The 67,600-nt window shown below is 52.0% G+C and overlaps 4 protein-coding genes and 3 long non-coding RNA genes across 16 annotated transcripts in view; 3 read left to right on the top strand and 4 right to left on the bottom strand.

Annotated features, from left to right (window-relative positions):
- Nucleotides 1–2,114: 2,114 nt before the first annotated feature.
- LOC131590124 (uncharacterized) lies at nucleotides 2,115–5,991 on the bottom strand. Its single transcript, XR_009279985.1, has 5 exons — nucleotides 5,019–5,991; nucleotides 4,896–4,939; nucleotides 4,763–4,807; nucleotides 3,428–3,550; nucleotides 2,115–2,342 (listed from the first exon to the last, which is right to left on the bottom strand). It is a non-coding gene; the product is annotated as an uncharacterized LOC131590124 (long non-coding RNA).
- A 6,462-nt stretch (nucleotides 5,992–12,453) lies between these two features.
- On the top strand, nucleotides 12,454–20,721 carry LOC131590123 (uncharacterized). 3 transcript variants are annotated; one of them, XR_009279983.1, is made up of 4 exons: nucleotides 12,454–12,761; nucleotides 13,220–13,348; nucleotides 14,154–14,448; nucleotides 15,266–20,721. It is a non-coding gene; the product is annotated as an uncharacterized LOC131590123 (long non-coding RNA). The 3 variants fall into 3 exon arrangements; XR_009279984.1 differs by having other exon boundaries at nucleotides 14,154–15,437; nucleotides 15,560–20,721; XR_009279982.1 differs by having other exon boundaries at nucleotides 14,154–20,721.
- Nucleotides 20,722–21,371: 650 nt separating this feature from the next.
- Nucleotides 21,372–24,861, bottom strand: LOC131590083 (histone-lysine N-methyltransferase EHMT2-like). Of its 2 annotated transcripts, none has more exons than XR_009279966.1 (3): nucleotides 24,423–24,435; nucleotides 23,967–24,071; nucleotides 21,372–21,557 (listed from the first exon to the last, which is right to left on the bottom strand). XR_009279966.1 is itself a non-coding variant. In XM_058859956.1 (3 exons), exons 1-3 carry the CDS (start codon nucleotides 24,718–24,720, stop codon nucleotides 21,531–21,533), a joined length of 270 nt encoding a protein of 89 aa, XP_058715939.1. In that variant the 5' UTR covers nucleotides 24,721–24,861; the 3' UTR covers nucleotides 21,372–21,530. The 2 variants fall into 2 exon arrangements, 1 of the variants encoding a protein (XP_058715939.1); XM_058859956.1 differs by lacking the exon at nucleotides 24,423–24,435 and adding an exon at nucleotides 24,583–24,861.
- Nucleotides 24,862–29,630: 4,769 nt separating this feature from the next.
- On the bottom strand, nucleotides 29,631–38,274 carry LOC131590089 (uncharacterized). Its single transcript, XR_009279968.1, has 8 exons — nucleotides 36,418–38,274; nucleotides 36,160–36,322; nucleotides 35,997–36,076; nucleotides 34,820–35,919; nucleotides 34,700–34,741; nucleotides 31,001–31,163; nucleotides 30,838–30,917; nucleotides 29,631–30,760 (listed from the first exon to the last, which is right to left on the bottom strand). It is a non-coding gene; the product is annotated as an uncharacterized LOC131590089 (long non-coding RNA).
- Nucleotides 38,275–43,631: 5,357 nt separating this feature from the next.
- SNRPA (small nuclear ribonucleoprotein polypeptide A) lies at nucleotides 43,632–50,796 on the bottom strand. 3 transcript variants are annotated; one of them, XM_058859967.1, is made up of 7 exons: nucleotides 50,687–50,796; nucleotides 50,114–50,201; nucleotides 49,719–49,891; nucleotides 49,185–49,370; nucleotides 48,549–48,719; nucleotides 46,879–46,967; nucleotides 43,632–45,945 (listed from the first exon to the last, which is right to left on the bottom strand). In XM_058859967.1, the coding sequence occupies exons 2-7, from the start codon at nucleotides 50,184–50,186 to the stop codon at nucleotides 45,786–45,788; spliced, it is 852 nt and encodes a 283-aa protein (XP_058715950.1). In that variant the 5' UTR covers nucleotides 50,187–50,201; nucleotides 50,687–50,796; the 3' UTR covers nucleotides 43,632–45,785. The 3 variants fall into 3 exon arrangements, with proteins under 3 accessions (XP_058715950.1, XP_058715951.1, XP_058715952.1); XM_058859968.1 differs by having other exon boundaries at nucleotides 50,114–50,197; nucleotides 50,687–50,762; XM_058859969.1 differs by lacking the exon at nucleotides 48,549–48,719.
- Nucleotides 50,797–50,898: 102 nt separating this feature from the next.
- Nucleotides 50,899–61,898, top strand: LOC131590084 (atypical kinase COQ8B, mitochondrial-like). 5 transcript variants are annotated; one of them, XM_058859957.1, is made up of 17 exons: nucleotides 50,899–51,099; nucleotides 51,605–51,673; nucleotides 52,325–52,452; nucleotides 52,905–53,034; nucleotides 53,275–53,345; nucleotides 55,605–55,672; nucleotides 55,978–56,065; nucleotides 56,440–56,544; nucleotides 56,841–56,926; nucleotides 57,432–57,572; nucleotides 57,947–58,028; nucleotides 58,330–58,423; nucleotides 58,747–58,888; nucleotides 59,649–59,756; nucleotides 60,532–60,597; nucleotides 60,920–61,006; nucleotides 61,128–61,894. In XM_058859957.1, the coding sequence occupies exons 1-17, from the start codon at nucleotides 50,927–50,929 to the stop codon at nucleotides 61,482–61,484; spliced, it is 1,995 nt and encodes a 664-aa protein (XP_058715940.1). In that variant the 5' UTR covers nucleotides 50,899–50,926; the 3' UTR covers nucleotides 61,485–61,894. The 5 variants fall into 5 exon arrangements, with proteins under 5 accessions (XP_058715940.1, XP_058715941.1, XP_058715943.1 ...); XM_058859961.1 differs by having other exon boundaries at nucleotides 51,050–51,099; nucleotides 51,605–51,677; nucleotides 61,128–61,893; XM_058859958.1 differs by lacking the exon at nucleotides 52,905–53,034 and having other exon boundaries at nucleotides 53,290–53,345; nucleotides 55,605–55,671; nucleotides 55,988–56,065; nucleotides 61,128–61,891.
- A 1,874-nt stretch (nucleotides 61,899–63,772) lies between these two features.
- The window catches only part of DPF1 (double PHD fingers 1), a 7,074-nt gene continuing 3,246 nt past the window's right edge, over nucleotides 63,773–67,600 (top strand). The window contains exons 1-5 of the mRNA XM_058859966.1: nucleotides 63,773–63,859; nucleotides 65,992–66,152; nucleotides 66,515–66,607; nucleotides 66,684–66,817; nucleotides 67,300–67,389. Coding sequence (XP_058715949.1) covers nucleotides 63,828–63,859; nucleotides 65,992–66,152; nucleotides 66,515–66,607; nucleotides 66,684–66,817; nucleotides 67,300–67,389 — 510 coding nt within the window. The 5' untranslated portion in view covers nucleotides 63,773–63,827. The remainder of the gene's footprint in view (nucleotides 63,860–65,991; nucleotides 66,153–66,514; nucleotides 66,608–66,683; nucleotides 66,818–67,299; nucleotides 67,390–67,600) is intronic.

Below are 67,600 nucleotides of genomic sequence, written 5' to 3'. Positions count from 1 at the left end.
CAAAGTTAGAAGGAAAACAAAGTTAGAAGGAAAACAAAGAGAGGGAGAGTGGAACAAAATAAAAACTCTATTTCCTCTCCCTCTGACTGAGAGAGAAAAGAAACAGAGTTGAAGTGGAAAGAAAAAGAAGAGAGGGAGGGGGGAAAAGAAACCAACTCTCTTTCTTTTCCATCTTACTCGGAGGTAGAGAGAAACAAAGCAGAGACAATTCCTGTTCACTGTAACTGAGTTACAGTGGAAAGAAATCAACTCCGTTTGCTTTCTGTCTAACTCGGAGCTAGAGGGAAAGAAAACAAAGTTGGAGGGAAAAGAAAACAGCTCTACTTCTTTTCTGTCTAACTCAGAGGTAGAGAGAAAGGAAACGGAGGCAATTCCTGGTCACTCTAACTGAGTTACAGTGGAAAGGAATCGACTCCGTTTGCTGTCTGTCTAACTCGGAGCGAGAGGGAAAAGAAACAGAGGAAGGGTGGAGACAAACCGACTCTAGTTCTTTTCTGTCTAACTCAGAGGTGGAGAGAAAGGAAACAGAGACGATGCCTGGTCCCTGTAACTCAGAGTTACAGGGGAAAGGAATCGACTCCATTTCCTGTCTGTCTAACTCGGAGCGAGAGGGAAAAGAAACAGAGTTGGAGAGAAAAGAGACAGAGGGAGAGTGGAGAGAAACCGACTCTATTTCTTTTCTGTCTAACTCAGAGGTAGAGAGAAAGGAAACAGAGACGATTCCTGTTCACTGGAACTGAGTTACAGTGGAAAGGAATCGACTCCATTTCCTGTCTGTCTAACTCGGAGCGAGAGGGAAAAGAAACAGAGTTGGAGGGAAAATAAAGGGTTGGAGTCAGAGAGCAAAGAAAGAAAAATAGAGGAAGTGACAGACAGAAATAAGGTTAGAAAGAGACAGAAAAGCAAGAAATAGAATGAAAATAATGACTACACCACACCAAAGACACAGGGGTTGGGGGGAGGGGGTGGGGGGGATCATCTTTATTAGGGGTGAGGCAACTTTATTGAATGAATTTATTTACAGTACAGAAAAACACATAGAAACTGGATACAAATGCATTACAATACAATTGCTGTACACGCTGAAAAACTCCTAATTCACATACAGAACAATACAGAGAAACACAGCAGCAAATACAGAACAATACAAGCCAAATACATATTAACGTAATATAACCATTTCTGAAAAGGACAATACATGCTGTTTCATTATTACTGCTCCCCCAAACCACAAGGAGCACGCAGAAAACACAATACTCATTCGCCACAGAAGCCGGCTTCTGCTCACACACACACTCACCTTCGCTGTCCTCTCAACCGCCCCGTTATAACCCTGCTGGCGGTGGTCCTCAGGAACGTGGTTCCCGGGAGCCTCGAAATCGGCCTGCCTGACGAAAACCCTGGTCCGGGGCCGGTCCGTGCCCAAACTTAGGCGATGACTGTCGCCTCACAGACCGGCCGGGACCAAGGAAAAAAAACCCCAGCTGGGAGGGAAAAAAAAAAAACCCCCCCAGCTGGGGATTTTTTATTCTAAATTTAAAAGTGAATTTAAAGTCCTGAAAAGCAATACACACAAGGTTAGAACCGCACAACACACACCCCTCCTACCCCACGGGAACTCGGTTCCCGGGGGCCTCGAAATCGGCCTGCCTGACGAAAACCCCAGTCCGGGGCCGGTCCGTGCCCAAACTTAGGCGATGACTGTCGCCTCGCAGACCGGCCGGGACCGAGGAAAAAAAACCCCAGCTGGGAGGGAAAAAAAAAAAACCCCCCCAGCTGGGGATTTTTTATTCTAAATTTAAAAGTGAATTTAAAGTCCTGAAAAGCAAAAGCAATACACACAAGGTTAGAACCGCACAACACGCACACACACACACACACCCCTCCTACCCCACGGGAACACAGTTCCCAGGGGCCTCAAAAATCAGCCTGCCTGACAAAAACCCCGGTCCGGGGCCGGTCCGTGCCCAAACTTAGGCGATGACTGTCGCCTCGCAGACCGGCCGGGACCGAGGAAAAAAAACCCCAGCTGGGAGGGAAAAAAAAAAAACCCCCCCAGCTGGGGATTTTTTATTCTACATTTAAATGTGAATTCAAAGTCCTGAAAAGCAAAAGCAATACACACAAGGTTAGAACCGCTCGACACGCACACTCACAAGCACACCCAGACCCACCGACTCTCACAGACAGACACGCTCTGACACACAGCAGGAGACTCTAACTCACACAGTGACCGCAACCCTTATTTGAAACACTGTGCTGAACAAAATGCCCCGAGACATCTTCTCGCTGCTGCTTCTCAACATCAAATGGTAGATCCTCAGAAAATAGGCATCAGAGACCTGCAAGACAACACAAGGTGGTCAGTGAGGGATTGTATGATAGCTATGACTCAGCCCCCCTCTAGGCCCACACATTTTATACACAAAAACCTCATAGAAAACAGGACCTATAACCTTTTATACCTGTTCTACCTAACTCTAACTATGTGCCAGGGCAGGGCAGCTCCAAGCCAAGGCACTTTACAGAGGCGAGCACAGCACAAGGCACTTTTTACAGAGGCGAGCACAGCACAAGGCACTTTTTACAGAGGCGAGCACAGCACAAGGCACTTTTTACAGAGGCGAGCACAGCACAAGGCACTTTTTACAGAGGCGAGCACAGCACAAGGCACTTTTTACAGAGGCGAGCACAGCACAAGGCACTTTTTACAGAGGCGAGCACAGCACAAGGCACTTTTTACAGAGGCGAGCACAGCACAAGGCACTTTTTACAGAGGCGAGCACAGCACAAGGCACTTTTTACAGAGGCGAGCACAGCACAAGGCACTTTTTACAGAGGCGAGCACAGCACAAGGCACTTTTTACAGAGGCGAGCACAGCACAAGGCACTTTTTACAGAGGCGAGCACAGCACAAGGCACTTTTTACAGAGGCGAGCACAGCACAAGGCACTTTTTACAGAGGCGAGCACAGCACAAGGCACTTTTTACAGAGGCGAGCACAGCACAAGGCACTTTTTACAGAGGCGAGCACAGCACAAGGCACTTTACAGAGGCGAGCACAGCACAAGGCACTTTACAGAGGCGAGCACAGCACAAGGCACTTTACAGAGGCGAGCACAGGCAATGTCTGCCGGGTGAACGTGGCGATAGCCGCGGGGACGCGAAGGCCGGTTCCTCGGACGAAAAAATCCACGACGACGTCGAGAGGCTGAGACGGCCGACGACGTGAAACGCGAGAGCGTGAGAGGATGGATTGGAACTGCCCTGCCCGGCAAAAGCTCTGGGGAGCTCGAAAAGAAACCCTCTCCCTTGGCTTCAGAGGGGCCCACCCCACTACAGCCCTGTCCTGTACCTTAACTTTAAATTGGCTCCACTGATTATAAATGCTTTTCCCCTGATCCCAACTTCCACCTGTGACGCTTACCTTTTGTAACGTAATAGGACAAGACCCATCCTCGATAGGATGCGTACGTCGAGACGTCCCCCGCGCCGGGGGCCGATCGGTGCGGCCGATCGCAAACTTCGGCTCTGCCTCTCTGCACGGAACCTCGGACAAAACAGAAAATAAGTCTGGCACCATGCTCAAGGTGAAATTCCTGATGCGGTTCCTTTATTCCATCTTGGACTACGAAAGCTTGTCAGCCAACCAGGGACTTAAACAGAAGAAAAACCACTCAGTCCCACCTCTCGTACTCAAAGATCCCCTGTAAAGTTCTGAAGACAGAGCCCTCAAACGAGTGTGGGGTGCTTTGCATCTAGGCATGTGCAGTTTTTAAAAAATTTGAATCGCCTCCCTTGCTTTCTAGACACTGCTCACCGGCGTGGCAGGCTAGGGGCGGCTGAGGCGAAACGTCTTTCCCCCAATAGCGAGTGCACGACAAATCTGCAACCCCTTCTGTCTCTCAGAATCCTGTCCGTGACACCGATTCGTGTCGGGATCCACGAGGTGGGATTTGTGATGTGGTTCTTTCATTCTATCTTAGAGAACTAAACATTATCAGCAAACAAGTACTTTAAACAGAAAAATCAGTCAGTCCAAACTCTTGTACTCAAATATCCCTTGTAAAATTCTGAAGACAGAGCCCTCAAACGAGTGTGGGGTGCTTTGCATCTAGGCGTGTGCAGTTTTTAAAAAATTCGAATCGCCTCCCTTGCTTTCTAGACACTGCTCACCGGCGTGGCAGGCTAGGGGCGGCTGAGGCGAAACGTCTTTGCCCGAGAACGAATGCACGACAAATCTGCAACCCCTTCTGTCTCTCAGAATCCTGTCCGTGACACCGATTCGTGTCAGGATCCACAAGGTGGGATTTGTCATGTGGTTCCTTCATTCTATCTTAGAGAACTAAACATTATCAGCAAACAAGTACTTTAAACAGAAAAATCAGTCAGTCTAAACTCTTGTACTCAAATATCCCTTGTAAAATTCTGAAGACAGAGCCCTCAAATGAGTGTGGGGTGCTTTGCACCGAGGTGTGTGCAGTTTTTGAGAAATTCGAATCGCCTCCCTTGCTTTCTAGACACTGCTCACAGGCGTGGCAGGCTAGGGGCAGCTGAGGCGAGACGTCTTTCCCCCGATACCGAGTGCACGACAAATCTGCAACCCCTTCTGTCTCTCAGAATCCTGTCCGTGACACCGATTCGTGTCAGGATCCACAAGGTGGGATTTGTCATGTGGTTCTTTCATTCTATCTTAGAGAACTAAACATTATCAGCAAACCAGGGACTTAAACACCAAAACACACTTAGAGCTTGCACCCACCTGTCCTCTGGCATCCTGGGCTGGGATATCTTGCAAGTAGACCACCTAACATAAAAAAACAAGGGATTAAAGTTATAGCAGAAACTGAGACTCCAGCAAGAACAACTGCTTCTCTCCACCGACCGAGGCTCACCTTCACAATGCTTCGCCTTCACTGCTGCTATCCAGCTTTACTTCCTGAAAAAAAATACAAAGAGCAGAGCTGTAACACAGTGACCGGTTCCAGCCCCGCTGCAAAAGAAGAACCGTGACCGACCTTCTCAGGGGGATCGCCTCATCTGGGACGGGGCGCTCTGCCGGGAGGTCGATCCATCCGCATCTGAAAGAAAGTTAGGAAAAAAGTCAAAGTGCTGCAGGGTAACTTCACAGCTCCAGACACCTTCTGCCAACATAAGAATACTACCTAGACTCCAACTACAGCCCGTATTACGAGTCTCCAATTACAAGTGCCCGGGACTTGTCCTTGAACACCTGCAACGGGGCCGGGCGGCAGGGCAGAGCAGTTCCGGACCGAATACCCCCAGACACCCGTGACACGTGAGACGAGGGGACACGACGGGGAGAGAAAACTCTCTGGGACGAGAAAGTCCTCACGAGGACCGAGAGAATGCTGAACGAGATGACCGAGGGGGGACCGAAGGCGAGCCCGCCGGGCTCGGATGACCCCGGAGGAAAAAGATGCTAACGGAACGACTTATTCCGAGAACCGCGGAGACGGATGCCTGAGAATCCTGTGGCTGAAAGCCTCTGCCTGCCTTTGAATCGGCACAAGTCCTTATCCACTGTAAAGAAAGATGACTGCACACAGCTGTCAACACAGCTGAGAACAAGACCTAAGAAGACATCCGATCGGATGCTTCTGAAGAGAGATGCGATTCCGACACCTGTCCGAGCTCCCGAATCGAAACTTCGCCGGTGTCGGCCCCGGGCCGAGGAACGCAAAGATGGGAGATGACCGGAAGGACCCCGGGGTTTCTCAAAAGCCCCTGGGAGAGCTAAGGCAAGAGACACGTTACACGAGATGCGCGGAAGACACGGAAGGCACGAGAGACATGTGACGACACACCCTGGGACTGCTCTGCCCTGCCCGCCTCAGCACTGCGAGCCAAAGTGAGGCTTTCCCTCGATGGGGCCTATGGGGTCATTTCTAGAGCCTCCCCATCCCCAAAGCTCACTCAAAAACCCAAACCGATCTGAGTCCCAACCCGCCGCCCTGCTTTGATCCCCTCTGCGGGCTCCGCTTATCTCTCGGGTGGCTGAAGACGTAAGTCACGGCGAGAGGCCGGTCAGGGGCCAAACGAAGCCATCTCGCCGTCTGGGAAGTTCTTCTCTCGCCGGGCTGTTGTCTCAGACAAGCATCATCACCTATGATAAAGAAAAGCAAATATAAGTGCAGAATCTTAGTGGCATATTCACCAAAACCCAACTATGCTCCTACTCACCGTCTCTTAGGAACGCCCGGGTCCTCGGGCCGCACGCTTCGGCCACGCTCCGAGGCGGACGCCGTCGTCGCGGGGCACGCCTAGAATAAACGGAGAGGAGGCGATGCAGCGTCGCTAAAAGTTGAGCGCGCCGTCGCCGCTCCTCCCGACGCCCCCGACTGGCCGCGACTCCTCGGCCGTGGCTAAAGGCTACCCGGACCGCACCTTCACGTGGACGAGGTCGAGGCTTCGTCACGGACTCCGGTAACATTTGCTGAGGCTCACCGGAGAAGCAAACCGGGTCTCTTGGCAGGTCAGTGAGGGGGCCTCAGCACAACATCAGGAGGCAGCCTAAAACACACAAACAAGCAGGAATGCTGGAAGTTGCACCAGAAACTGAGACCCCAGCAAGAACAACTGCTTCTCTTCACCAACCGAGGCTCACCTTCACAATGCTTCGCCTTCGCTGCTGCTATCCGGCTTTACTTCCTAAAAAAAAAGACAAAGAGCAGAGCTGTAACACAGTGACCGGTTCCAGCCCCGCTGCAAAGAAAAACCGTGACCGACCTTCTCAGGGGGATCGCCTCATCTGGGACGGGGCGCTCTGCCGGGAGGTCGATCCATCCGCATCTGAAAGAAAGTTAGGAAAAAGGTCAAACTGCTGCAGGGTAACTTCACAGCTCCAGACACCTTCTGCCAACATAAGAATACTACCTAGACTCCAACTACAGCCCGTATTACGAGTCTCCAATTACAAGTGCCCGGGACTTGTCCTTGAACACCTGCAACGGGGCCGGGCGGCAGGGCAGAGCAGCTCCGGACCGAATACCCCCAGACACCCGTGACACGTGAGACGAGGGGACACGACGGGGAGAGAAAACTCTCTGGGACGAGAAAGTCCTCACGAGGACCGAGAGAATGCTGAACGAGATGACCGAGGGGGGACCGAAGGCGAGCCCGCCGGGCTCGGATGACCCCGGAGGAAAAAGATGCTAACGGAACGACTTATTCCGAGAACCGCGGAGACGGATGCCTGAGAATCCTGTGGCTGAAAGCCTCTGCCTGCCTTTGAATCGGCACAAGTCCTTATCCACTGTAAAGAAAGATGACTGCACACAGCTGTCAACACAGCTGAGAACAAGACCTAAGAAGACATCCGATCGGATGCTGCTGAACAGAGATGCGATTCTGACGCCTGTCTGACCTCCCGAATCGAAACTTTGCCGGCGTCGGCCCCGGGCCGAGGAACGCAAAGATGGGAGATGACCGGAAGGACCTGGGGCTTCTCATAAGCTCCTGGGAGGACTAAGGCAAGAGACACGTTACACGAGATGAACGGAAGACACGGAAAGCACGACAGACAAGTGACAACGCACCTTGGGACTGCTCTGCCCTGCCCGCCTCAGCATTGTTAGCCAAAGTGAGCCTTTCCCTCACGGTGGCCCCAGAGGCCAGTTCTCAAACCTCCCCCTTCCCATAGCTGACTCAAAACCCTAACCGGTGTGAATCCTAACCCACTACCCTGCTTCGATCCCCTCTGTGACCACAGCCCTCGACCTATCTCTCCGAAGCGAATCCATTGGAGAGAGCGATCTGCTGCTAAGGAAAGCTGCCGCAGCGGTTCCCTTTTGTGTCACGATGAATCTGTTGAGAGAATCTGAAGTATCGCAGTTGACGTGACCTAGAACTTCAGGAAACTGCAATCCTCCTAAAAAAAACCCAAACAGAAGAATCATTATAAAAGCATCTTATCACCCCTGAACTCCCAACCCAAAATCATGAACTTAAATACTCCCTGTGTTCAATAATGTTTTCTTCAAGGTGTTTTCAAAACCTCTGCTGCTTCAAATGCCCAAAAGATACCTGCTAAAAGCAGGCTGGAGTAAATTGAAAGAGCCTCTTTGCTGAAATGAGAGACAAGCTCTTTAGCCCAGCTGATTCCCTTGGAGGGAATAATGCCCCTTAGCACAGCCTGGGGTTAATATACCCCTAATTGAGCCCGCCTCTTTTTCCCACGATGCCTGGGAAAGGGGAGGCGGCAAATCCCACCGGGTATAAAAGCCCTCAGAGGGACCGTAGCTGTTTGGCTCCTCTGAGTTAAAATTGAGGTAAGGAGCTCTGCGTAGAAGAAAACTCTTTGGGAAAAGACGGTGTTTTCTTTTTTTACTGCAATTACTCAGAGCAATGGAGCAAAGGAAAAAAAAAAAGGTAAGAAGCAAAACTTTGTGTTTCAGCAGTGTTGCCGGCTAAGCTGGATAATTTATGGACTTGCATAATTATTTGTTAGTGATTACTAAGTAGCACTCCCCCTGTGATTAATTAGGGTGGAGAAGAATAGTATAGATATGAATGGTGTCTCATAGGGACCTCTAATTAGGGCTCTCTACATTATAAATGAAAATAAGAAAAAGAATAGACTCTCAGCTGGCATTACCGTTACATACCTGCTTGGCTCGCTCCTGTTGGAAATATTTGGTGCCACGGCGTGGGTAGAAGTACCCTGAAATGCAGCTTTAAACCCTTGAAATGCTGTGTCCTAGTTTAGGGCAAATTAGGGAGGAAAACTCCAAATGGGGGTTTCCCCAGGGAAATGACCCCTCCGTACCAACTGGTCCAGGAAAGGAAAAAAAAAAATTCCTTGGAAAGAAGTGGAAAAAGCTGTTTATTTAACAGAAATTGAATAATATGAAATAATAAAACCTCTCACTGTTCGATGGGATGGCAAGTTTAGGAAGAAAAGTCCTTTTCATGTGGTGTAGCTCGCCTCGCTCGAGTTCTTATCGGTCTTTCCGGCGATGAAAAGCGCCGAGGCCCGGGCCCCGGTGGGCCAAAGGCGTGAGCTCCCGGGGTTTGGCTGGGTGTTCGGTCCAGAGCAGGTTTGCACAGATCCAAGGAAACAAAAAAAGGAAAAAAAACCAAAGGTCCAGGGAACTCCTCTGCCTCAGCTAGCTAAAACCAACTAAAAGCCAGAGAGAAGCTCTGCCCCGCTGCCTGTCCGTGCTGCAGACACCACAGTCCAGGAGCGGGATGTGTGGGAGTGATGTTTGTTCCTTAACGCAAAGGGCGTGCTTCTTCTTCCCCCCGCTCTCGCTTTCGGAGCCAGTCTTAAAGGTGCAGAACTTAATATATAACATAAACCAGATGATTGGGGATACCGATATCATAAAGTGACCCCAGGACATGCTGGAAAAGGCAATGCTAAAAATGAGCAAATGGGGCAGCTACCTCCACTTAAACAGATACAGTGGTAAATAAATGGCTTCTCCCCTTTAATTTAAACCCGTCAAATATTGGGAAAAAGAGTGGTTTTCCTCACTTTAAATCTCTCTGGTGATTGAAAAGGGGGCATTTTTCGGTTAATTCAGATCCATAAAAAGGCATCATCCATGCTTTACCTTTCCACTTAAAGTGGAAAAAAATAGAAAATGGGCATTCTCTATCAATTAATATCTCTAACAGCACAGAAAAGGCAATTGAGACTCCAATTGAGACTATCAAAATTGCAGGGGAAGTGGATTTCTCTTCAATTCAAACACAGGCGATTGTGGAAAAGGAAGCTTTTTCCCTCAGATTAAACGCCTTTTTTCCTGATAACCCATCCCTTCTTTGGGGCTGTGGAGAGGGAGTGCTGAGGTAGAAGAGGAAAGCTGAAAACTGCCACCCCCCCCCCCATCCCCCGGGAGCGCACGTGCTGCCCCGCCCGCTCGGGTGCCCCTACTCGGCAGGACGGGCTTTTCCCTTGGCTTTGTCCTAAAGTGACGCTCCCCACCCGGGTGGAACCGGCTGCTCCCCCGGTCCCTGCTGGGTGCCAGGACCCTCGTTCCTGGAGGAACTCCCGGGATGCCCCCGCTGGCCCCTCCGGCGGCTCCCTGCGCGGGTCTGCCCGGGTAACCCTCTGAAAACTGCCTCTGCCAGGAGCTGCTGCCTTCTCGTCCTCACCGGTCACACCTGGGGCTGCAGCAACTTGGAGTGGGGGTGACACTGAGAAAGGTCCTGCCGGTCGTTCCCTCCCTTACGTGTCCCGCTGTCCGTCCCCGAAACGCCGGGGTGCTGGGCTTTCATTTCCGCGATAGAGAACCGGCCTCCTCCTCCGGGTGCCGTGGCCGAAATGGGGATTCTGCTGCGTAAATCCCCTGGGTGCAGGGTTTGTGATGACCGAGGAAATTCCTCACGGGGTCCTAGGTGATTACCGGTTACTGACTTCCGCTTCCCTTGAGGGGTCGGGGGTTTGGCCGGCTGGTTTAGGGCTAATCCTGACCGACCCCGAGCGCCCCTGTCGCTGCTCTGCCCTGAATTTCAGTGAAATATCGATATGGTTTATAAATGCTCCCTTTGCTCGCCGCTCGGTCTTTCCCCGCGCGGCCGCGGGGACCGGGCTCGCTCTGCTCTTCGATCCCGGCCCCGGTGGTCCCGCCCGGATGCTGCGTGTCAGAGACGCGAGCTGAGGACCGCTAAAAATGTTGGGTTTTAAAGTAAAATTTCTATTACACCCGCCTAAATGATCAAAATAACTATGTGTATTGATGATCACCGGGGAAACCTTTTCAGGGAAGAAAATAGCCGTTTTGTTAGCGCAGATCCCGTTTTGACGAGAATTGCGTTCATTTGGGTTTGGGATTCCTGCCGGTGTAAGACATCTGAAAATTGGTATTTTGCAATTTGTTATTTTGAAATTGGATGCTTTTCATATTTTGGAACTCGGTAGTTTACTATTTTGAAACTGAATCATTTTGGTATTTTCGAACCCCGTATTCTGGTATTTTGCAATTGGATTCCTTTGGAAATTTTCAACTCGGTGATTTGAAACTGGGCTACGCTGGTATTTTTGGACTTGTTCTGGTGTTTTAGAAGTGGGTTACTTTGATATTTCTGCATTTGCTGTTTTCGTAATTTAAAACTGGGGGTTTTTTTGGTACTTTGGAAATGGGTATTCCGGTATTTTAAAACTGAGATTTTGAAATCTAGTTTTTTGCTGCTTTGAAATTTGGGGTTCTATTTACTCGAAACCAGGTCATTCTGGCATTTTGGAACTCAGGTTATCTAGGCTTTGTTTTGGTGTTTTGTGACATGACTTTTTTTAGTGTTGTCCCTTGCAGTTTTGGTAGTCTCAGTTGGAAGCAAGTCTGCCTTTTCTGTGCAGTTTGGGGTATTCATGTCCTGTAGGGAGACAAAATACTGAGCAATCGGTTAATCCTACCGTGTTGCCGGCGGATAAATCCAGTCGGACGCTGCCTGGGGTGGCTGGGCGTACGCGAGAGATGATTCGGTGTGGGGGTGCGGGGCCGGTCGGAAGCCAGCAGCTGCTCCCGGTTGTTGCGTGTGCCGTGGGATTTGTGTTTACCTGATATGTAAGATTTAAGTAAAAAGAACATTGCTTTTGCATATTAGAATTAAGTTTGGATTGGTGTAGAAAGTATTGCTCTACAAGTGTGTTTTTAGCTGTCTGGATGATTATGAATTTAATCTCCTGTAATGGGGATGGGAAAAAAAAACGTCCAAAGAAGAAGAGCAGCGGCACCGTCGTCTTCACGGACCGCTTTTACGGCCCGGGATGACGGAATGCCACGCCGAGAAGCTGTAGCTCAGAATTGGAGACTTTATGCCAAAAGCTTTTAGCAAAGACTTTAATTCTATGAACTCTTTGGCTTTGAGACTGATGCTTTTATACAATAAGTACCTTTCTAGCAACCATCAGCTGCTCGTGTCTGTTTGAGACCTGGAAAATTCCCTAGAATCCCCATTGAAGCGTCGACATGTATCCGGGTGAAATGAACACCGCAAACAGATCGGCGAACGACAGATGCACGGGACGCTGTCGGCTTGGATCTGTGACGAACACCTCTCGTGCCACTGTCTTGACATGGCAAAGGAAAAACATGAAAGTCTCGTGATAGAGTGCAAAATATATTGAATGCTGTTTGGAGAAACACCCGCGTCACTACTTAAAGGTATGCATCGATTAAGGGGCAATACCAACAAAGCCCCCACACGAGAAGCCCGGAGGGTCGGGGTTGGGGTTTTTTTGCCTCTCTTCCTTTCAGTGACTTTTGCAAGCAAACGCTGAAGCTGACAAGCCACGAGTGTCCCCCGGCACCCCTCGCCGGGACGCGCTCCCAGACTGGTGGGGGGGGCCGGGAAAGCCACGCGAGCCACGGCAGCGGCGGCGCTCGGCTCTCCCGGCCCCGGATGTTGCGTGGCTCCCGGCGGGAAAGCGGCTCCTCCGGCAGGCGGGGGCGGCCCCGGCTCCGGGAGAGCCCCGCGGCGCCGGCACCGACCCGAGGGAGCCCCGGCGTCACCCGAGCCCCGCGGACAGAGCGGCGGGGACCGACTCGGCTCTTCCCGTCCGGGTGCAAAGACCCGCTCCGCCTCGGCGATGCCCCGGGGAACCGGTGCCGGGAATGCTCCGCCGCGAGAGATTTCCTGCTGGGCGACGAGGGGAAGCGCCCTCGAAATCGGCGGCACCGCCCGATTTTAACCCTTCGAATGCTGCAGAAGGTGGCGATTCCTGCAATTTAACCCCAGAACCTGAGACAACGTGGGCTGTTTACCTCCATTTAAACTGATACAATAGCAAAAAAGTAAGTTTTCCCTGTCAATTGAATCCCCTAAAAAAGCAAAAAAAAAGACAGGTTTTCCTCAAATCCCTCAAACGATGGGAAAAGGGAGATTTTTACCTAAATTAAAATCCGTTAAAAGCAGGGACAATGGGGCTTTCCCCTCAGTTTGAACTTTAGGATGATGAAAATGGGGGAGTTACCTTCATTTCAAATCCACAAAATGCCGTCGATATTTTTTTCCCTTCCATTTAAAATGGAACTCGGGGATTCCCTATTGACCGAAACTCCTAAGACCGTGGAAAAGGCAGGTTTTCATTCGATCGACACGCTTAAAATCACAGGTGAAGGGGGATTCCCCCCAGTTCAGACACAGACTGAGGAGTTGCTTCCTTTAGTTTCAACTTCTTTTAAACTAAATGGAAAAGGAGTAATTGAAGAGGAGTTGCTTCCCTCAGTTTCATCCTCCCCATTTTTTCTAGGGACGCTTTGGAGGGACTAGGAAGATGAAATCAAAAGGAAAAAAGGAGAAAGATCCCCCCTGCAAATCCAGTTCCCCCCTGCAAATCCATGCACCGGTTCATCTGCTCGGCTGCTGCTGCTTGACAGAGGTTTGTCCGATACCCGGTGCTGTTGCCCCTGGATGAGAGGGTAGGGGCGGAAAGGGCTCGCCGCTAGTTCCCTGAATGCCTCGTTGTCTGCGCCTGATGCGCTGGGCCAGGCCTTGACTTTACCTGGATAGAGAATTGACAAAGCCAGAAGTTTTCTGGATCAAAACAATACTCGGGTCAATTTGACTTGGCAATTAGTGAATTAATATAGCAGCTGGATTTTTACCGTGGGCTTGGAAAATTGTTATCCGGACATGATTTTCCAATCTTCCGTTGATTTATCGGCAGTGGCAGACTCTGGGATGAGAGTATATATTTAGTACATTCAGTAATTCATATTACATATTATATAGATAAGTTTAATATCGCATAATATTAATTATGCACCGTCTTAATCAGTTTTTGATTGCTGTAAAAGTATTATTTCCTATATGTATACATATGCATGTGTTTTACTTTGATGGTTTTTCACTGTCAGAACAAGACAGTGGATATTTGACCTTTGTTTACAAGAGAGGGGGAGGAAACAGGCTGCAGTTCAGAAGCGTGGAAACGCTATGTATGTATTTTAGATTTTGGAAAAAACGCCAAGATTGTATATCTATTGCGAATAATTCTTGAACGGTCCTTTTTAAACGAGTCTTTCACAAAGCCAGTTCCATCAATTATCAGGTATTCTTCTAACAGTACTCAAGCAAAGTTGAGAGAGAATTCTTTGGTTCCTGTCAAAGGTTCAGAAGCGAGAAGATTAAAAATTAATTTCAATTAGTAATTTGGAGTAAAGTGTATCTTTGTGTATTGACAGGTTCAAAGCAGAAGTAACTGCCTAGCGAAGAACCATGGAAACTCATCAGCTGCAGAGACGAGCAGACGGCCCAAAGAGCAGAAGAGCGAGCACGCCGATGTGAACCGTATCGAGACCGCAGTTGACGGCTGAACGCCTTTGATCCCGCGTGCGAGAGCGATGAACATTGGGTTTCGTGTGAAAGAGTAGGAAAATCGATATTGAAAAGCCTCATTTGTTAAAGCGTGGTGTGAACTGTGTCAAGATTCAGAATCCTGCATGAGAGATAAAGTCCTTGAAGATGAAGGTGAATCAGGTATCACCCTTGAGCTGTATCATTTTGTTGATCGCTTTGTGATGCGATTTCACCTGCATCGCTTCTTTTAGTTAACTCAAAAGAAAGTGTATCTTATCTCAGTGAAAATAGATTTTTGTATAATATTCAATTTTTCTTTTTATTTAGCATGTTCTATATAAAGAGGCAACATCTTATTGTAACCTTATATCAATCTTAGTCACACTTGATTGTGAAGAGTTTGACTCATGAAATTTCAGATAGATATTTATAACAACTCAGCTTTCAATTCAAGTAGTTTCAGCAGAAACTTTAAAGCAATTAGACAAATTAAGCTACCGGTTAAGTTAGCAACCTAGATCTATTTCTCTAGCTTTGAGTGGTTAGTTAACGGATGTTCAAAACTGGAGGCAGAGCGCTCTGTAGAACAGAGCAGCAGTTCTGTTGTTGGGGCATAGGGCTTGAGAGAAGGAAAAATAACCCTGAGTGAAAATTAATCAAAGAAAAGGTTTGGGTTGATTTTTTTTTTTCTTTTTTTAAGGAGTGGGGCAAATGTTGGAGTCTGGAATACAGAGTGCGTACCCTTGTTTCTGATACTTAGTTATAAGATCCAGAAAAACATTGAATTTCATATAATGTGAAATTCATGACCATGTTTTCATGGTGATACATGAAAACAAATGTTAAAGTTAGATAGAAAAAGCTAAAAGTGTAAGGGTATAGATTAGAAAGTTTTTTTAAATCACTGGGTGAAAAAGTTTAGAGAACAGGAGACGAGATGGAGGATTTAGGGGGTTGTCTCTTGTCCCTTTTTCTTTCTTCTTCATGTTCTTCTCAGAGAGGTCAGAGATGTTAAGAGAGACACCAGGGTTTCTGATAAGCCCCCGGAAGGGATAAGGCGAGGCACGTACGACACGAGAGGTACGAAAGGCACGGGAGGCACGGTAGAAAACTGACACGACACACCCCGGGATTGCTCTGTCCTGCGCACCTCAGCACTGTGAGCCAAAGTGAGGCTTTCCCTTGAGGTGGCCTAAGGGGCCACAGCTTGGACCTCCACATCTCCAAAGCTGACTCAAAACCCTTGGGCACGAGTGCTGACCTAGCACACCGCTTTCATGCCCCTCTGTAGGTCTTGGACTTCGACTTAGCTCTCATATGCGTGGGGACGAGAAGCCACGTGGGGCACAAGGGAAGGCCGCCTCACCGTCTGGCACGTTTCTGGCAGGCTGTTGTCTCTTGGACAGGTACAATAAAGAAAACCAAATATCAGTGCAAGATCTTAGCAGCACATCTGTGAAAACCCAACACTCACGGTCTCCTGACAATGGCTGGGTCCTTCGCCTGCATGCTTCAGCCCCGCTGGGATGCTGAGGCTTGCGGAGCGAAACTCTTCGAGCGGTATTGCTGTGGATCCGAACGAACCGCCGCCTCGATGAGATTTGGGAGCCTCCCCGGTTGCGGATGAACGGGGACCCCGGGGTGGGCCGGGGCTGGAAACCCCTGGTTATCCCACACAAGCGGGACCTACGTGGCCACTATCTCTTCTCAACTGGCCCTAGAACACGGTGTACTGCCTGCACCTCTCGGGGTTCTGGCACTCTGCTGCTTTAGGATTCCTGCCTGCAGCTGCCTCAGGGAAATGGGAGCGCTGTTAGGGCTGCTGTTTATGGTTGGGGGTGGGGTACAACTGTATTCTACCATACCTGTACCCCTTATTTTCACTGTTTGGCCAGCCTTTTTTTTTTTTTTGGAACTCTTGTGACAGATTGAGGGCACTGAGGAGGGACTGCCAAGATGGAATCAAAAGGGAAAAGCAGAAAGATCAGCCCTGCAAATCCACACTGGCTCACCTGTTCAGCTGCTGTTTCCTGGCAAAAAGCTTTGTCCCTCACCACCTCCTCTGAGCAATGCTCCAGGTCCAAGTGCATCCTGGTGCTCCCCCAGACCCTATGAGATGCTCTCACCGTCATGTTGGAGTCTGAGATACAGACTGTGTGCCCTTGTTTTTAATATTTAGTTCTAGGATTCAAGGAAACACTGAATTTCATATAATATGAAATTCATGTGCATGTTTTCATGGTGACACATGAAAACAAATGTTAAAGTTAGATAGGAAAAGTGTAAATGTGTAGATTAGAAAGTTTCTTAAATCACTGGGTGAAAAAGTAGTTTAGAGAACAGGAGACAAGATGGAGGATTTAGGGTGTTGTCTCTTGTCCTTCTTCTTTCTTCTTCATGTTCTTCTCCTAGGGGTGTTTTGGTAGTAGTAGGTGATTGGGTAGAAAATGTCAGAGTGCAGCACACAGGTGTTGGGTCATTGGGTCACTAAGAAAAATAATTTAGTTGGCACCTGTTAATTGGGTAAATGGACATATAAAAGACCTTGAAGAAGATCTTTGTTAGCCATTTTACCCCTTTTCTATCTTCAACAGCAGTCACCCAAAAAGGGATTTATCTCCTGAAAAGGAGTTTCTTCCTAAATATAAGTTTTTAGAGTTTTTTTCTCAGATTCAAAAACAGCCCGGCGTGGACGGGCTTGATAGCACACAGCAGCCAGAGACGCTGTCGCCATGACAACCACCAGTGAAACAACTCAAGCAACTTCGATGAAGCTACAGAAAGCAACAAAACAAAAGAGAAAGAACAGAAAGCTGGACATCTCAGAGAGGGACAAAAAAGAGAGAGTTTTAATTGGACAATTCAAAAATTAGAAGCTTTGCAAATTGTATTGTTAGTAAATCAGCGAATTGTTGTAATCATAATTGAGTTTTAAAAAGAAGTTTCTATTGAATGAAGTGCCTTCAAAAATAGATCAAAAAGTTTATAGATATTTTATAGTGAAATATATATATAGATGTTGTATTTCTAATAATATCTGCTGGTTTTGTTTTTACAAAATAGCATGGAAAATGATATCGTTACATCCCAAGAAATTTAAAAGATTTTTATTCTGTTTCAGTATTCCTAATACATGAAGGTTTTGAAAAGGTTATCTTTTCTATACATCTACTGATAATGTAATACTGTATCATGTGGAGTGATCATCAAGCATTATTACTGTAGTTACAGTCAGTTTCTGCAAGAAGCATTTCTTTAAAATTGAGTTAAAAGATCATATGATTAACCCTACAGAAAAAGGATTGAATGACAAGTTTCTTTCATTTTTAACCTTTCCTTTCATTTGAGTATGTGTATTGTGGAGTTAGTTCAATACAGTTTTCAGTAATTTCAAAATTATATTAACCATATATTACCCATTTGCTTGGTATCTTTTATAATTAGGCAATTTTAATGTGAATCCTTTTGTTATAAAAAAAAACATGTATAACAGCATATATATCAATTTGGATTTTGAATCTTAGTTAAAAAGTTAGACTTAATGTTTCTGAAAAGTACTACAAAAGCTGAATAGCAAATTACCAAATCTGTGGTGCTGTATTTTTTTTCTAGTGAAACTGCATTCTAAAAATCCTAACAAATGTAAACATATACCAAGCAAATTCTTGTTATGAATTGGTATTTTTAATAACATCTACAATTATTATGAATTGTTCTCAAAACCAGATAACATAGAATGATGATAAATTTGTTACATCCCTATAATCTCTATAGTGAACCAATATTCCTATTATATTGTGTTCAAAGAAGTGTATACCAAATTTTTAGTTGCTTTTTTAGTAATAATAGAGTAAGATTAAGTAATATTTTCATCTGATACAGATTAAGTGTTAATAGATTTAATCAAAGTTAAATTTCACTATGTTTAAGTTTGAGTGTTTTTAAGTTAAGTTATAACTTTGGTATTTTTTAATGTTAAGTTTTGTTACTTCCTTTTATCATAATTAATTTCTAACAGGTTTAAATTTAGATTGCTTTATGTTTTATTGAAGATGTTTGTTTAAATTGCAAAGTATAGTTATTTTTCTAAAGAGATGAAGATGAACACCTGCTTGTGGACAGAAGTGAATGCAGTCAGTGCCACCTTTGACTTCATCGAGAGTTCTATTGTTTGTTGTTATATTATTATTGTTATATTGTTATATTGTTGATATATTGTTATTGCTATTGTTATAGCTTTCTTATTTTTCAGTGTTTTCAGAATTTTAAGAAGATATACCATTGCTAAGGGTCAGCTGCCATGAGAGAAGCTTCAGATGAAACCAACTGCTGCATGGTTTAATTGATCTGGTACCTAAGACTTCTGGTCATTTGCTTTATACAAATGCTTTTTAAAAGTTTGCTGTGTTTTAAGCATCTTATAGTTGTTATTTTTAAACCCCTTGCTTTGAAAATGAGTTAGGAGACATCTTTCCAGATGAAGCCTAAGGCTCTGGCCAAGACTTGACTTTACCTGGATGGAGAATTTACCAATAAACCCAGAAGTTTTCTGCATCAAAACAATATTCAGGTCAATTTGACTTGGCAATTAGTGAATTAATATAGCAGCTGGATTTTACAGCGGGCTCGGAGAATTGTTATCCGGACATGATTTTCCAATCTTCCGTTGATTTATCAGCAGTGACAGACTCTGGGATGAGAGTATATATTTAGTATATTTAGTAATTCATATTACAGATTATTCAGATAAGTTTAATATTGCATAATATTAATTATGAATCTTCTTAATCAGTTTTTGATTTCTGTAAAAGTGTTATTTCCTATATGTGTATACATGTGCAAGTGTTTTAATTTGATGGTTTTTCATTGTCATAACAAAAAAACCAAATACCTTACTTAATTACAAAAAAAGGGGGGGAACCAAGGCTATGCCTCAGAAGTATAAAAACCTTATAAATCTTAAATTTTTGGAAAAAGTGTAAAGATCTTATATCTATTGCAAACAATTCTTGAACAGTCCTTTTTAAACAAGTCTTTTACTAAGCCAGTTCCATCAATTATCAGGTATTGTTCTAACAGTACTCAAGCAAACTTGAGAGAGATCTCTTAAGTTCTGGTCAAAAGTTCAGAAGCAAGAAGATTAAAAAATCTATTTCAATTAATAATTTGGAGGAAAGTGTATGTTTGTGTATTCACAGGTTCAAAGCAAAAGTAACTTCCTAGCAAAGAACATGAAAACTCATCAGCTGCAGAGACGAGCAGACAGCCCAAAGAGCAGAAGAGCGAGCACGCTGACGTGAACTGTATCGAGACCACAGTTGACAGCAGAACAGCTTAGATCCAACATGCAAGAACAGTGAACTTTGGGTTTCATGTGAAACAGTGAGAAAGTCAATATTTTAAAGCCTCATTTGTTAAAGCGTGGTGTGAACTGTGTCAAGATTCGGAATCTTGCATGAGAGATAAAGTCCTTGAATATGAAGGTGAATCAAGTATCACCCTTGAGCTGTATCATTTTGTTGGTCACTTTGTGATGCAATTTCACCTGCATCACTTCTTTTAGTTAACTCAAAAGAAAGTATACCTTATCTCAGTAAAAATAGATTTTAGTATAACATCCAATTTTTCTGTGTTAAAACAGAATGAAGATGAGATAATGAATGGTACTCCAAATCATGCTCTATACAAAGAGGCAACATCTTAGTGTAATCTTATATCAATCTTAGTCACACCTGATTGTGAAGAGTTTAACTTTTGAAATTTTAGATAGAGATTTATGACAACTCAGCTTTCAATTCAAGTAGCTTCAGCAGAAACTTTAGAGCAATTAGACAAATTAAGCTACCGGTCAAGTAAGCAACCTAGATCTATTTCTCTAGCTTTGGGTAGTTGGTTAACTGATGTTCAGAACTGGGGCCAGAGTGCTCTGTGGAACAGAGCAGCAGTTCTGTTGTTGGTGCATAAGGCATGAGTGAAAGAAAAATAACCCTTCTTGAAAATTAATCAAAGAAAAGGTTTGGGTTGATTTTTTTTTTTTTTTTTTTTAAGAGAGGGGCAGATGTTGGAGTCTGAAATACAGACTGTGTGCCCTTGCTTTTAATTTTTAGTTCTAAGATCCAAGAGAACACTGAATTTCATATTATATGAAATTCATGATCATGTTTTCATAGTGATACATGAAAACAAATGCTAAAGTTAGATAAGAAAGGTAGGTGTGTAGATTAGAAAGTTTCTTAAATCACTGGGTGAAAAAAGTAGTTTAGAGAACAGGAGACAATATGGAGGATTTAGGGTGTTGTCTCTTGTCCTTCTTCTTTCTTCTTCATGTTCTTCTCCTAGAGATTTTTGGGTAGTAGTTAGTAATTGGATAGAAAATGCCGCAGTGCATCACAGAGGTGATGGGTCATTGGGTCATTAAGAAAAATAATATACGTGTCTATTGTTAATTGGGTAAAAATAGGTATAAAGATAAAAGAACTGCGTAGTTCGGGGCCATTTTGTGTATCAGACATGAAGTGTGCCACAAGGCCTTGTTTGTACCATCAGAAGAAAGAAATGTACCAAATTGCAAAGATTAACCTTGTAACCAACCTGGAGAGACCTGTTAACTTTTGTGAGGATCCTACAATAAACACGAGAAACAAGATTCTAACGAGCTCGAGAGTTTACTTCGAATAATGAGAACTGAGATAGGTGGAACTCCCCACGAGGGAGGATCCCAGAAGAATTCAGCCCAGAGAAGGCTGGGGAACTATAGAAAGGCTGTATCTACAGAAAATTCAGCCCAGAGGAGGCTGGGAGACTATAGAGAGCTGTATTCACAGAGAATTGAGCCCAGAGAAGGCTGAGAGACTAAAGAAAAGATATATCCACAGAGAACAGAGCCCAAAGGAGGCAAAGAAAAGAGAGACAGAGGTAACATAGTGTACATAGCTCCTTGTACCTTGTAATGCTGATAAGAAAAAATAAACAACTGAGACCGAATGAGAGAAAACTCGCCTCCCTCTCATCAATCTTCAGTTCAAAGGGAAAATGAACCCAAATCTAAAAGTCCATAAAGAGACAAAATCACTCCATCAGATGTCACTGGTAGCCCACCAGAAACTCCTCTCCTCCGGCATTCCGTGCCGATGTTGATTTGCCACTCGAATTTGGCCCTGTAATAACGGCAAAATTGTTGCCGTCCGTCAGGTACGTGTTGTTAGACGCAGGTTTTTCCATAGCCATCTTTTCAAGAACGGGGTGCCATCCCTGCTTGATTGCTAAATTATCAATAAATTCTGGAAAAACTAAATAAGAAAAAAAATCTAAGACACTGAGGAGCTAATATGGAAACCTTTATATCATTAAATTAGTATGTTTTGAAATAAAGTGAATTCTTCCAGGCCTACTGCAAAAATCAAATTCCTAAAAATAAAATAACCAAAAAACAAACAGCATCAAATTCCCATCAATGTCATCAATAAAATCTCAGTACCTCCACCAACTAAGGGAAAAAAAATCTTAACCTAGAAAAAATGTGAACCCCCTCAAAAAGATTCAACACTGAAACACAACTCATCCTAACACTTCAACTAACAATACCAAAACAAATTTTCAAAACAAATATTCCCCCTATCTAAACCACCAATACCACATAAAACAACTAATGTACTCTCATCACAGTGCATCCGTGTCAAAAATCTAAATTGCCCTAAAATTTTTAATTTAATCGCAACCCCAAAATAAAAACTTCAATCTCATTAACAAAAAAAACCCCAAAACAGGTAACACAAACAAAACCCACACCGTACAACCAACTACCGGCAAAAACAGATGCTATGCTCTGTCACTAACAGTTCTTATCACATCAGCAAAATTAAACGTAAATAAAAAGCAACCCTACTGAACTCCACACAACAAATCACACCAACTATTAAAAAATAATCAGACCGACGCACTGAACTCAAAACCATTCAACTAACCCTAAACAATAGTTAAAAAAAACCCCAAAGCTCTACCGTTATACTAATACATAATTACAATACTCAATAAAAAAAAAATAATACCTAATGAAAAACATAAAAAATCGATCTAAACTACTAAAATGTTAAAAAAATCACCCCCAAAAATATACCTCTAAAAATCCACCATATAAATGCCTGTGTCCCCAGAAGTAAAACTAATAAGAAACACGCTACAGAAAGAAATCCAAACTTATCATCAACACCAAAACTAAAAAAGACAACATTAAATAAATAGAACATATACGTTTTTATACACCAACTACAAACAAAATAAAATTATACCATCAATTACTAAAAATCACCTTAAAACCACTCAATAAAAAAACTTTCAAAAATTGAAAACTGCATCTAACAAAAGCCACCTAATTAACACCCCAAACTCAGCTAAACAAACCAACCCTACCCCATCTGAACCCCTACATCCAATAAACAAAACCCAATAAGGTGTGTTCCTTCTATCCCAGGTGTGCCCAGGTGTCCCCAGATGTCCCCAGGTCCCCCCAGGTGAGTTCCAGATGTATCCTCTCCATCCCAGGTGTGTCCCAGGTACCCCCAGGTGTCCCCAGGTGTGTCCCAGATGTATCCTCTCTATCCCAGGTGTCCCCAGGTGTGTCCCCAGGTGTATCTCAGGTATCTCAAGTGTCCCCAGGTGTCCCCAGGTGTGTCCCAGGTGTATCTCAGGGGCCCCCAGGTGTCCCCAGGTGTGTCCCCAAGGTGTCCCCAGGTATCCCCAGGTGTGTCCCCAGATGTCCCCAGGTGTGTCCCAGATGTCCCCAGCTGTCCCCAGGTGTGTTCCAGGTGTGTTTCTAGAACGTGTTCTAGATTGTTCTAGATCGGGTTCTAGACTGTTCTAGATTGTTCTAGACTGGGTTCTAGATTGTTCTAGACTGGGTTCTAGAGCGTTCTAGACCACGTTCTAGATTGTTCTAGACTGGGTTCTAGAGTGTTCTAGACCGCGTTCTAGATTGTTCTAGACTGGGTTCTAGAACGTTCTAGATTGGGTTCTAGATTGTTCTAGATCGTGTTCTAGATTGGGTTCTAGATTGGGTTCTAGATTGAGTTCTAGACTGTTCTGGACTGGGTTCTAGACTGGGTTCCAGGTGTGTCCCAGCTGTCCCCAGGTGTCCCCAGGTCCCCCCAGGTGTCCCCAAATGTCTCCCAGATGTTCTCCAGGTGTCCCCAGGTGTGTCTCAGGTATCTCAGATGTTCCCCAGCTGTCCCCAGGTGTGTCTCAGCTGTCCCCAGGTGTCCCCAGTTGTCCCCAGGTGGCCCCCAGGTGTCACCAGGTGTCCCCAGGTGTATCTCAGCTGTCCCCAGGTGTGGTTTTGGTGTCCCCAGGTGTGTCCCCAGGTGTGTCCCCAGGTGTCCCCAGATGTCCCCAGGTGTGTCCAGGTGTCCCCAGGTGTGTCTCAGGTCCCCCCAGGTGTCCCCAAATGTCTCCCAGATGTTCTCCAGGTGTCCCCAGGTGTGTCTCAGGTATCTCAGATGTTCCCCAGGTGTGTCCCAGGTGTCCCCAGTTGTCCCCAGGTGGCCCCCTGGTGTCACTAGGTGTCCCCAGGTGTGGTTTTGGTGTCCCCAGGTGTGTCCCCAGCTGTCCACAGGTGTGTCCAGGTGTCCCCAGGTGTGTCCAGGGGTCCCCACGTGTGTCTCAGGTCCCCCCAGGTGTCCCCAGGTGTCCCCAGGTGCGCTCACGTTGTCGGTCAGGGTGACGTCGGCCCCTCGGGTCAGCGGTCGCCGAATGACCTCGATGTGTTTGTGCTCGGCCGCCCAAATGATCGGGGTGCAGCCGCCGTTGTCCTGAGGGCTCATCCAGGGGTCAGCGCCGCCTCCAGACACCCAAAATCACTCCAAAACACCCCAAAAACAACCCAAAACCAGCACAAAAACAGCCCCAAAACAACCCCAAAAACAGCCCTAAAACGGCCAAAAAAACACCCGAAAAACAACCCCTAAACAGCCCAAAAACAGCCCCAGAGCAGCCCTGACCCTCTGACTACTGCCAGGACACTCCGGACACTGAGTGGACACTCAGGGGTCACTCAGGACACAGTGAGTGGACACTCAGGGGACACTCAGGGGACACTCACACACTCAGGGGTCACTCAGGACAGTGAGTGGACACTCAGGGGTCACTCACTGACCTCTCACCTGGGCGTTGACGTCCACCTGTCCAGTTCCCAGCAGGGACACACAGAGTGGACACTCACACACTCAGGACACACTCAGGGCTCACTCAGAACACTCAGGACAGTGAGTGGACACCCAGGACAGTGAGTGGACACTCAGTGGTCACTCACTGACCACTCACTTGGGCGTTGACGTCCACCTGTCCGGTTCCCAGCAGCAGCTCCACCATCTCCAGGTTCCCGTTCTTGGCCGCGTGGTGCAGGCAGGTGGAGCCGTCCTCCTCCTGTGACGTCATCGACAGGGGACGCAGTGACGTCATCGACGGCCGCGCCGTGACGTCATCGACGGCAGAGCCGTGATGTCATACACGGGGCCGCAGTGACGTAATCAACGGGGCCGCCATGATGCCATCAACAGCAGCGCCGTGACGTCATACACGGGGGACATGGTGACGTCATACACGGGGGTGGTGACATCATATGGAGGCGTGTGGTGATGTCAGACACGGGGGGGTGGTGACGTCATACATTGGGGGGGCTTGTGACGTCACACAGGGGGCGGTGACGTCACGAGCTGGCGATGACATCACGGAGTGCGGATGACGTCACCGGGCGGGACACGTGACGTCACGTGGGGAGAGAAGGTGACATCACAGGGAACACTATGACGTCACCGGGCCGACGATGACATCACAAAACCGGTGATGACATCACCGGGTGCGGGGCAGGGACAACGTCACCAGGATCAAAATTGAGGTTCCCAAAGATCCTGAAGGAGATTTGGGGCAGTTTTGGGGGATTTGGGGCAGTTTTGGGGGGTTTGGGGACAGAAGATGAGACACCCCAGGCAGGAGACGCAGCCCCGGTGGAAACGGCGCCCGATGCACACGTCAGGGTGGCATTCGAGAAATGTGCCCTAAAATCCAGAAATCGGCACAAAATCAGCCAAAATCAGCAAAAATTGGTGAAAAAACGGCAAAAAAACAGCCTGAAATAGCCCAAAATCACCCAAAACCACCCTGAAATCAACCAAAATCAGCCTGAAGTACCCCAAAATGACTCAAAATCAGCCTGAAACACCCCAAAATACCCAAAAATTGCCATGAAACACCCCAAAATCACTCAAAATCACCCTGAAATCAACTGAAATCAACCTGAAACACCCCAAAATCAGTCTCAAGCACCCCAAAATCAGCAAAAAAACAGCCTGAAATCACCAGAAATCACCCTGAAATCAACCAAAATTGGCCTGAAATGCACCAAAATCACTCAAAATCAGCCTAAAATACACCAAAACCAAACTGAAGTCACCCAAAATCCGCCTGAAACACCCCAAAATCAGCCTAGTCAACCAAAATCACCCTGAAGTCACCTAAAATCAAACTGAAATAACCCAAAATCACTCAAAATCACCCTGAAATACCCTGAAAACAACCAAAAATCTCCAAAAAACCTCCCAAATCCCCCAAACTGATCCCTAAAAGGCACAAATTGAGGTTCCCAAAGATCCTGAAGGGGATTTGGGGCAGTTTTGGGGGATTTGGGGATTTTTACAGAATTTTCTTGTATTTTATGAGATTTTTTCTAGATTTTTTAGGATTTTTCCAGGGTTTTTTTGCTTTTTTTTTGTATTTCATGGGATTTTCACGGGGTTTTTTTTGGATTGGGGTAATTTTTGGGTTAAATTCTGGTGATTTTGGGTTTTTCTGGACTCACAGTAGTGCAGAAGTGCCCGCAGCCAGGGTAGCAGTGCTGTTTGACCCCAAAATTCAGGATTTTTATGGGATTTTCTGCTGTTTTCTCGTATTTTATGGGATTTTTTGTTTTTTTTTTTTTTATTTGAGGATTCTTTCGGATTAAATTCCTGGGATTTCAGGTTTTTCTGGACTCACGGCAGTGCAGAAGTGCCCGCAGCCGGGGTAGCAGTGGTGTTTGACCCCCAAAACTCAGGATTTTTATGGGATTTTTTGCCGTTTTTGCATATTTTACCCAATTTTCACAGGGTTTTTTTTGGATCTGAGGATTTTTTGGGTTAAATTCCGGTGATTTTGGGTTTTTCTGGACTCACGGTGGTGCAGAAGTGCACGCAGCCGGGGCAGCAGTGGTGCTTGACACCCAAATTCGGGATTTTTATGGGATTTTTTGCAGTTTTCTCATATTTTACCCGATTTTCACAGGGTTTTTTTTGGATTTGAGGATTTTTTTGGGTTGAATTCCGGTGATTTTGGGTTTTTCTGGGCTCACAGCGGTGCAGAAGTGCCCGCAGCCAGGGCACCCCTTTTCTTGTTGCAGCACAGCTCCTTTTTGGGAGGGGGTCTAGACCTAGAAGGGCTTCCAATAAAGCAGGGTGCTGCTGTCCAGGGCAGTTGGAGTTGTTCTGTGCCTTCTTTGGGGGTGAGGAGCAAAGGCTGAGGGGGACGGGGTGGGCACTGGGGGGCTCCCGTGTCCCTTGGGGCACGCCGAGGTCCCCGGCAGAGGGAGGCAGGCGCTGCGCTGGAGGAGCAAGGTGAGCGGGGAATGGGGAGGGCTCGTGCCGGGTACCCTTGCCCAGAGGGGACCCCGAGCTGCCAGGAAATTCCCTGGGAGGGCTGGATGCAGAACCCAAAAAGCTGTGGAGTTTTTCTGGTTTTTACGGTAGGCATTGGCAAGGAACAGGAACTGATCTCTCTAAATTCCCTTGGAAAGAAACCCCCTCTCTGTGCACGCCGTCATTAGGATTTTGTTATGTCAGAAATGGCTTAGGGTTAAGAAAGTGGGTTTTGTTTTTCCACCTCTTACTTCCCTGTAAAATATGAGTGTATAAAACACATCTGTGCACCCATGAGGTACTAAAATGCACCAAGAGAAATTTCTGTGCCTAAGTTCCAGAGAGACAAGCGCGTTCTGCACTCGGGGTTCACCAGAGCTTTATATTTTTGTCATTCTGACCTGTCAGCTGAATGAATGGGTAGAGTTTCAAAGAGAAAGCAATGCAAAGTTCAAAAAGCAGAACATTAGAAAGAGAAATATATAAATATATACATGTAAAAGTAAATATAGGGGAGCTAGATAGATATATATAGAGAGAGACTTAGAGAGAAAGAAAAAAGAAATAAATACACGTAATCCAAATCTAGACAAGTAGATGAATATTCAGTATGAAAACCATATGGATAGATGCTAATATAATATATTTTAATATCTGTTGTGTATTATATCTAGGTGTTAAAAAAAGAAGTTCAATATGATAGAAATAGGTATGAAAAATATTTAAACCAAGGGACTTTTTGTTTTTTATTTACTTACAGGCATGGCATTTAAATGAATAATATAGAAATGAAAATATACACATCTATAATAAACAAATGAAGATAGATAGATAGCCATAAAATAGAAATAAATACAAGTAATCCATTTCTGGACAAGTAGAATAAAACCTCAAAAAAAGGTCAGAGACTAGAACTACATGAAGGCCTCCACCCTGAGAGACATGAACTTAAGGAACACCATTACAAAGTCCTTTATCCCACAGTCCTTTTTCCCAACACACAGAAGTACCAATATAACGTAATTAGTATAGGTTTTTCTAACTCTTTTGAACCCCATATCGGGCAGCAAATAATGTAATGCTTAGAAAGCTAAGACAAAAGTCAAAGTGCTGAAGGGTAACTTCACAGCTCCACACATCTTGTGTCCATCTAGGAACACCCGCTAGACTCCAACTACACCCTACATGACAAATTTCAAATTACAGGGGCCTAGGACTCGGCCTTTTACACCTACACCCAGGCTGGGCAGCAGGACAGAGCAGCTCCGGGACAACTACACCCAGACACCCGTGACACACAAGACAACAGACGAGGGGACACAATGGGGAGACAAAACTCTGGGCCACAAGAACGGCCGCAAGGACCGAGAGAACGCGGAACGAGATGAGCCGGGTGAGAATGAAGGCGAGCTGATGAAGCTCGCAGAACCCGGGAGGAAGAAGATGCTGATGGAATGACAAACTCCAGCAACTGCCAAGACGGATGCCCGAGAATCTGAGGGCCACAGCCCCCTACCTATCTCTGCGTTTCTTCAAGACCTAAGCCGCAGCAATGGATCCTCGCGGCGCACGGCTGTTGACACAGCTCGGAACAAGACCTCTAAAAGACATCCGATCGGATGCTTTTAAAAGAGAGACGCGATTCCAAGGCCTCTGAGAGCTCCCGAGGCAAAGCTTCGATGGTGTCGGGCTGAGGAGCCCAGAGATCAGAGATGCGAGGAGTGACACCAGGGTTTCTGGTAAGCCCCCAGAAGAGATAAGGCGAGGCACATACAACAGGAGAGGCACAAAAGACACAGAAGGCACGATGGACAAGTGATACAACACGCCCTGGGGCTGCTCCGTCCTGCACACCTCAGCACTGTGAACAAATGTGAGGCTCTCCCTTCACGTGGCCTAAGGGGCCACAGCCTGGACCTCCCTGTCCCCAAAGCTGACTCAAATATCCCAGGTCCAGAGTCCCGACCCGGCACCCCGATTTCAGCCCCTCTGCAATTTGCAGCCTCCGACTCAGCTCTCGGATGCCCAGCGGGGAGGATCCACATGAAGCGCCAAGGAAGGCCGCCTCGCCATCTGGGAAGTTCCTGCCATCGCCAGGCTGCCGTCTCTCGGTCAGCTACAAGAAATAAAACACAAAATCAGAGGCTGATCTTTGCAGGGCATCAGCCAAAACCCAACAATTCCGCTACTCACGGTCTCCTGCGCACGGCCACGTCCTGAGGACGCGCGCTTCGGCCACGCTGGGAGCCGGACGCCGTCGTCACAGGGCGCGCCTGAGTTAAGAGAAGACAAAGTGATGCGGCATTGCTGAAACTCAACGGGACCCTCGCTCCTCCTCCCAACATCCCCAACTCACGGCAACCCCTCGGCCCCTTCCTGAAGGCCACCCACACGGCCCCTTTACGTGGAGAAGGCTCCATCACACGGTTCCATAACGCTTCCGCACGGCTCACGGGAGCGGTGAAGCAGCTGTGCCGGCCGGTTGGCAAGGACGTCTCAGCGAAACGCGACTGGACCGCCTAAAGCACACAAACAAGATGGGAGGCTTAGCATTGCACCGGAAACTGAGAGCCCAGCGATAACAACAACTTCCCTCCACTGGTCAATGCTCACCTTGCCCACTTCGCCTTGACTGCTGCCAGCTGGCTTCACTTCCTAAGAATAAAGACAAAGAGGAGACCTGTAACACAGTGACCCGTTCCAGTTGCCCTGCAAAGACAAACATTGACTTACCTTCTCGCGGGAACCCCCTTACCCTGGATGGGGCGCTCTGCCACCGATTTCATCCGTCCGCATCTGAAAGAAAGCTGAGACAAAAGTCAAAGTGCTGCAGGGTAACTTCACAGCTCCACACATCTTGTGTCAATCTAGGAACACCCGCTAGACTCCAACTACACCCTACATGACAAATTTCAAATTACATGGGCCTAGGACTCGGCCTTTTACACCTACACCCAGGCTGGGCAGCAGGACAGAGCAGCTCCGGGACAACTACACCCAGACACCCGTGACACACAAGACAACAGACGAGGGGACACAATGAGGAGACAAAACTCAGGGCCACAAGAACGGCCGCAAGGACCGAGAGAACGCGGAACGAGATGAGCCGGGTGAGAATGAAGGCGAGCTGATGAAGCTCGCAGAACCCGGGAGGAAGAAGATGCTGATGGAATGACAAACTCCAGCAACTGCCAAGACGGATGCCCGAGAACCTGAGGGCCACAGCCCCCTACCTATCTCTGCGTTTCTTCAAGACCTAAGCCGCAACAATGGATCCTCGCGGCGCACGGCTGTCGACACAGCTCGGAACAAGACCTCTAAAAGACATCCGATCGGATGCTTTTAAAAGAGAGACACGATTCCAAGGCCTCTGAGAGCTCCCGAGGCAAAGCTTCGATGGTGTCGGGCTGAGGAGCCCAGAGATCAGAGATGCTACGAGTGACACTGGGGTTTCTGGTAAGCCCCCAGAAGAGATAAGGCAAGGCACGTACAACACGAGAGGCACAAAAGACACAGAAGGCACGACGGACAAGTGATACAACACGGCCCGGGACTGCTCTGTCCTGCACACCTCAGCACTGTGAACAAATGTGAGGCTCTCCCTTCACGTGGCCTAAGGGGCCACAGCCTGGACCTCCCCGTCCCCAAAGCTGACTCCATAACCCCAGGTCCAGAGTCCCGACCCGGCACCCCGATTTCAGCCCCTCTGCAATTCGCAGCCTCCGACTCAGCTCTCGGATGCCCAGCGGGGAGGATCCACACGGAGCGCCAAGGAAGGGCGCCTCGCCATCTGGGAAGTTCCTGCCATCGGCAGGCTGCCGTCTCTCGGTCAGCTACAAGAAATAAAACACAAAATCAGAGGCTGATCTTTGCAGGGCATCAGCCAAAACCCAACAATTCCGCTACTCACGGTCTCCTGCGAACGGCCACGTCCTGAGGCCACGCGCTTCGGCCACATCGGGAGCTGGACGCCGTCGTCACAGGGCGCGCCTGAGTTAAGAGAAGACAAAGTGATGCGGCATTGCTGAAACTCAACGGGACCCTCGCTCCTCCTCCCAACATCCCCAACTCACGGCAACCCCTCGGCCCCTTCCTGAAGGCCACCCACACGGCCCCTTTACGTGGAGAAGGCTCCATCACACGGTTCCATAACGCTTCCGCAGGGCTCACGGGAGCGGTGAAGCAGCTGTGCCGGCCGGTTGGCGAGGACGTCTCAGCGAAACGCGACTGGACCGCCTAAAGCACACAAACAAGATGGGAGGCTTAGCATTGGCAGCAGAAACTGAGAGCCCAGCGATAACAACAGCTTCCCTCCACTGGTCAATGCTCACCTTGCCCACTTCGCCTTGACTGCTGCCAGCTGGCTTCACTTCCTAAGAATAAAGACAAAGAGGAGACCTGTAACACAGTGACCGGTTCCAGTTGCCCTGCAAAGACAAACATTGACTTACCTTCTCAGGGGAACCCCCTTACCCTGGATGGGGCGCTCTGCCACCGATTTCATCCGTCCGCATCTGAAAGAAAGCTGAGACAAAAGTCAAAGTGCTGAAGGGTAACTTCACAGCTCCACACATCTTGTGTCAATCTAGGAACACCCGCTAGACTCCAACTACACCCTACATGACAAATTTCAAATTACAGGGGCCTGGGACTTGGCCTTTTACACCTACACCCAGGCTGGGCAGCAGGCCAGAGCAGCTCCGGGACAACTACACCCAGACACCCGTGACACACAAGACAACAGACTAGGGGACACAACGGGGAGACAAAACTCTGGGCCACAAGAACGGCCGCAAGGACCGAGAGAACGCGGAACGAGATGAGCCGGGTGAGAATGAAGGCGAGCTGATGAAGCTCGCAGAACCCGGGAGGAAGAAGATGCTGATGGAATGACAAACTCCAGCAACTGCCAAGACGGATGCCCGAGAATCTGAGGGCCACAGCCCCCTACCTATCTCTGCGCTTCTTCAAGACCTAAGCCGCAACAATGGATCCTCGCGGCGCACGGCTGTTGACACAGCTCGGAACAAGACCTCTAAAAGACATCCGATCGGATGCTTTTAAAAGAGAGACGCGATTCCAAGGCCTCTGAGAGCTCCCGAGGCAAAGCTTCGATGGTGTCGGGCTGAGGAGCCCAGAGATCAGAGATGCGAGGAGTGATGCCGGGGTTTCTGGTAAGCCCCCAGAAGAGATAAGGCGAGGCACATACAACAGGAGAGGCACAAAAGACACAGAAGGCACGATGGACAAGTGATACAACACGCCCTGGGGCTGCTCCGTCCTGCACACCTCAGCACTGTGAACAAATGTGAGGCTCTCCCTTCACGTGGCCTAAGGGGCCACAGCCTGGACCTCCCTGTCCCCAAAGCTGACTCAAATATCCCAGGTCCAGAGTCCCGACCCGGCACCCCGATTTCAGCCCCTCTGCAATTCGCAGCCTCCGACTCAGCTCTCGGATGCCCAGCGGGGAGGATCCACATGGAGCGCCAAGGAAGGCCGCCTCGCCATCTGGGAAGTTCCTGCCATCGCCAGGCTGCCGTCTCTCGGTCAGCTACAAGAAATAAAACACAAAATCAGAGGCTGATCTTTGCAGGGCATCAGCCAAAACCCAACAATTCCGCTACTCACGGTCTCCTGCGCACGGCCACGTCCTGAGGCCGCGCGCTTCGGCCACGCTGGGAGCCGGACGCCGTCATCACAGGGCGCGCCTGAGTTAAGAGAAGACAAAGTGATGCGGCATTGCTGAAACTCAACGGGACCCTCGCTCCTCCTCCCAACATCCCCAACTCACGGCAACCCCTTGGCCCCTTCCTGAAGGCCACCCACACGGCCCCTTTACGTGGAGAAGGCTCCGTCACACGGTTCCATAACGCTTCCGCACGGCTCACGGGAGCGGTGAAGCAGCTGTGCCGGCCGGTTGGCAAGGACGTCTCAGCGAAACACGACTGGACCGCCTAAAGCACACAAACAAGATGGGAGGCTTAGCATTGCACCAGAAACTGAGAGCCCAGCGATAACAACAACTTCCCTCCACTGGTCAATGCTCACCTTGCCCACTTCGCCTTGACTGCTGCCAGCTGGCTCTACTTCCTAAAAATAAAGACAAAGAGGAGACCTGTAACACAGTGACCCGTTCCAGTTGCCCTGCAAAGACAAACATTGACTTACCTTCTCGCGGGAACCCCCTTACCCTGGATGGGGCGCTCTGCCACCGATTTCATCCTTCCGCATCTGAAAGAAAGCTAAGACAAAAGTCAAAGTGCTGAAGGGTAACTTCACAGCTCCACACATCTTGTGTCAATCTAGGAACACCCGCTAGACTCCAACTACACCCTACATGACAAATTTCAAATTACATGGGCCTAGGACTCGGCCTTTTACACCTACACCCAGGCTGGGCAGCAGGACAGAGCAGCTCCGGGACAACTACACCCAGACACCCGTGACACACAAGACAACAGACGAGGGGACACAATGAGGAGACAAAACTCAGGGCCACAAGAACGGCCGCAAGGACCGAGAGAACGCGGAACGAGATGAGCCGGGTGAGAATGAAGGCGAGCTGATGAAGCTCGCAGAACCCGGGAGGAAGAAGATGCTGATGGAATGACAAACTCCAGCAACTGCCAAGACGGATGCCCGAGAATCTGAGGGCCACAGCCCCCTACCTATCTCTGCGCTTCTTCAAGACCTAAGCCGCAACAATGGATCCTCGCGGCGCACGGCTGTTGACACAGCTCGGAACAAGACCTCTAAAAGACATCCGATCGGATGCTTTTAAAAGAGAGACGCGATTCCAAGGCCTCTGAGAGATCCTGAGGCAAAGCTTCGATGGCGTCGGGCTGAGGAGCCCAGAGATCAGAGATGCGAGGAGTGATGCCGGGGTTTCTGGTAAGCCCCCAGAAGAGATAAGGCGAGGCACGTACAACACGAGAGGCACAAAAGACACAGAAGGCACGATGGACAAGTGATGGGACACGCCCCGGGACTGCTCTGTCCTGCACACCTCAGCACTGTGAACAAATGTGAGGCTCTCCCTTCACGTGGCCTAAGGGGCCACAGCCTGGACCTCCCCGTCCCCAAAGCTGACTCCATAACCCCAGGTCCAGAGTCCCGACCCGGCACCCCGATTTCAGCCCCTCTGCAATTTGCAGCCTCCGACTCAGCTCTCGGATGCCCAGTGGGGAGGATCCACATGAAGCGCCAAGGAAGGGCGCCTCGCCATCCGGGAAGTTCCTGCCATCGCCAGGCTGCCGTCTCTCGGTCAGCTACAAGAAATAAAACACAAAATCAGAGGCTGATCTTTGCAGGGCATCAGCCAAAACCCAACAATTCCGCTACTCACGGTCTCCTGCGCACGGCCACATCCTGAGGCCGCGCGCTTCGGCCATGCCGGGAGCCGGACGCCGTCGTCGCAGGGCGCGCCTGAGTTAAGAGAAGACAAAGTGATGCGGCATTGCTGAAACTCAAAGGGACCCTCGCTCCTCCTCCCGACATCCCCAACTCACGGCAACCCCTCGGCCCCTTCCTGAAGGCCACCCACACGGCCCCTTTACGTGGAAAAGGCCAAGGCATCATCAGACGGTCCCGTAATGCTTCCGTAGGGCTCACGGCAGAGGCGAAGCAGGCATGGTGGCTGGTTGGTGAGGGGATCTCAGTGAAATGTGACTGGACCGCCTAAAGCACGCAAACAAGATGGGACGCTTGGCATTGGCAGCAGAAACTGAGAGCCCAGCGATAACAACAGCTTCCCTCCACTGGTCAATGCTCACCTTGCCCGCTTTGCCTTGACTGCTGCCAGCTGGCTTCACTTCCTAAAAATAAACACAAAGAGGAGACCTGTAACACAGTGACCGGTTCCAGTTGCCCTGCAAAGACAAACATTGACTTACCTTCTCGGGGGAACCCCCTTACCCTGGATGGGGCGCTCTGCCACCGATTTCATCCGTCCGCATCTGAAAGAAAGCTGAGACAAAAGTCAAAGTGCTGCAGGGTGACTTCACAGCTCCACACATCTTGTGTCAATCTAGGAACACCCGCTAGACTCCAACTACACCCTACATGACAAATTTCAAATTACAGGGGCCTAGGACTCGGCCTTTTACACCTACACCCAGGCTGGGCAGCAGGACAGAGCAGCTCCGGGACAACTACACCCAGACACCCGTGACACACAAGACAACAGACGAGGGGACACAATGAGGAGACAAAACTCAGGGCCACAAGAACGGCCGCAAGGACCGAGAGAACGCGGAACGAGATGAGCCGGGTGAGAATGAAGGCGAGCTGATGAAGCTCGCAGAACCCGGGAGGAAGAAGATGCTGATGGAATGACAAACTCCAGCAACTGCCAAGACGGATGCCCGAGAATCTGAGGGCCACAGCCCCCTACCTATCTCTGCGCTTCTTCAAGACCTAAGCCGCAGCAATGGATCCTCGCGGCGCACGGCTGTCGACACAGCTCGGAACAAGACCTCTAAAAGACATCCGATCGGATGCTTTTAAAAGAGAGACGCGATTCCAAGGCCTCTGAGAGCTCCTGAGGCAAAGCTTCGATGGTGTCGGGCTGAGGAGCCCAGAGATCAGAGATGCGAGGAGTGACACCAGGGTTTCTGGTACGCCCCCAGAAGAGATAAGGCGAGGCACGTACAACACGAGAGGCACAAAAGACACAGAAGGCACGACGGACAAGTGATACAACACGCCCCGGGACTGCTCTGTCCTGCACACCTCAGCACTGTGAACAAATGTGAGGCTCTCCCTTCACGTGGCCTAAGGGGCCACAGCCTGGACCTCCCCGTCCCCAAAGCTGACTCCATAATCCCAGGTCCAGAGTCCCGACCCGGCACCCCGATTTCAGCCCCTCTGCAATTCGCAGCCTCCGACTCAGCTCTCGGATGCCCAGCGGGGAGGATCCACATGGAGCGCCAAGGAAGGGCGCCTCGCCATCTGGGAAGTTCCTGCCATCACCAGGCTGCCGTCTCTCAGTCAGCTACAAGAAATAAAACACAAAATCAGAGGCTGATCTTTGCAGGGCATCAGCCAAAACCCAACAATTCCGCTACTCACGGTCTCCTGCGAACGGCCACGTCCTGAGGCCGCGCGCTTCGGCCACGCCGGGAGCCGGACGCCGTCATCGCAGGGCGTGCCTGAGTTAAGAGAAGACAAAGTGATGCGGCATTGCTGAAACTCAACGGGACCCTCGCTCCTCCTCCCAACATCCCCAACTCACGGCAACCCCTCGGCCCCTTCCTGAAGGCCACCCACACGGCCCCTTTACGTGGAAAAGGCTCCGTCACACGGTTCCATAACGCTTCCGCAGGGCTCACGCGAGCGGTGAAGCAGCTGTGCCGGCCGGTTGGCAAGGACGTCTCAGCGAAACGCGACTGGACCGCCTAAAGCACGCAAACAAGATGGGACGCTTGGCATTGGCAGCAGAAACTGAGAGCCCAGCAAGAACAACAGCTTCCCTCCACTGGTCAATGCTCACCTTGTCCACTTCACCTTGACTGCTGCCAGCTGGCTTCACTTCCTAAGAATAAAGACAAAGAGGAGACCTGTCACACAGTGACCGGTTCCAGTTGCCCTGCAAAGACAAACATTGACTTACCTTCTCGGGGGAACCCCCTTACCCTGGATGGGGCGCTCTGCCACCGATTTCATCCGTCCGCATCTGAAAGAAAGCTGGGACAAAAGTCAAAGTGCTGCAGAGTAACTTCACAGCTCCAGACATCTTGTGTCAATCTAGGAATACCCTCTAGACTCCAACTACACCCTACATGACAAATTTCAAATTACAGGGGCCTGGGACTTGGCCTTTTACACCTACACCCAGGCTGGGCAGCAGGACAGAGCAGCTCCGGGACAACTACACCCAGACACCCGTGACACACAAGACAACAGACGAGGGGACACAACGGGGAGACAAAACTCTGGGCCACAAGAACGGCCGCAAGGACCGAGAGAACGCGGAATGAGATGAGCCGGGTGAGAATGAAGGCGAGCTGATGAAGCTCGCAGAACCCGGGAGGAAGAAGATGCTGACGGAATGACAAACTCCAGCAACTGCCAAGACGGATGCCCGAGAATCTGAGGGCCACAGCCCCCTACCTATCTCTGCGTTTCTTCAAGACCTAAGCCGCAACAATGGATCCTCGCGGCGCACGGCTGTCGACACAGCACGGAACAAGACCTCTAAAAGACATCCGATCGGATGCTTTTAAAAGAGAGACACGATTCCAAGGCCTCTGAGAGCTCCCGAGGCAAAGCTTCGATGGTGTCGGGCTGAGGAGCCCAGAGATCAGAGATGCGAGGAGTGATGCCGGGGTTTCTGGTAAGCCCCCAGAAGAGATAAGGCGAGGCACATACAACAGGAGAGGCACAAAAGACACAGAAGGCACGATGGACAAGTGATGGGACACGCCCCGGGACTGCTCTGTCCTGCACACCTCAGCACTGTGAACAAATGTGAGGCTCTCCCTTCACGTGGCCTAAGGGACCACAGCCTGGACCTCCCCGTCCCCAAAGCTGACTCAAAAATCCCAGGTCCAGAGTCCCGACCCGGCACCCCGCTTTTAGCCCCTCTGCAATTTGTAGCCTTTGACTTAGCTCTCGGATGCCTGGCGGGGAGGATCCACACGAGGACACCCTGGAAGGCCGCTGCGCTATCCGGGAAGTTCCTGCCATCGCCAGGATGTCGTCTCCTGGTCAGCTACAATCTAGAAGACCAAATATCAATGCAGGATCTTAGCGGCACATCTGTGAAAACCCAGCACTTACCTTCTCTAGAGAATGCCCAGGTTCATGGGCTGCAGACTTCACCCCACAGGGAGGCAGAGGCTTGCTTCACAGCTGTATTGGCTGACACAGCCAAATTACCACCTCCTCAAGGAGGGGAGGAAGACTCTCCAGTCAGTGAGGGACAGGGAGCCCAGGGTACCCCAAGGATGGAAACCCCATCTTATATGACAGCAGTAGGCCCTAGCACCCACTATCTCTTCCTGGCTGACCCTAGCACCAGGGGTACTGTCTGCAGTACCAGGGGTTCTGGCACTCTGCTGCTTTAGGGTTCCTGCCTGCAGCTGTCTCAGGGAAATGGGAGCGCAGTTAGGGCTGCTGTTTAGGGTTTGAATAGTCCTGTACTCTACCTTATATCCCAACCTGTACCCTTTTTATTTTCACTGTTTGTCTCCAGCCCTCGAGCCCTCGACCTCTGAAGCCCTCCCTCAGCCTCTCTGTGTCACTGCCAAGCTCCCGCACTGAACCCTACAAACTTAGTTAGAACCCTACGCTTGCAACCGGGGATGCTCCTTATCCATAGGCCCCAAGAGATGTCCATTAGCCCGGACCAGGCAATCCACAGTTGCTCCCTACCCTACCTAAGTTTGGCCCTGAGACAGGGCAGAGGCTGACAGAGCCGAACTCTTTGCGGAGGCTAGGCACGAAGCCCTGCCAACCGCCGCCTCGAGGAGGGGTGGGAGCAATCCCCGGCTGCGGAGGGACCGAGAGCCCAGGGTGGGGCGGGGCGGGAAACCCCCTGTTTCCCCAACCCTATGGATCGTCCCCCCACTATCTCCTGGCTGACCCTAGCACCAGGGGTACTGTCTGCAGTACCAGGGGTTCTGGCACTCTGCTGCTTTAGGGTTCCTGCCTGCAGCTGCCTCAGGGAAACGGGAGCGCTGTTAGGGCTGCTGTTTAGGGTTTGGGGTGGGGTACACCTGAACTCCACCTTACCTATACCCCTTCTTTTCACTGTTTCCTCAGCCTTTTTTTTTCTTGGAATTCTTGTGACAGATTGAGGGCACCGGGGAGGGACTGCCAAAGTGAAATCAAAAGGGAAAAGGAGAAAGATCACCCCTGCAAATCCACAGTGGCTCAGCTGTTCAGGTGCTGCTTCCTGGCAAAAAGCTTTGTCCCTCACCACCTCCTTTAAGCGGTGCTCCCCATCCAAGTGCATCCAGGTGCTCCCCCAGACCCTATGAGATGCTCTCACCGTCACTCCATCAGATGCCACTGGGAGCCCACCAGAAACTCCTCTCCTCCGGCACATCCATGCCAACGTTGATTTGCCACTCGTATTTGACCCTGTAATAACGGCAAAATTGTTGCCCTCCGTCAGGTACGTGTTGTTAGACACAGGTTTTTCCATAGCCATGTTTTCAAGAACGGGGTGCCATCCCTGCTTGATTGCTAAATTATCAATAAATTCTGGAAAAACTAAATAAGAAAAAAAAATCTAAGACACTGAGGAGTTAAAATGGAAACCTTTACATCATTAAATTAGTATGTTTTGAAATAAAGTGAATTCTCCCAGGCCTACTACAAAAATCACATTCCTAAAAATAAAATAACCAAAAAACAAACAGCATCAAATTCCCACCAATATCATCAATAAAATCACAATACCTCCACCAACCAAGGGAAAAAAATCTTAACCTAGAAAAAATCTGAGCCCCCTCAAAAAGATTCAACACTGAAACACAACTCATCCTAACACTTCAACTAACAATACTAAAATTTTCAAAACAAATATTCCCTCTATCCACACCACCAATACCACATAAAACAAATAAAGTACTCTCATCACAGCACCCCCAATCAAAAATCTAAATTACCCTAAAATCTTTAAAATAATCACAAATTAACCCCAAAATAAAAACTTTAATCTCACTAACAAAAAAACCCAAAACAGGTAACACAAACAAAACCCACACCGTACAACCGACTACCAGCAAAAACAGACGCTATGCTCATTCACTAACAGTTCTTATCACATCAGAAAAGTTAAATGCAAATAAAAAGCAACCCTATTGAACTCCACACACCAAATCACACCAACTATTAAAAAATAATCAAACCAAGTCACTGAACTCAAAACCATTCGACTAACCCTAAACATTCGTCAAAAAACCCCAAAGCTCTACACTTATAGTAATACCTAAATAATTACCAAGACTCTATAAAAATGTTTAATAACTAATTAAAAACAAAAAAAAAAATCTAAACTACTAAAAAGTCAAAAAACATCACCCTCAAACATATACCTATAAAAAGCCACCATATAAATGCCTGTGTCCCCAGAAATGAAACTAAGAAACACCACAACAGAAAGGAATCCAAACTTATCAACACCTAAACTAAAAAGCACAATGTTAAATAAATAGAACATATACATTATTATACACCAACTACAAACAAAATAAAATTATACCATCAATTACTAAAAATCACCTTAAAACCACTCAATAAAAAACTTTCAAAAATTAAAAACTGCATCTAACAAAAGCCACCTAATTAACACCCAAAACTCAGCTAACCAAACAAACCCTACCCAATCTGAACCCCTACATAGAATAAACAAAACCCACTGATCGATATCAAAATCTATTTTAATTCATTCTACCTAAAAGACAAACCAACCTATTCATAAAATCATCTTTATTCAAAAACCAAATTTCACCTAGTATACAACACAAAAAAAAATCAAACAACACAGTGTACCACCAAAAAAAACCCTAATATTGAATAAAAACCACATATAAATACCTCTGCTTACTAAATATTACTACCACTATTTATATTTACCTCTATCTCTATAAAAGTGTATCTAAAATTAAAAAACATTAATTTGACCATTAAGCCAAATACATACAATAAAGAATAAAATGTTCTAAAATTACATTATATTATATCCCCATCATCTGCTTTATGCCCAAACATAAATTCTGTAACTTCAAAACTATAAAAGAAAAAAATTATTTGAACACACCATCTGTATACAATACTAATACAGCTTACCCCAAATTCTCTCTCAACTCTATTGTTTAACACAGACAACAAAAAAATCCATTTTTTACTTTTTTAAAAATAACTTCTCATTGATTAGTGAATACAAAATAATTGCCAAAACCATAGTAACTTCTTCTTCTAAAACTGTTCAACTTTACTCCAATCCCAAAACCCAAGCTACCACCAAAACACCCCACGGCTCAAAAAGACCCACACCACATCACAGCCACACGTGGAAAAAAAAAAACCAAACCAACCTTCTAAATCTCCTGATCTTTACTCCACAACAAAGAAATTGTCTAACGTTATTCATCCTTTTTCCTACGCCCTACTTATTAAAATAAACATTTGTTTTCACTTTTCCCCAAAAAAATTTCCCTTAAAATCTATTAAAAAACGGACTGAAACCTTCCCTCTATTAAGAAACACATTCATTTTAAAACAATTCCTCCCCATTGGTCTCAAACCTTTCCAAGGTTTGGATCCCGTTCCAGTGCACCAGAACCAAATCAACCTGCTCTGGCTCTGGAAACATCAGCGACACCAAACCCAGAGCACGAAGCACCTCGCCGCTCCTACCCCGCTGTCCCTCGGCCCTGCTCTCTCGCGTCCTACGCTGCAGAGCGCTGGGAGCCAGGTTCAGCCCCGAGAATTGTCGCATCCATTTCCTCAGACATTCCAGCTTCCACGGGGATATTGCGGGGACCCCCTGCATTCCATTCCCTAGTACAGCAGCAAGACAAAGTTCTCCCCCAGCCCGCGTCTCCAGAAAATCGTGTACAAGGGTTAACAAGCCTCGAGGTGTGAGAAATACGGTCTGCCCAACAAGCCCAACTCTGCATCCAGAGGAAATGAACATCACAAACAGATTCATGCACACCAGATGCACGGGACGCTGCCAGCTTGGACCTGCAGTTAACTCGGCAATGGAAAAACCTGAGCTCGAAGCCCTCACGTGAGGGTGCAAAAGGTATTGGACACAGTTTCTAGAAAGCGTCACATCGTTATTTAAAGGCGCGGCTCGGCTAAAGAGCAACACCGACAAAGCCCCGAGACAAAAAGGCCGGAAGGTCGGGCTTTTCCCCCTCCCCGCCTCCCAGCGGCTTTGGCCAGGGCACTCTGCAGCTGACGAGCCACAGGTGTGCGCCAGCGGCCCTCGCCGGGACTCGCTCCCGGGCTGGCGCCGCTCCAGGTGCGGGGGGACCGGGAGAGCCACGCGAGCCCCGGCAGCGGCGGCACTCGGCACCCGGGGGCGGCCCCGCGCTCCCGGCCCCGGACGGAGCGCGGCTCCCGGCAGGAAAGCGGCTCCTCCGGCGGGCGGGGGCGGCCCCGGCCCCGGGAGAGCCCGGCCCGCCCAGCGGCACCGGAACCGGCCCGAAGGGACCCCCGCGGTGCCCGAGCCCCGCGCCCGGAGCGGACGGGATGGACACAGCTCCGCGCCGCGGCTCCCGCCTGCCGGCCCGGCAGAGCTCGCCTCGCCTCCGCACGGCTCTGTAGCTCCCTGGCAAGAGGAAATCAAAAAGGAAAAGGAGAAAAGTCCCCCCTGCGAACCCACGCTGGCTCACCTGCTCAGATGCTGCTTCCAGACACAAAGCTTTGTCCCTCGGCACCTCCTTGAAGCAATGCTCCGTGTCCAGTTGCCGCAGCGACGGAAAGCCCGGAGCACCGCGACTTCTCTAGAGGCAGCCCTGAAAAGGACTGGGCCGAAGCGCGTGTGAGCAGCTTCAGACGGTCTCGAGTGATTTCAGCTCAGCGGTGGCGGGCAGGCGACACGGGAAGCACGGACGAGAAAGCTGGTCCAGCGTTTAGCTAAGTACAAACCTTTATTCAGGCAGAGCTTTGGTGAAGGGTGCCGGCAACAGCTAAACTACCGAAAAGGGGAAAACCCGGGATATTTATAGGAGAGGAGAGGGGCGGGGGGAAGCCCGAGATACCTGTATCGGGGTGGGACAGCAGGGAGGAACACCAATGGGGCACTGCAGTTTAACATATCTAACGCAAAGATCCCTGGCAGCGATACATTGTGTCTCTCTTACAGAGAAGTATCTTGTCTCTAGGGCAGAGCCGGGATCGCGGGCTCGCCAGGCTCCTCCGCACCCACAGCCAAGTGCATCCAGCTGCTCTCCCAGACCCTACAAGATGTTCCCGGTATCGTTCCATGAGACACCCCCGGGGAGCCCACCATAAACCCCTCTTCTCCAGCTGCTCCGTGCCCAAGCGAACTGAGGGAAACCCTCCCCCTAAAACAGCCCCGGGCAGGACCCACCCGCTCCTCATCAACCTCACACCTGGGGCTGCCTCAAAACAAATCCAGCACCTTCTGGAATGAGCTCAGCACCTTCGGAAAGGCACTCAGCACCCTCGGGACGGATCCAGCACCTTCTGGAAAAGCCTCAGAACCCTCAGAACCCTCAAAACGAATCCGGCACCTTCTAAATGGCGCTCAGTACCCTCGGGACAGATCCAGCACCTCCTAAAAGGCGCTCAGCAGCCTCGGGATGGATCCAGCACCTTCTGGAAGGCGCTCAGCACCCTCGGGATGGATCCAGCACCTTCTGGAAGAGCCTCAGCACCCTTGGGATGGATCCAGCACCTTCTGGAAGAGCCTCAGGACTCACAGGGCGATCTAGAACCTCAGCACCGCTCAGCACCCAGCAGGATACAGAACAAGTCCACAGGTTTTTGGATTCTGCATCCAGCCCTCCCAGGGAATTTCCTGGCAGCTCGGGGTCCCCTCTGGGCAAGGGTACCCGGCACGAGCCCTCCCCATTCCCCACTCACCTTGCTCCTCCAGCGCAGCGCCTGCCTCCCTCTGCCGGGGACCTCGGCGTGCCCCAAGGGACACGGGAGCCCCCCAGTGCCCACCCCGTCCCCCTCAGCCTTTGCTCCTCACCCCCAAAGAAGGCACAGAACAACTCCAACTGCCCTGGACAGCAGCACCCTGCTTTATTGGAAGCCCTTCTAGGACTAGACCCCCTCCCAAAAAGGAGCTCTGCTGCAACAAGAAAAGCGGGGCAGGTCCCAGAAATCCCTCCCCGAATTTTGACCCCTGACCTTTGACCCCCAGGATTGGGGTGGTTTGATCCTAAGCTTTGGGGATTTGGGGTTTTTGATACCCCAGGGTTCGGGGATTGAGGTTTTTGAGCTCAGCGTTTGGAGACTTGGGGAGGTTAACCCCAAACTTTAGGAATTGGGGGTGTTTTATCCCCAGGGTTTGGGATTTGGGGCTTTTTGACCCCAGGGTTTGGGAATTAGGGGGAGGTTGACCCCAAAGTTTGGTATCAGGGCATTTGGACACCCCAAATGTTTCAAATCCACTGTTCCCTCCCGAACCTCGATCAAACCCCAATCCCTGGGGTTTGGAATGTTCAGGGTGTCCGACGACCCTGATCCCAAACTTAGGGGTTAAACCTCCCAAATCCCCAAATTCTGGGGTCAAAATCCCCCAGTTCCTAAACTTTGGGGTCAAAACCCCCTCAAATCCTGCGGTCAAATCCCCCTGATCCTGAAGTTTGGGGTCAACACCTCCCCACCCCCCAATCATAAATTCTGGGGTCAAATCCCCCTGATCCCAAACTTTGGGGTTAAACTCCCCCACATCCCAAATCCTGGGGTGTCAAACACACCCAATTCCTAAAGTTTGGGGTCAAAACCCCCCAAAATCCCAAATTCTTGGGTCAAACCCCCCTGATCCCACGGACTTGGGGTTTAAATCCCCCAAATTCTGGGGTCAACCCCCAAAATTCCCAAATTTTGGGGTCAAATATCCCCGATCACACAAACTTTGGGGTCAAATACCCCAGACCCCAAATCCTTCCCCCCCAAAAACCCACTCCAGTCCTGGGGGGCGCAGTGGGGTTAATTTGGGGTTTATTTGGGGCAGGGGCAGCTCCAGGTGCAATGTCTGTAGAGACCCTGGGTACAATGCTGGGAAAAGCCCCAAAAACCTCTCAGGGAAACCCCAAAAATCCCTTGTGAGGGGCTGGGAACTGGGACTTGGGGATTATTTGGGGTTGATTTGGGGTGGGGTCAGCTCCAGGTGCAATGTCTGCAGAGACCCTGGGTACAATGCTGGGAAAAACCCCGAAAACCTCTTGGGAACCCCAAAAATCCCTCGGGAAACACCAAAAATTCCTTGGGAAAATCCCAAAAATCCCTTGGGACGGGCTGGGAAATGGGATTTGGGGGAGTAAATGGGATTTGGGGTGAAAAAAGGATTTGGGACGGGAAAGGAGATTTGGGTGAAGGGGGACTTAAGGCGGGGATTGAGCATTTGGGGTCAGGACTTCGGTGGAAAAACGGGATCTGGGTGGAAAAAGGGGATTGGTGATGGAAAAAGGGATTTTGGGGTAGAAAAAGAAAGATTAGAGGTGAGGAAAGAGGTTTTTGGGTGAGAAAAGGGGAATTGAGGTGAAAAATGGAGAATTTGGGGTAGGAAAAGAAGGATTTTGGGTCAAAAAAGGAGATTTGGGGTGGAAAGAGGTTTTGTGGTTGAGAAAAAGAGGATTTGCGGAAAGAAAAAAGGATTTGGGATTATAAAAAAGAGCATTTGGGATAAAAAAAGAGGATTTGGGCTGAACTTACCTGGTATTTGTTGGATTTTTGTGGGATCTGGGACAATTCTCTAACATTTGGGGGCTTTGGGGCAGTTTTAGGATATTTAGGGGCAGTTTTGAGGGATTTGGGGGTAGTTTGGAGGGATTTTAGGGCATTTTGAAGGGATTTTGGGGTGGTTGGAGGGGTTTGAAATGTTTTGGGGCAGATATAGGCTACTTAGGGGTGGTTTTGAGGGATTTTCGGGTGGTTTGGAAACGACTCTAGGACGTCTCTAGGGGATTTTGGGGTGGTTTGGATGGACTTTAGGGTGTTTTGAAACGATTTTGGGGTGGTTTGGAGGGATTTTAGGGCACTTTGAAGGGATTTTGGGGTGACTTGAAGTCATTCGGGGCATTTTTGGGCAGTTTCAGGGTATTTAAGGAGGTTTTGAGACATTTTTTTGGGTTTTGGGGTATCCCGTGCCCCTTTTGTCGGGAATCGGGGGTGTTTTCCCGGGATTTCGGGGGCTGGAGATCACTTTTTGGCAAAGGAGATCTTCATGGCGTTGCTCTGGGTGATCTTGAAGCCCTGCAGGGCCTCGCGGGCAGCGCCCGCCTGCACCTCCGTGTCAAACTCGACAAAGGCGATGTCGTGGCGGCCCGGAACCAGGCGAACCTCCTTGAACCCCGGGAACCTGGGAAGGGCAGCGGGATTGGCACCAAAAATACGGGAATGGACCCCAAAAATACGGGAATGGTCGCAAAAATACGGGAATGGTCGCAAAAATACGGGAATGGTCCCCGGAAACACGGGAATGCGCCCTGGAAATACGGGAATGGGCCCCAAAAACACTGGGGAGTGTTTCCTTAAAAGACCTGGGAACGTTCTCCAAAAGAAATCTAGGAATGTTCCCCCAAAAATCCAAGATTGTTCCCTCAAAAATCTGGGAATGTTTCCTCAAAAAACTCAGGAATGTTCCTCCCAAAAATCTGGGAATGATCCCCCCAAAAATCTGGGAATCTTCCCTGAAAATTTGGGAATATCCCCTAAAAAACCTGGGAATGCTCCCCAAAACATCTGGAAATGTTCCTTCAAAAACCTGGGAATGTTCTCCCAAAAATCTGGGAATTACCCTCCCAAAATTCAGAAATGTTCTCAAAAAAATCCAGAACTGTTCCCTCCAGAAATCTGGGAACACTCTCAAAAAACGAGGAAATTTTTCCAGAAGATTCATAAACATTTCCCCCCAAAACTGAGAATCTTTCCCCCCAAAATCCTGAAACATTCTCCAAAATCAAGGAACTTTCCCCCAAAAATCCACAAATGTTCCCCCAAAAATCCAGAACCGTTCCCCAAAACCCAGAAACTTTCCCCAATAACACCTCCCTCCTGCAATCCAATTTTTTTTTCTCAAAAAAAATCCTGAAGTGCTCCCTAAAATCAGGAGACTTTCCCCAAATGCTGCAGAGGCATTCCCGAAAAAAAACCCAAAAACCCAACGCCTCAAAAAATCCAGAAATTCCCACCCCCAAATCCCGATGTTTTCCCCAAAAAACCCAGCCCCGAGCCCCCCCCAAGCGGAGAATGGCCCGGCCCCTCCCGGAATTCCCAGATTCCCGGCTCTCACTGGTTGAAGAGCATGGAGAGCATCAGCTCGTTGGTCTCCTCGGGGAGGTTGGTCAGGAACAGGATGTGGTTCGGGGGGTTCTCCGAAAGCTGTGGGGAGGGGGACCCCAAAATCAGCCCAAAATGTGCCTCAAATCATTTAAAATGTGCCCCAAAACTGCCCAAAATCTGCCCTAAATCACCTCCAGAAGTGCCCCAAATCGGCCCCAAAGCTGCCCAAAATAAGCCCCTAAATCCAGCCCCAAAAAAGCCCTAGATGAGCCCCAAACTGCCCCAAATTTGCTCCAAAATCAGCCCCAAATCCCTAAATCAGCCCCAAAACTGAGATGAATCGGCCCCAAATCTGCTCCAAAATCTGTCCTAAACAAGCCCCAAATCAGCCCAAAGTCACACTAGGTACACACCAAAACATCTGCCCCAAATCCCATCAAAATCTCAAAAAAACCCACAAAAACTCAGCCCCAAAATCTTGCAAAGGTGTTGGAAAAAAATCCCACCAGGATCGCCCCAATACCCCACCAAAATCCCAAAAAAACCCACAAAAATTTGCCCAAAACCTCAGAGAAATCCTGAAAAGAAACACAAAAACTACCCCAAAAGTCCCACGAAAATCCCCCCCCCCCAAAAAAACTCCAAAATCTGCACAAAAATCTGAGAAGAAACCACTGAAATTGGCCTGAAATAAAAAAAAAAACCCTGGAAGAACCCACAAAAATTCCCCCAAAATTCAATCAAAATGCAATAAAAATCTCTTCGCAAAAATCCCACCAAAACCCCCCAAAATATCCCCACAGAAATTGCCCAGATAATCCCCCAAAAATCCCTCAAAATCCCCCAAATCCCACCAAGAAATCCCTCAAAAGATGCCCCTGAAAATCTCCAAGAAATCTACACAAAATCACAATTAAATCCTCACAATTCCCCATATTATTCCCTAAATCCCAACTCAGGGGTTGTGTCAGGAATTGCTCCCTAACCCAAATCCCACAAAACCCCATTAAATCCCATTAAAAGCCCAAAAAGGCCTATAAAATCCCATAACGTCTGAATAAAACCCCATTAAAACCCCACCCAGAAAATCCCATTAAAACCACCACAAAACCCCATTAAAGCCCCCATAAAATCCCATTAAACCCCCATAAGCCCCCACTGAACCCCATTAAAGCCCCACAAATCCCCCATAATCCTACTATAGGGTTTTTCAGGCTGCAGGTCCATTCCCAGGGGATTAAACCCCATTAAACCCCATAAATCCCATTAAACCCCACATAAATCCCATAACCCTGCAGTGGGGTGACTCGCGGGCCGTGGGGCCATTAATGGCGGGATTAAACCCCATAAATCCCCCATAGATCCCCCGTAACTCCGCTGTGGGGTGACTCGCGGGCTGTGGGGCAGCCATGGGGGCCAGCCCGGCCTGTGGGGCCATTTCCGGTGGGATTAAACCCCATAAATTCCCCATTAAACCCCCCATAACCCTGCTGTTGGGTGACTCGTGGCCTGTGGGGCCATTCCCGGCGGGATTAAACCCCATTAAACCAAATAAATACCCCACAAACCCTATGAAACCTGGCTGTGGGGTGACTCACAGGCTGTGGGGCCATTCCTGGGGGATTAAACCCCATAGATCCCCCATTAAACCCCCCATAACCCCGCTGTGGGGTGACTCACGGGCTGTGGGGCGGCCATTGGGGCCAGCCCGGCCTGCGGGGCCATTCCTGGCGGGATTCCGGCGCTCGGGGCCATTCCGGGCGGGGGGATCATTCCTGGGGGGGGGATGTAGGGCGGGGTCGCCCCCAGGTGCGGCAGCAGCCGCGGCGCCTGCGCCAACGGGGCCAGGCCCTGCAAGACCCCCAAACATCCCTGAACACAGAGCAGTGATCCTGGCCCCAAATCCACCCCAAATCCCAAATCCCTATCACAACCCTAAATCCCCAATCCCAATCCCCATCCCAAATCCCAATCCCCATCCCAAATCTCCAATCCCAATACCCATCCCAAATCCCAATTCCCCAATTTCAGTCCCAAATCCCCATACCAAATCCCAATCCTGATCTCAATCCCCATCCCAAATCCACTCCAAATCCCAATCCCCAATCCCAATCCCAGTCCCAGTCCCAAATCCCCAATCCCCATTCCAAATCCCAATCCCAGTCCCCAATTCTAAATCCCCAATCTCAGTCCCAAATCCCCAATCCCAAAACCAATCCCAAATCCCAATCCCGATCCCAAATCCCATAATGGATCCCAACCCAATCCCCAATCCCCAATCCCATAATTGATCCAATCCCCAATCCCGATACTCACAGGCACGGCCCCCTGGCCCGCCTGGCTCCCGGCCCCGCTCTTTTTGGGGCCGGGGGCGTCGCTGCCCTTGGGTTTGCGCTTGTCCCGCTTGCGCTCCCGGTCCCGGTCCCGATCCCGCTCCCGCTCCACAAACGTTCCCTTCATCTTGGCGATGATGTCCGAGTCCGACTTGGCATACTGGATCCGCTGTGGGAGGGGATTTGGGGGGTTTTGGGGGTTTCCAAGAGGGATTTGGGGATTTTTTGGTTGGATTTTGGGGATATTTGAGGCCTGATTTTGGCATTTTTCCCCAGAATTTCAGGGGTTTTTCCCTAAATTCCAGGATTTTTTCCCAAAGTCCCAGAATTTTGCCCCAAATCTCTGTCTCACCATGGGTTTGGGGCAGAAGGGGAAGCTTTGGGACGTTCAAGGTGAATTTGGAGGGATTCCTGGTTGGATTTTGGAGACGTTTGAGCCCAGGTTTTGGTGGTTTTCCCTGGAATTTCAGGGGTTTTTCCCAAAATCCCGGGATTTTCCCCCAAATTCCCATCTCACCATGGGTTTATCGTAGAAGGGGAAGCCCTGCATGGACCGCAGGGCGTTGGTGGCGCTGCTCATCTCCTTGAAGATGACGAAGGCCTGGCCCCGCATGCGGAGGCTGCGCGACACTAGAATGTCCAAAATCTGCCCAAACTGTGAGAAAATGGCGTACAGGGACTTCTTCAGCTCTGCGGACAGACAGACGGACAGCTCGATCAGCATAGGGACACGGGGACAGAGAGACAGACGGATAGCTCAGTAATCATGGGGACAGAGGAACATAAAGACAGAGGGACAGCGGAGTGGAGACAGACAGACGCTGCCCCCAGCCCCGGGGACACGCAGACAATAATAATGGGACGGACAGACAGCGAAACACACAGACAAACACAGCCCCCAGCCCCCCTCACCGTCCTTCTTGATTTTCTCGTTGAGGTTGTTGATGTAGATGGTGTGGTTGGGGCGGGGGTCCTGCACCGCCATGGCCGCGACCCCTGCCTGGGCACGGGGGAGGCTTCAGGGGAGCACCCAGACCCACCTGAACCCCCTGTCACCCTCAGGTTCCCCCAGACCCCCCTAATCCCTCTGAGACCCCCCCCTCAGATCCACCTGAGGCCCCCCACAAACCCCCTCAGACCCACCTGAGACCCCCCCGAGACCCCTCAATCCCCACCAAACCCCCCACAAATCCCCCCGAACCCACCTCAGGCCCTTCTCAAACCCCCCCCATTTCCCCCCAAAGGCTCCCCAAACCCACCTCAGACCCCTCAATTCCCTTCAAACCCCCCATTTCCCCCCAAACCCCATTTCCCTCCCAAACCCCCCTCAAACCCAATTTCCCCCCATTTCCCCCCAAACCTCCTCACACCCGTCTCAAACCTCCCCATTTCCCCCCAAAACCTCCCCAAACCCCCAAAACCTCCCCAAACCCACCTCAGACACCTCAGACCCCTCTCAAACCCCCTCATTCCTCCCAAACCCACCTCAGTTCCCTCCTCAGACGCTCTCCCCTCACGCTCTCCCGCTACCGCCTCAGCCGCGTGCGCGGGCCCCTCCCAGCCAATAGCAACGCGCCCCCACCCGAACCGACCAATCACCGCGCCGCGCCTTCCCAATCCAACCAATCGCCGCGCGACTCCCCTCAGCAGCGCCCGCCTCCTCCGCGCGGCTCCAGCCAATCAGAGGCGAAACGGAAGCGGCGCCCCCTGACCCCGGGGTCGGGCATGGAGCGGGCGCCCCCTACCCCCCCGGCCGCGCCCCCTCCCCCGCCGCTCCCCGGGACCCCCGGGACCCCCCCCGGGCTCGGGCGGGTTCTGCGGGAGGCGCTGGAGAGAGCGGGGGAGGCGCTGGGAGAGGACGGAGGCCTCCGGGAGCTGCTGAAGCGGCGCAGGGACAGGTGGGGGAAGGGGGGTCATGGGGGCGGGGTCGTGAAAGGGTCCTGGGGGGGTTGGGAGGGGTCCTTGGGGGTGTTGGGGGGGTCTGGGAAGGGGTCTGGAGGGGGGTTGGGAGGGGTCCAAGGAGGGTTCTGGGGTATTTTGGGGAGGGGTCCGGGGGGTCTTGGAATAGTCCTGGGGGGTTTTGGGGAGGGTCCTTGGGGGGGGGTCTTGGGAAGGGATCAGGGAGGGGTCCTGGGGGGGCTTTGGGGAGGGGTCGGGGGGGTGGGGAGCTCTCAGGGTGTCCTGAGGGGGATTTTGGGGGTCCTGGGGGGGATTTGGGGGTCCTGGGGGATCTGGGGGGGATTTGGGAAGGGGTCTGGGAACTCTCAAGGGGTCCTGGGGGGGATTTTGGGGCTCCTGTGGGGGTCTCAGCCCCCCCTGAACCGGGATTTTAAGGAGAGGTGGCACAGCAGGGGCTCCCCCCAGTTTTGGGGGGGTCTCCCACCGTGCCCCCTCCCCAAAAAGCTTCCAGGGCCCCCTGAAGTGGCTCCTGTTCCACCGGCCCGTGCCCCCCCTGATCCAGGACGGCCCCCAGTGAGTCTGGGGGCTTCGGGGGGGTTTTGGGGATGTTACTGAAACTTTGGGGTGTTTTTTTTGGATTTTGCGGGGGCTTTATGGGGATTTGGTGGGATTCTCTGGGGTTGTATTGGGATTTTTTTGGGGGTTTTATTGGAATTTTGGGGATGATTTTGGGATTTTAATGAATCCCCCCCCAAAAAACCCCAAAATTTCTCAAAAAAAAATTTTCTTTTGTAACGCGCACCAAAATCTTGTAATTTTATTCAAAAAACAAATAATTTCATCTAAAAGCCTCTCAAAAACAAAGTCCCCCCAAAATCCCCCCAAAATGCCCCAACCACCCCCAAAATCCCCCCAAACCCAAAAAAAACCCCCAAAAAATTCCTTCAAAACCCCAAAATCTTCCCCCAAATCCCCCAAAAAACCCTCTAGAATCCCTCCAAACCAAATAAAGCCCCCCCCAAAACTCCCTCCAAACCCACACATTTACCCCAAAATCCCCCTTAAAAAACCCTCAAAAATCCCCCCAAACCAAACAACCCCCCCCAGAACTCCCTCAAAATCCCAGAATCTCCCCCAAAATCTCCCGCAAAATCTCCCCAAACCCAATCAAGCCCCCCCAGATCCCCCCCCAAATCCCCCCAATGAGGCTCCTGCCCCTGCCAGGTGTGGCCTGGTGGCGCTGGCCATGGCGGGGGCGCTGCTGGGACCCCCCCGGCCTCAACTGGGTCTGGGGGCTTTGCTGGAGACGGCGCGGGCCCGGGGCTACACCCGCCACGGGGAGATGTTCTCAGGTGGGGAGGGGTCCTTGGGGATTTGGGGGGTCCCAGGGGAACTTGGGGGGAGATTTGGGGGTCCCAGGGGCATTCTGGGGGGTCCTGGGGGATGTGGGAGATGTTTGGAGGGCACTTGGGTGGGATCCGGGGACGTTGGGGGGGATTTGGGGGTGATTTTGGGGGGGGGTGGGGGGATTTGGGCGGGTCTCAAATGTTTCTGGGATGATTTGGGGAGATTTCAGGTATTTTGGGGTATTTTTGGGGATGGTTTAGGGGGTACTTTGGGGTGGTTCGGGGGTATTTTGGGATGGTTTGTGGGGTATTTTGGGGTATCTAAGGATATTTTGGGATTTTTGGATTATTTTGGGCTGGTTTGGGGGGTATTTTGGGATATTTTGGGCTGGTTTTGGGGGTATTTTGGATACTTTGGGCTGTTTTTTAGGATATTTTGGGCTACTTTGGGGTTCCAGCCGCCCAGCTGGCCGCGCTGGCCCAGGAGCTGCTCCCGTGCCGGGCTGAGCTGCTCCAGGGGGGGCTGGGGGGGCCCAACCTCGGCCGCGTCCTGCGGCACCTCCAGAGGGGCCATCCCCTGCTGGTCCCGTATCCTTGGATTTGGGGCTGGGATTGGGGGCTGGGATTTGGGGGCTGGGATTGGGGTCTGGGCCGCCCCCTGCTCATCCCGTATCCTTTGGGATTTGGGGGCTCCATTTGGGATTTGAGGGCTCCCTGTGGGGTCCCTTTGGGGTCCCTCTGGGGCCTGTGGGGTCCCCGTGTCTGGGTTGGGGTCTCTATGGGGTCTGTGGGGTCCGTGTTTCTGGGTTGGGGTCCCTGACCCTGCAGTTATGATGAGGACAGCAACCACGGACCCTGCTGCCGCCGCGGCCACAAGGCCCACTGGGCCCTGCTCAACGGTGAGGGGCCCCAAACCTCCCCTAAAAAACAGCCCCTGACCCTCCCCCAGAAACCCCTGAGCCCCCCAAACCTCCCTTAGCCCCAAAACTCCACCCCAAATCCCCCAAACACCCCCTGAAATCCCCCAAACCAGCCCCAACCAGATCAGGAGGGGATTTGGGGGAGTTTGAGGGAATTTGGGGTGTTTGGGGGGATTTGGGGTCAGGAGGGGATTTGGGGGGGGGGGGGGGGTTAGCGCTCAGGGGGTGCACAACGACCCGAGGAGGGGTCCCTGACCTCCCCCGACCCCCCCTGACGACCCCCTCTCCCCCCAGGGCTGCTCCTGGCCGTGCCCCCCCGGGCCCCCCTGGGACCCCAATTCCTGCGGGACCCTGAGATCCCCAACGTGTTCCACGCGCAGGGGGGTGCGCTCCTTGGGGAGGGGGCTCTGGCCGGGCCCGTGACCCCCCCGGGGCCGGGGGTCCCTCCTGGGGGGCCCGGGGAGGGGTCACAGGCCCAGGGGATGTGGGATTTGGGGCGGGGGTCCCGGTTTGAGGAGAGGTCCCAGGCCGAGGGCACGCCCGGATTTGGGGAGGGGTCGGGATTTGAGGAGGGGTCCCGGGCTGAGGGGATTCCCGGATTTGGGGAGGGGTCGGGGTGCGGCTGGGGGTCGGCATTTCAGTTGGGGTCGGGATTTGGGGACGGGTCCGGATTTGAGGAGGGGTCCGAGGATGACGGGGTTCCCGGATTTGGCTCGGGGTCGGGATTTGGGTCGGGGGTCCTGGTGCTGGCGCTGCAGGGGAAGAGCCCCCGGCCGCAGCTGTGGCCGCTGGGAGCGCTCGGGGCCAGCAACGCCCAACTGAGCGAGCTGAGCCCCCGCAGGTGGGGAGGGGGCTTCGTGCTGCCCCCCGGGGGGCTGCGGGGGGGGTTGCGGGGCCGCGCCGTGCTGCTGCACCCCTTGGCGACCCCTCCCCAATAAAAATCGGCCTTTTGGGGGAGATTTGGGCGGTTTTTGGGAGTCTGGGGGGGAGATTGGAGGGATTTGAAGGGTCTTAGGGGGAATTTGATGAGGTTTTGGGGAGTTTTGGCGGCATTTGGGGTGGCCCCGCCCCCGGAGAGACACCCCCCCCCCAATAAAGACGGATCTCTGATTTAATTCTGGGGAGAAACTGGGGAGATTTGGGGAGGGTCTTGGTGGGGTTTGGGGGAGATTTGTGGGGAATTTGAGGGGGTTTGGAGGGATTCTGGGGATTGGGGGGGGATTTGGGGGAGATTTGGGCGAATTCAGGGGAACTTGGGGGGGGGGTTGGGGGAATTTGGGGGGGGTCCAGACCCCCCATTTTGGGGAGGGGTCGCGGCGTTTTCCCCCAGATCCGCCAGGGGGCGCCGTGACGCTCTGGATCCGCCAGGGGGCGCCGTCTCGTCCCGAGTGGGCGTGGTCTGTGCGAGCTGCACGGCTCTGATTGGTTCTCGCTGGGAGGAGGCGGGGTCTGGGGATGGGGCCTTTAAACCCGGAAGCGGCGCAAGGGCACGCGGGGAGCGCGGGAACGGAGCCGAGACGGGACCCCCGGGTCCCCCCCGAAGCCCCTGAAGCCCTCCCGAGACCCCCCAAAACCCCCCCCTGATCCCTGGAACCCCCCCGAAGCCCCCCAAAACCCTTCTCGTGCCCCCCCACCTGCCCCCAAAACTCCCTTAAATCCCCCCCGGGACCCCCCAAATCCCCCCCCGGTGTGCCCCCCGATGCTGCTCGGGCTCTCCCGGGGGTCACTGCGGGGGTTCCGCCCCTCGGGGGTGCGGGATCCCCCCCAAAACCGGGACCCCCCCAGGAACCGGGACCCCCCCCAAAACCGGGACCCCCCCCGGAACCGAGACCCCTCCCAAAGCCGGGACCCCCCCAAGGACCAGGTTAGTGATTTTGGGGAGGGGTCCCCGATTTTGGGGAGGTCCCAGCTCTTTTCGGGGGGGGATCCTGGATTTTGGGGGGTCCCGGGTTTGGGGGAGTTTTGGATTTTGGGAGGGGTCCCCGGTTTGGGGCGGTCCTGGGTTTTGTGGTCCCAGTTTTGGGGGTCCTGGATTTGGGGGGGGTCTCGGATTTTGGAGATCCCGGATTTCGGGGTCCTGGGTTTGGGGTCTCAGTTTTGGGGGTCCTGGGTTTTGGGGGTCCCGGATTTGGGGGGGATCCCGGGTTTGGGGGGATCCCGGGTTTGGGGGGATCCCGGGTTTGGGGGTCCCGGATTTGGGGTCCCGGATTTGGGGGTCCCTGACTCGGAGCCTCCCAGGGCGGCGCGAGGGGCCAGGGGCGCCCGGTGCCCGTGAGCAGAATGGCGCGGGCTGCGACCATGGGAGGTACTGGGGGAACTGGGATGGACTGGGAGCCACTGGGAGGGGATTGGGGGGATTGGGAACAGGAAATGCGGGAACTGGGAATGGGAAATGGGGGAACTGGGAGGGACTGGGATGGATTGGGAATGGGAAATGGGGGAACTGGGAGGGACTGGGATGGACTGGGAATGGGAAATGGGGGAACGGGGAGGGACTGGGATGGACTGGGAATGGGAAATGGGGGAACTGGGAGGGACTGGGATGGATGGGAGGGACTGGGGGGGCACTGGGATTCCCAGTTTGGGGTGCCAATTTGGGGGTCCCATTTGGGGTTCCCCAGGTGTGGCTCTGCAGTTGGGGCTGGGGGCTTTGGCCAAGGCCGCTCGGACACGGCTGCGTGGGCAGGAGCGGCCGCGGGGTGAGTGTGGGACTCCCAAGACCCCCATCCCAAGGGGGGAAACCCCCAAATCCCACCAACCTTCCTGAAATCCTCCCCAAACCCCCCCCCAGACCCATTTGGGGGTCTCCAAACCCCATTTTTGGGGTCTTGCCCCCCCATTTTCCTCCCCCAGACCCATTTCTGGGGTCTCATTTCCCCCCAAACCCATTCTGGGGTCTCCTCCCCTTTTTTGGGGTCCCCAGCCCCCATTTCGGGGTCCCCATCCCAAATGTTGGGTCCCCTTCTCCAATTTTTGGGCTCTCCATCCCCAATTTTGGCCCCAGCTCTGGACCCCATTCCCATTTTGGGTCCCTCTCCCCAATTTTGGGTTCCCCTCCCCAATTTCCCCACAGCCCCGAGCCCCCTGCTGTCGGAAGCCTCTGCTGAGCGTTTGGTGGCCGCGCTGAGCCGGGCCCGGGGAGCGGCGCTCAAGCTGGGACAGCTGCTCAGCATGGCAGGTGCGAAGAACCCCCCAAAACCCCCTGGAAACCCCCAAAACACCCCCAAAACGCCCCGGAAAACCCCAAAAACTCGAAAAAAACAGCCCCAAAACCACCCTTAAAAACCCCCAAATTTCATAAAATCCCCCTACAATCCCATAAATTCCCCCTAAATTCCACCCAAGTTCCCCTAAAATCCAAAATTCTCCCAAAACCCCTTTCTAAATCCCTCCTAAAATCCCTCCTAAATCCCAGAAACCCCCATAAAATCCCATAAATCCCCCAAATCCCCCAATCCCGACCCCTCCCCGCAGACCCGGCCCTGCTGCCCCCGCAGCTCCAGCGGATCCTGGAGCGGCTCCGGCACCACGCGGAGCCAATGCCCGGCTGGCAGAGCTTCGTGAGCCTCCACGGCGGCATTTGGGGGATTTGTGGGATTTAATGGGAATTCTGAGGGGTCTGGGAGAAGTTTTGGGGATTTTGTGGGATTTGGGTGGGGATTTGTGGGGGATTTTTATGGGATTTTGTGAGGATTTGGGGGGGATTTTTTTGGGATTTTTTTTTAATTTGGGATCCCTGTCCCCACGGCAGGTTCTGGATGCGGAGCTGGGCCGGAGCAGCTCCGGGCATTCCCCGGATTTTGTGGGATTTTTGTGGGGTTTTGTGCTATTTCATTATATTTTTGGCTAGATTTTTTTTTTTTAAATTTGAGAATTTTTGGGGAGCTTTGGGATCCCCGGCTGTCCTGGACCCGCAGCTGGGCTGGGCTTGCCGGAAACATCTCCAGGAATTCCCAAAATTCCCGGGATTCCAGGGGAATTTTGCGGTTTTTTATGCTATTTTACAATATTTTTGTCTGGATTTTGACGAAATTTTGGGATTTTTTGGGGATTTTTGGATCCCAGGCGGTCCTGGATGAGGAGCTAGGTCCGGGCTGGCGGGATCAGCTCCAGGAATTCCAGGAATTCCCAGTGGCCGCCGCCTCCCTGGGCCAGGTGCACCGGGCACGGCTCCGGAGCGGCGCCGATGTCGCCATCAAAATCCAGGTGGGGAAAACCTGGGAATTCCGGGGGAATTCTGGGGGGATTTGAGGGTCCCGGGGTGGGAATTTGGGGGATTCAGGCTGGCATTTGGGAATTCCAGGAATTTGGGGTGGGATTTGGCGGACCTGGGGTGGGAGTTTGGGGAGTTCGAGAAGGAATTTGCGCTGGGATTTCGAGCACAGGGGTGGAAATTTGGGAATTGGGGATGGAAGCTTGGGAATTTGGGAATTTGGGCTGGAAATGTGGATACCTGGGATGGAATCTGGGGTTCAGGATCGAAATTTGGGATCCTGGGGTGGGAATTTGGGAATTTGCACCGGCATTTGGGATTCGGGGCCAAGTTTGGGCTGGAATTTGGGGATTTGGGCTCCCTGCAGTACCCGGGCGTCGCCCTCAGCATCGGCAGTGACATCGAGAATCTCCTGACGCTGCTGAGCCTCAGCCCTGGCCTGCCCAAAGGTCTCACAGTGCCCCAAATCACCCCAAATCATCCCAAATATCCCCAAAATCACCCCAGACTCATCCCAAATCAGCCCATTCCCATTTTTCCCCATCCCTGTTTTTCCCCATTCCTTTTTTTCCCCATTTCCCGTTCCCGTTATCCCAAATTCCTATGTTTTCCCCCCAACATTCCCATTTTTCCCATTTTTCCCCAAATTTCCGTTTTTCCCACATCCCCGTTGTTCCAGACATTCCCGTTTTTCCCCAACTCCCCCCTGCATTCACATTTTTTCCTCATCATTCCTGTTGTTGTCCCCAGGGCTGTTTCCCGCTCACTCCCTGCGGGCTCTGCAGCGGGAGCTGGAGCTGGAATGCGACTACGAGCGCGAGGCCGCCAGCGCCAACCGCTTCCGGTAGGAATCCCAGGAATTCTGGCGGGAATTCCGGTGGGAATTCCGAGAATTCTGGGAATTCCGGCAGTCCCGGTGCGAATTCCATGAATCCCAGCGGGAATCCCAGCAATCCGCCAATTCCTTTGGGGGTTTTGGGTGGGGGGGTTACGGGATTTTGAGGCTTTTGGGGTGGATTTTTGGGGAATTCAGGATTTTTGGGATCTTTCCGGATCCGCGCTGATCAATCTGTTTTTCTGGGTGGGATTTTGGGGGGATTAGGAGGTTTTGGGGCGTTTCTGGGTGGATGATTTTTTGGGAATGTGGGAACTGTGGGCTGTTCCCAGGTCCCTGCTGGGCTCGGATCCGTTTTTCCGAGTGCCGGCCGTGGTGGCCCCGCTGAGCTCGCGCCGAGTGCTCTGCACCGAGTGGGGAAGGGGAGAGGCCCTGGAGCGCGGGAAGAGCCTCCCCCAGGAACGGCGGGACCAGGTGGGGGAAAATTCCGGAATTGGGGAATGGGGGTTTGGGGATTTGGGGATTGGGAATTTGGGAATTCAGGATTGAGAATGAGGGAATTGGGAGGTTTGGGAGTTTTTTGTGGCGGTTGCACCCCAGAATTTGGGGCTTTTTTGGGGGCAGGACCTCCAAATTTGGGAGGTTTTGGGGGAATTTTTGGGGTGTTTGGGGATTTTTGGGGGGTGGGACCCCAAAATTTGGGAGGAAGTTGGGGGAATTTTGGGGATTTAGGGAGTTTTGGGGTTGGGACCCAGGAATTTGGGGGAGTTCTGGGAGGATTTTGGGGGTTTTTTTTTGGTGGAACCCCAAATTTGGGGGGTTTTTGATGTTTGGGACCCCAAAGTTGGGCGATTTGGGGGTTTTTTTGGAGGTGGAAGCCTGGAATTTGGGGGACTCCCAGTTTTTAGGGATTGGGATAATTTTTGGGAGCAGGGTCTGGATTTCGGGGGATTTGAAGGGATTTTGGGAGGATTTGGGATGACTCTGGAGTAATTTTTTAAATTTTTTGGAATTTTGGGAGGATTTGGGGTCATTTTGGGGTCTTTTTTAATTTCTGGGGGAGTTTTGGGGAGATTTTGGGGGTGTTTCCCAGCCTTTTTCCCACATCTCAGGGCAATTTTAAAGTGATTTTTAACCATTTTCTCCCCGCTTTTCGGGGTTTTCTTGGGACTTTCGGGATTTTTGGGATTTTGGGGGATTTGGGGGCTCCCGGATTTAACCCTTCGTGTCCCAGATCTGCTCCCAGCTGCTCCGGCTCTGCCTCCTGGAGCTTTTCCAGTTCCGTTTCATGCAGACCGACCCCAACTGGGCCAATTTCCTCTACGACCCCCAGAGCCACACGGTAAGCCCGGAATTCCCAAAATTCCCGGCACCTTCCGGCACCTTCCGGGGGCACTCAGGGCTGTTTGGGGGGGAATTTCAGGGGAATTAAAAGGAATTTTGGGGGGTTTTGTTGGAATTTTCAGGATTCTCAGGGGATTTTGAGATGATTGGGTGGGACTTGGGTGATGTTGAGGTTTTGGGGGGGATTTCTGGGATTTTTAAGGGATTTCTCTGGGATTTGGGGAATTTTGGGGCGAATTTGGGATGCATTTGAGGGAATTTTATGAGATTTTGGGGGATTTTTGTCAGATTCGAGGTCTTCTGGGGAGATTTTGGGGAATTTTATGGGATTTTTGTGGGATTTGGGGTTAAGAGGAATTTTTGGGGGCTGTGGAAAAGATTTGGGAGGATTTTGGGGGGATTTGAGGGAATTTTGCAGATTTTGGGGGGTTTTGAGAATTTTTTGGGGGATTTAAGGAGATTTGAATGAGATTTGGGGGAATTTGTGGGAATTTTGAGACGATTTTTGGAAAATCTTGAAAGAATTTGGGGCATTTTGGGAAGTTTTGGGGAAATTTGGGGGTTCTGGAGAGGATTTTGTGGGATTTGGGGCATTTGGAGAAGATTTTGGGAAGATTTTGGGATTTGGGGGGATTTTTGAGGATTTTTTGAGGATTTTGTTGAATTTGGAGAAGATTTTTGGGGGATTTGGGGTGAATTCGGGGCTGATTTTTCTGGGATTCCATGGGAACCCCCAAATTTGGGGATTCTGGGGGATTTTGGGGTCTCTCCAGGTAACGCTGCTGGATTTTGGAGCCACCCGGGAATTTGAGCGCGAATTCACCGATCACTACATCGAGGTGGGAATGGAAAAAATAGGAAAAAAAATGGGGGAAAATGGGAAAAAAAGAGGAAAAAAAATGGAACAAACAGGGGAAAAATGGGAACAAAACCAGAAAAAAATGGGAATAAAATGGGAAAAATGTGGAATTTTTTGGGGTACTCCTGGGGGATTTTGAGATTTTGTGGGATTTTGAGAACACCTGGGGTGATTTTTGTGCAGATTTTGACGAAAAAAATGGGAAAAAGCGGGAAAAACCATGAGAATTTCAGTAAAAAAAAGGCGGAATTTGAGAAATGAGGCCAGAATTTGGGAGGAAAACGGAATTTTTGGGATTTCAGGTGATCCAGGCCGCGGCTGAGAGGGACGAGGAGAAAATCCTGAGGAAATCCCAGGATCTGAAATTCCTGACAGGATTCGAGTCCCAGGTTAAAAACCCCGAATTAGGGGCTTTTCCCTTCCCAAATTTTGGAATTCTCTTTGTTTCCCCCTGCCATTTCAGGGTTCCCGATTTGGGGGCCCCCCTGACCCCCATTTATTCCCCCCCAGGCTCTGCAGTCCCTGCACGTCCAGGCCGTGCTGCTCCTGGGGGAGCCCTTTGGGGGTCCCCAGCCCTGGGATTTCGGGGCTCTGGGGGGGCAGCGAACGGCTCGGGGGGTGCGGGGGCTGCTCCCCCAAATCCTGCGGGGCCGCCTGGGTCCCCCCCCCGAGCCCAGCTACGCCCTGCACCGCAAACTGGGGGGGGTCTTCCTGGCCTGCGCCCGCCTCGGGGGCCGCGTGCACTGCCGGGACATCTTCCAGGAGATCTACGAGAGCTACTGGGGCCCCCAAAACCCCCTGGGGGACCCCAAAATACCGGGGGGAGCCCCCGGAGCGGGGCGGGGGGAGGGGGAGCCCCCCCGGTGAGGGTGGGAGGAGCCCCCTCCCCAATAAAGGGGAATTTGACCCCAAAATCGGGGCTGGGGTCTTGGATTTTGGGGTTCCTGGGATTTGGGAGGTTTTGGGATTTTTGGGGCCGATCCGGGGCTCGGGGTTGTTTGTGGGCGGGGTCAGCACGCGGGGGTGTGGCTCATCTGCATATTCATAAGGTCTCCGTCCAATGGCTGCGGTGCCGTGGTGGGCGGGGCTCGCGTATTTTATTTGCATATTCATGCGGCCGCCAGCCAATAGCAGCTGTGTTGGGCGGGGGTTTTTGTTACTTTTGCATATTCATGAGGCATCCATCAGAAGCTTCCTGGGCTGGGGTGGTTTATTTGCATATTCATGAGTGGACGGGGGCTTGGCGCACGGTTGGGGGCTGCGGACCCCGCTCCGCCCCCAAAATGTCCCCAAAAACCCCAAAGACCCCCCCAAGTGCCCCCAACACCCCCATTGCCCCCAAAGCCCCCCCAGTGTCCCCCAAATGTCGCGAATGTCCCCCTAAATGTCCCCCGTGTCCCCCAGATCTCTGCCGGGGAGGGACTGGGGTCAGGGATTGGGGTTTGGGGTCAGCGTTTGGGGTCATGATTTGGGTTCGGGGTTTGGGGTCAGGATTTGGGGACACCCCCCGATTTTCTCCTTTGATCTCTCCCAATCCCTTTAAGCAGCGGTCGCGTCGAGCTCCGGAATTCTCTGGAATTCCATAAAAAAGAATTCCACAAAAACCGAAAATGGATCAGAACGGCACCAGTGGGGGAGGGGCCAGGGGATCCCGGTCCAGATGTGCCCAACCCCAGCCCATGTTTTTTCCCCAAATTCCCACTTTATTCCACTTTCCCCCCGTTATTTCACAATTTCCCCATGTTTTCCCTCATTTTTTTCCCTATTTTTCCATATTTTTTCCATTTTTTTCCTATTTTCCCCAATTTTTTCCCATTTTCTCTCAGTTTTTCCTCATTTCCCTCTATTTTCCGCGCATTTTTCCCCCTTTTCCCCATTTCGTGGTTTCCCATTTTCACCCCAGTTTTTTCCCAAATTCCTTGGGGTTTTCCCCCGTTTTTTCCCAAACTCTCCCATTTTTCCCCCGTTTTATCCCGAATTCCCCCATTTTTTCTCAAATTCCCAGGTTTTCCCCCCATTTATTTTCAAATTCCTCGGGTTCTCCCCCAGTTTTCCCAATTTCCCCGGCTTTTCCCTCATTTTTTCCCCAAGTTCCCTCATTTTTTCCCCAATTCCCCCATTTTTGCCCCATTTTTCCCTGTTTCCCGCCCAGTTTTTCCTAAATTCCCCCATTTTCCCCGAATTACCCCCGATTTTTCCCGAATTCCCGGTTTTTTTCCCGTTTTTCCCGGGCCGGGCGGGGCCGCCCCCCCCATCCTAGCTCCGCCGTTGCCATGGAAACTGCGCCCCCCCCCCCCTTAAAGGGGCCGCGGCTGCCGAGGGGGAATTTGGGGGTTTGGGAGGGGACTCTGGGGGGATTTGGGGGGATTATAGGGGGGATTTGGGGTTTTATGGGGGATTTGGGGGGATTATAGGGGGGATTTGGGGTTTTAGGGGGGATTTGGGGGGAATTTGGGGTTGTGAGGGAGATTTGGGGGGTCCCGGGGTGTTCCAGGGGGTCTATGAGGGGATTTTCGGGGAGATTTGGGGAATTTTGGGGTGTCTGAGGAGCTCTATTAGGGTTTTGGGGCATCGGGGGGGTCCATAAGGGAGATTTGGGGTGATTTGGGGAATTTTGGAGCGTCTGGGAAGGGTTTGTGGGAGAATCTGGGGGGGATCGGGTCGGGTTTGGAGGGTTCTGGGGGGGGTCCAGGAGGGGATTTTGGGGGTCTGAGAGATCTGTGAGGGGGTTTTGGGAGTCTGGGGGGGGCCCAGGTGGGGATTTTGGGGGGAATTTTGGGAGAATTTGGGGATCTCGGGGGGTTCAGGAATCTCCTCCTGGGATTCTGGGGGGATTTGGGGAGGGTCGCTGCCCCCCATTCCCCCCCCCCCCCCCCCCCCCGAGCTAGGACGGGGGAGGAGGCGGGCCCGCCTCTTAGCCCCGCCCCCGATGCATGATTGACATCCCCTCCGCCAATCAGCGGCGCGCGGGGCACGTCGGGAGTTGTAGTCCCGCCCCCTCTCCCCCATTTCCCCCCCCGCTCCCCTCCCCTCCCCCCTCCCGGTACCGGCGGGGCCCGGGGGGCACCGGGAGCGGGGGGGGGGAGGGGCGGGGGTCCCGGCGGGCTCGGGAGCGCCCCCCGGGGGGGGTCGGGGGGAGGGGAGCGGGGGAGGGGGGGGCCGAACCCCGCCGCCCCCTCCCCGAGCGCGGAGCGGCCCCGGCGGCGCAAAATGGCCACGGCTCTGCACAAACCCCTCAAATGGTGAGTGGGGGGCTCCGGCACCGGCACCGGCACCGGGCACGGCCCCCGGCGCGGGGAGGGGCACGGAGGGGCCGCGCGGGGAGGGGGAGCAGGCTCCGGCACCGGCACCGGCAAGGAGGGACCCCCGGGACCGGCTGGGTGGGACCCCCGGTACCGGCGGCGATGGAGCCCCGGTACTGGAGGGGAGGGACCCGGTGAGGGTGGGGACCCGGTACCGGAGGGGGTAGAGGTGCTGGTACCGGTGGGGATGGAGATGCCGGTGCCGGAGGGGATGGAGATGCCGGTACCGGAGGGGATGGAGGTGCCGGTACCGGAGGAGATGGAGGGTCCGGTACCGGCGGGGATGGAGGTGCCGGTACCGGAGGGGATGGACCGGTGAGGATGAAGCCGCTGGTACCGGTGGGGATGGAGATTCCGGCATGGAGCCCCCGGTACGGGTGGGGATGATCCCCGGTACCAGCGGGGATGGAGGTTCCGGTACCGGAAGGGATGGAGGTGCCGGTACTGGAGGGACTGGACCCGGCAGGGATGGAGATGCCGGTACCGGAGGGGATGAGCCCCGGTACCGGTGAGGATGGGGCCCCGGTTCGGGCGGGGACGGAGCCGTGGCTCTGCTGGGGTGGAACCCACGGGGAGCCGAGCCCCCGGTACCGGCAGGGACGGACCCGGCGGGGATGCGGTACCGGAGGGATTGGAGGTCCCGGTACCGGAGGGGATGGGGATCCCGGGGCTGGGGGTCCCTGGGTTGGAGGTCCCGGTACCGGCACAGCGGGATTTACCTTGGGGGACCCTCGGTACCGGCAGGGATGAGGCCGCGGTCCCGATCCCAGTCCCGGTCCGGGTACCGATCCCGGTCCCCATCCCGATCCCAGTCCCTGTCCCAGCCCCGTCCCAGTTCTGATCCCGGTTCCAATCCTGACTCAGTCCCGCTCCTGGTTCTGATCCCGGTCCCAGTGCTGGGCCCTGTTCCAACCGGGTCCCTCCCCTCCGGTACCTGAACCTCCATCCCCTCCGGTCCCGGTTCTGACCCCGGCACTGACCCCGTCCCGGTCCCGGTCCCGGCTCCGGTTCTGATCTCAGTCCCGATTCTGATCCCGATCCTGGTCCCAATCCCGGTTCTGGTCACGGTTCCGGCCCCACCCCCGGGGATTTTTTGGGGGATTTTGGAGGGTCCCTGGGGGTTTATGGGGTTGGGGAGGGTCAGACCAGGCGCTGTCCCCCCATTTTGGGCTGGGGGTCCGGGGGTTTTTGGGGTCTACCCAAATTGGGGCCACGTTGTTTTGGGGGGGTTCACAAAGATTTTGGGGGTCCCCGAATTGGGGGGTCCCAAACCTGAGCCCCCCAAAAGGGACCGCGATGCCCTGGGGGGTGGGGCCCTTCTGGAGGGGGGTTTGGGTCAAATTTTGGGGTGTGGGGTCCCTAGATTTGGGGTCCCCGATCACTTCATCCGTTGTTGGGGGGTCGTGCTGCTCTTATGGGGTGATTTGGGGTTCCGGATCGGGTCCTGGGGGGTTTCGGGGGGGTCCCAAGATTTGAGGTCACCCCCGGACCCCAGAGCGGAGTATTGGGGTGAGAAACGGAGAAAACGGAGCCGGGAAGCTCCGGGAGGGGTTTTTGGGGGGTCAGGGGTTGTTTGGGGAGGGGGTCCGAGTAGGTTTTGGGGTTCAGACGGGGATCAGGCGGCTCCGGGGAGGATTTTGGGGTGGGAAGCAGAGATAACGGGGCCAGGAGGCTCCGGCAGGGGTTCTGGGGCCAAGGGCGGTCTGGGGTTCGGTCCAGGGGAGTTTTGGGGTTCGGTCCGGGGGATCTTTGGGGTTCAGGCGGGACCCCTGAATTTGGGGGTATCGGGGCGGATTTTGGAGTCCCCCCCGCGGCCCGGGACCCTCGGGAACACCCGGGACAGGCGGGACCGGGCTGGGCGGGGGTCTCGGGGTGGGGGTCCCTGGGTTGGGGGCGGATTTTGGGGTTCAGGCGGTGCCCCCGCAGCCCGGGGGAGGAGCCGTGCCCGGGACAACCCGGGATGCTCTGGACGGGGTTCCGCGGGTCCGGAGCCGGTCTGGGCGGGGGTCCCGGTGTCGGGGGAGCCCCCCGGTGTCGGGGAGGATTTGGGGGTTCAGGCGGTGCCCCCGCAGCCTGGGGGAGGAGTTCTACCGCGAGGCTCTGGAGCACTGCCGCAGCTACAACTCCCGGCTCTGCGCCGAGCGCAGCCTCCGCCTGCCCTTCCTGGACGCGCAGACCGGGGTGGCCCAGAGCAACTCCTACATCTGGATGGAGAGAGCGCACCGGCGGCCCGGTGAGACCCCCGGGACAGGGGAGAGACCCCCGGGACCCCCCCGGGACCCTCGGGATAGGGGAGAGACCCCTGGAGTAGGGACAGAGTGCACCGCTCCTGGGGTTGGGGTCAGCTTGGCGTCAGGGTCACTCTGGAAGTTGGGGTCACTCTGAAGGGTTGGGGTCAGCTTGGGGGGCTTGGGGTTACTGGGGTCACTTGGGGGGTTCAGGGTCAGTTTGGGGTTGGGGTCACTCTGGGGGCAAAGGGTCAGTTCAGGGTCATGATCAGTCTGGGGTCACTGGAGTCACTCTGGGGGAGTCAGGGCCAGTCCGGGGGTGCTGTGGTCAGTTCAGAGTGGTCACTCTGTCCGGCCGTGCCCCCAGGCCTGTCCCCGGGCCAGATCTACTCGTACCCCGCCCGCTGCTGGCGCAAGAAGCGGCGCCTGAACATCCTGGAGGCTCCACGGCTTCGGCCCTGTGAGTACCGGGGGCGGCCGGAGGGGCGGCCGGAGGGGCCGGAGCGGTGGCCGGAGCTGACCGGCCGTGTGCGCAGACTGCGAGGCGCCGCTGCGGAAGGAGGGGGCGCTGCCCGAGGGGCCGGTGCTGGAGGCGCTGCTCTGCGCAGAGACCCCCGAGCGCAAGGGGGGAGACGGCGGCAAGGACGAGGAGACGGCGCTCGAGGGAACGGTCAGTGCTGGCCGTGGGGTTGGCTGGCTGGCCGTGTGTCCGTCTGTCTGTCTGTCTGGCCAGCTGTGTGTCTGTCCATCTGTCCATCCATCTGTCCATGTATCCGTTTGTCTGTCCGCGTGTCCATCTGTCCATGCATCCATGTCTCTGGATGTGTGTCCGTGTGTCCAGCTGTCCACGTGTCCATGTGTGCATCCGTCTGTGTGTGTGTCTGTCCATGTGTGTGTCTGTCCATCTGTCTGTGTTTCTGTCTGTCCTGCTGTCCATCCTTCTGTCTATCCAGCCATGCATCCTGCAGTTCGTCTGTGTGTCCAGCTGCCCAGCCACTGTCCCTCTGTCCATTGTCCCTCCATCCATTGTCCATCTGTCCACCCCTTGTCCATCAATCCGTCCATCCCTCCCCCCAATACCCCAAACACCAATTTCTCCCCCAAATCCCCCCAAAGTCCTCCAAAATCCCCAACCCGCCCCTTCCCCCCCAGAAACCGCCCCCTCCCGAGTTCCCGCACGACCCCGACGGGGACGAGCTGGATGATGACCCCCCCCGGCGCAAGAACAAGGCCAAGGGCAAGGTGAGTGTCCGGCGGCCGCACGGCCGGACAGCTGGACAGCCACATGGCTGGACAGCCCCATCGCCAGACAGCTGGACAGCCGGACACATGGCCGCACGTCTGGATAGCCGGACACACACACACGGCCGCACAGCTGGACAGCTGGACACACGCACAGCTGGACAGCTGGATGGCCGAGTGGCCGCAGAGCTGACCGCGGTGTGGGCGCGCT

The sequence above is a fragment of the Poecile atricapillus genome, chromosome 31 (genome assembly GCF_030490865.1).
Source record: "Poecile atricapillus isolate bPoeAtr1 chromosome 31, bPoeAtr1.hap1, whole genome shotgun sequence".
NCBI lineage: Eukaryota > Metazoa > Chordata > Aves > Passeriformes > Paridae > Poecile > Poecile atricapillus.
Note: the sequence above shows the minus strand (reverse complement) of the source record. Positions and strands in the feature narration are given on the sequence as shown.

What these genes read in the sequence shown, in the direction of transcription:
- SNRPA (XM_058859967.1), bottom strand. Translation starts at nt 50,186, where the DNA reads ATGGCGGTGCAGGACCCCCGCCCCAACCACACCATCTACATCAACAAC. An exon ending in CGAGAAAATCAAGAAGGACG is followed by an intron (nt 49,892 to 50,113) that starts GTGAGGGGGGCT and finishes GTCTGTCCGCAG; the next exon opens with AGCTGAAGAAGTCCCTGTAC. An exon ending in CGGGCCAGGGGGCCGTGCCT is followed by an intron (nt 48,720 to 49,184) that starts GTGAGTATCGGG and finishes GGGGTCTTGCAG; the next exon opens with GGCCTGGCCCCGTTGGCGCA.
- LOC131590083 (XM_058859956.1), bottom strand. Translation starts at nt 24,720, where the DNA reads ATGACGTCACTGCGTCCCCTGTCGATGACGTCACAGGAGGAGGACGGC. An exon ending in AGGTGGACGTCAACGCCCAA is followed by an intron (nt 24,072 to 24,582) that starts GTGAGTGGTCAG and finishes ATGAGCCCTCAG; the next exon opens with GACAACGGCGGCTGCACCCC. An exon ending in ACGTCACCCTGACCGACAAC is followed by an intron (nt 21,558 to 23,966) that starts GTGAGCGCACCT and finishes TTTCTTATTTAG; the next exon opens with TTTTTCCAGAATTTATTGAT.
- LOC131590084 (XM_058859957.1), top strand. Translation starts at nt 50,927, where the DNA reads ATGGAGCGGGCGCCCCCTACCCCCCCGGCCGCGCCCCCTCCCCCGCCG. An exon ending in CTGAAGCGGCGCAGGGACAG is followed by an intron (nt 51,100 to 51,604) that starts GTGGGGGAAGGG and finishes CTCCCCAAAAAG; the next exon opens with CTTCCAGGGCCCCCTGAAGT. An exon ending in CCCAGGAACGGCGGGACCAG is followed by an intron (nt 58,889 to 59,648) that starts GTGGGGGAAAAT and finishes TTCGTGTCCCAG; the next exon opens with ATCTGCTCCCAGCTGCTCCG.